Raw genomic sequence first — 60,948 nt, 5'->3', positions numbered from 1 at the left:
CCAAGGTTAAGAGGTTGGGTATTGCCCCAGTGTCTGTTGGCACAGTGTTGATCCAGGGCAGGCACTGAGCTTCTCCTGAAGGACATTGGTTCCTAAGGATTATGATTCCTGGCATAGAGCCAGGACTGCATCTGAGTTTATGTCTCACACAGGGTGAAGAGCAAAGGTTGCCCCTGCAGGGCTGGTGGAGCCTGATGGGCATCACTGCTCAGCCTTGTCCATGTCAGACTATTCCCTCCTCTGAGCTTTGCCCCACAATTTCCTCTGGGCAGCACCTTTCATGGAATGCCTAAATGAATTTCCTCCCACTTCTTGCAAAGTCTCTGACCAAACTCTCTGGAAATATGTTGTCGCTGTCAATACATCATCCTCATTCAGATGCTTCCTGTCTTTCCACTGCTAAGTGACTTGGAGGTCTGACATAAATTCATATCCATATGCATGTAAATACTTACATATTTATGTGTAAGATGTGTTTGTTTGTAAACACACACCCTTTTAACTCAGTCTTTTCTAAATCACAAGGTTGTTGCCTTAGAAACGGACGTTATTAATGCGATCTCCTGAGGTGCTAAGCACAGTGGCAGCAAGGGCAGCCTCTGGAAATGCCAGATCCTGAGGTCAGGGCAAAGAACGCTCAGAAATTCCTGGAAACCTTTCCATCATCTTGGTGGTGACGCCCTGAAAATGCACAGACATAACCATACCTTCTCCTTGCCCTTCCGTATTAGCTCCTTTCACCCCCAGACCGCCTTTTGTTAGGAAAAAGATGTTTACACAGGGGTTTAGTTAATTTTGCAGCCCTAGCCCTGAAATGGCTAAATCAATGTCACAACCAGGCAAGTAAAAGGGTGTTAAACACAACCCTTGATGTGACCCGTGAGCGCATTCACGGCGTAATGTGGGGAAGCATTACAAATTCCTGCGTGAACAGCAAACCTGAACAGAAATATCAATAATTCATGCCACGGCAACTGCATTCAAGCAAAGCTCTGGAGTAGCAGATACACCAGGCAGGATTCCATAGGCTTCCTCAGCACCACAGGGGAGGCAGCTCTTGCAGCTGGAGGTTTGTGTGAATAAGCTACAGCACTGGCACCCACACCTATGCTCTAAAGCAGCTCATTTCCGTTGCAGTATTGGTTTCCTGTTCAAAAGAAAGAAAAAAAAGGAAGAAAAAAAATCCTAGAGGTTTTTCTTTAAAAGATAAAATAAGATATCTATATATAGATATCTTATTTTCTGTGTTATCCAGTTAAATCAAGAGTGGGTATAGCTGAGAGGGAGGAAAGCCACAGAGCAGAGAGCACAGACCAGGGCAGTTAAAAACTCTTGAACCTTAAATCTGATACTGATGCCAATTTTCTCTTATGTTGAGCAAATTGCTGTATGGACCCTGTGGGATTGTTCTTGTGTGGAACAGGGAAAAGCACATTCACAGCATCTGTGTGGTTAGGATGTGTTGATCAAGTGGAAGACGATGATGCAGAAGAAAATGATGTGAGGGTGGAGAAAGAACTGTGATGTCCTGTGTCTGCAGAGCTGCTCTGCACCTGCACCAGCCCTCAAAGAAGGCAAAATGTTGCTCTGAAAGTGTCTCCCTGAGGAGTGATTTGCAGATCAGGGTTTCTTTCCATTTGCATAGTGGTTAATTCTGTTGCAGCTCAGTGTTACCAGTGTGGAAAAAGGGGAGTCCTTTATTCCCAAGATTTAATAGCCATGCAGTTACCACCATGAACACCAGATCACAGAAATCTTCTGTAAGGAAGCAAAACTGGGGAGAATGAGGACAGGGGGGCACCAAAATCTCTTTTTTTTAGATTTCAGCAACACTCTAGAGCTGATCACTGCTCCCTCACAGCCATGCTACCACAAAAAGGAAAGTTCTCTAACCACCAGCCCGTCATGTGCCCAGTACACCCTTTCAGTTTCTTTCCTGCCTGCCTCTGGCCAGCAGTGAGCTGCTTTGGGGTCAGTACATGGCTGGCAGGGGCTGGTTAGCTGCTCAGACAGCATGGTTGGGAGCCAAGGGACATCTGAGAGAGAGTGAAGGTGTAATTGATGGCTTGAAGATGTTGGATATTTGCATGTCTGCTCCACAGCACCTGGGGAAATCACAATGTAAGAAAAACAACTCTGCAACAGTCCTGCTGTTGCACCAAACCCATTTCATGTAATGTGAAATATGACATGGAGGGGGCAGCTGAGGAATTGGCTGCATGGCAGCTGCAGAGGACCAGCTGGAGCTATGCTGGTTTCTATTGTCCAATGATGAGCTGTTTTCTGCTCACAGAGGAGATGAAATTAGACCAAGGAAGTCAATAGTTCACCTACATCCGTGGTAGACCACTGCTTTTAGCAGTATTCCTGATTTATCCTAATTGAGAGATTAGGCCTGTGGAATCTCTGTATGGAGAAAGCCAACACATGTGTGAAGACACTCATACATCAGGGGATCAGCTCCTCCAAAGAAAGTCAAAGTGATTATTCAGAGCAGGACGTCATCACTTCAGTCTGAGTCACAGTCACAGCAGGACAGGTTTGGTGTGCAAACAGCAGGGCAGCATTTCTCATGGAAATTGCTTTTGCTCAGTTCCAGTGATTTAATCTCTTCCTGGCTCAAATGGCTCGTCCTTCCAGGAACAGCTTGGAGACATTCAGGCAGGAGACTGGGCTGTGTGATGTCACATTCCAGGGTGGACACTCAAGTGGCTCACCCACCTGCTGCCAGCTCTGGGCTCCTGGGAACCAGGGTCTACTCCAACAGGGGACACAGAGTGAAGAGGATGATGGAGATGCTACAGGCAGGACCACAGGACAACACTTCACTTCTGGTCTGGAAGTCTCTGCAGCAGAGCCTGAGTCCCTCAGGAGAAAAAAGAACAAACTATTTTAAAAGGGCACAGAAGAGAGAAAACAGTGCAGTTATTGGCCCCAGCAGTCACTCTCATGTCATAGACTGCTGCCTTCAGCTGCTGGTTCAGCTCAGGCAGCTGAGAGCACATCCCCTTCTGTAGCACTGCTCAGCTGTGATTTGAATAAAGCACTAGATGGAAACAAAACTGTGGTTTTTCTCTAGAAAGAGATTCAAAATGATGGCCTGAAGAAAGCTGCCAAACAGCTGGAGATGGTAATTCAGCCTCCCCCCAGTTAACTTTGTCCACAGAAAGTTGAGGACCATGTCCTACCCTCCCTCTGGCTGCTGATGGGATTGTTTGGATGTCACTGTATGCCTCCTAAAAGCTCCCACAACACTGAGATACAGAGCATGCTGCTCACTTATCTGTTTATTTCAGTATGCTTTGCCAAAGAAAAATCAGCAAAGAATTAATTAACAGCAATTATTTCTAGCAACAACAGAGCAGCCCTGCTCCAGAAGCCATGAAAACAACATCATGAGACCCCTGTGGCCAAAAAGCCTATCTAAACAGGTGCAAAAATAAACGATTTTATAGCAGGGTATAAAAAGAGCCCAAGCCAGGTTGGGGAATGGCAGGAGAGCAGCCATTTCGATGGCTGAGTCAGAGCAGTTGCCCAGGTGACTTTTGTGAAGGAGCTTTGATAAACAAACCAGAGCAGAAGCACCAAGCTGAGTGAAAGAACCAGCAGGACCAGGTTATTGCTGCCACAGAGGGTTTACTACACCCATCACCCTGTGTTATTAGTGCTGCCGGAGTGATTTACTGTCCCAGTCAGTCCAACCCATTAGAGCTGTGATCTAAAGTACAGCCAGCTCTAGTTTCAGTGATAAACATCACTCCCCTGCCTATTACTTGCTAAAATAAGCTGAAATAAAGCCATCAATCCAGACATCTCTGTGCCCAAATGAGTCCTTCTAGCTGGCACCACCACACCTGCAAGTCTCCTGCCATGCCTGCTGAAAGGATGGAGGTAGATGTTCCAGACATGCTCTCATTTTTCACCTACCTGGTTCTTTTTCAGCAGCCAGTGAACTCAGCATCTCTTTCCCTTTGACCAGAACTTGCACCTCCTGTCAGCAGAGCCCTGCAGTGACCTGGTTTTTGTGACATCCCTGCTGCCCATGCACACCCTGAGCATGTCCCCTCATACCAAGGTCAGGATGCACCTCCTGCCAGAAATATTCCCTCCATGCTGCATCCTAGCTGTTGGCAGTGGACAATCCTTCTTTTCCACCACTCTGCAGCACAGTTTGGGGATGGGAGAAAAGAAACTAAAACCCACACTCCACCCACCTGCACCACTCACACTGCTGACTGTGCACACAGACTGTTCTCACCTGACCTGCCTCTGCTCTCCCATGCAGATCCTGCTCTGGGATTGGGCTGCATGGACCCAGCGCACCCATACCTCTGGATCTGACAGAAATTGGAAGGCACAGAGAACTGGGACAGATTTGTGCTGCCTTAGCAACCACTCCAAGCATGCACAGGAACATGGAAGATGTGCCAAACAACAGGCTCACCCCGGAGCCTGTCTCTGGATGTGCTGGGTGGTGAGGGCAAGGCTAAAGACAACCTGCTTAATCCAGGGGTTGAAGCCAGCACAGCTTAACTCCCACCTTCACACTGAAGAGCAAAAGCCAAGAGAGGCAACCACAGCCCCCAGCAAGGAGTCAGCCTCATTACACCCCTGGGATTTCCTACTTGGTGCTGTTCATGGGGCTGTGAAGGCAGGCTCATTTATCAGTGGGGGGTTTTGCTCCTGCCTGCTTCAGCATTCTGAGTTAGCAGCAATTTTCTCAGCACTGATCTGATCCGCAGCTTCTCTGCAATCCTGAGTGGCAGCGGGAATTTTTTTTCCCCATCTGGGTCTGCCTGCCCAAAAACTGGCTTCCTCAGTGTGGTGAAATGCTTTTCCATCCACCCAGCCGTGCTACCTGGGGCTGTCAGTGAACCCAGAGGGGAAGAGCCCTCGGTCGATTGGCAGCAGATGGCTGCAGCACACAGCATCACATCAAACCCTCAGGGCTGCCCTGGTGTCCCAGATTCAGTAGTGCCATCATTCTCCTGCCTTGCCCACTAAGGAGAGATGCTTCCAAACCCTGCTGAAAACCAGAGCATGGTTTAATAACAGAGAAATGTAAATTGAGCAAACACAACGGGGTCTGACTCCCTCACAGAGCACCCCCTCCCACACTGCTGCCTTCCCACGTGCTCTCCTTGCTCAGCAGCTCTGCAAGCAGGATCAGAACTGGGTGTGTGAGCAGGTTCTTGCTGAGCAGGGCTTGATAACAGCAAGAGAATTAGAAATCCTCCAGAAATCAGGCCTGTCAACTCCTCGAAGGTTACTAAAATAGACCAAGGACTCAGTTGCCCAAAGGGGCTGCAGAAGCACCCCCACTGTCTGATTTTTAAACCCATCAAGGTGAAGTGAAAAGCCTGGGTCATTCAGTCTCCTTGCTTTCTTCACCCCTTGCTCTGTCTTTGCAAGGCTACTTCCACCACTGCTCCTGAGTTTACCATAATTCATAAGGACATGAGTAGAAAAGCATCCACAATACAAGGTGATTTATGGTGTTGCTCATTGCCAGGCAGCAGCACACGTGGCCAGATGGACCCAAAATCCCTCCCACAGCAGTGGGAACCCACCTCACCCTGTGTGGGAGCTGGGAAAGGCTGCTTGTGCAGGCATCCCACTGGAGGTGGGGAACTGTGGGACACCAAGGGCTGCATTCAGCCCACCAGATTTGATCAACTGAACTGTTTTACCTCACAGAGAATTGTGGTCTTTGTTGGGCTATATGGTGCATGCCAGGCTTGTCATTCAGCCAAGCCCAGCAGGAATCAGCAAGCGTAAGACTGATGCACCTGCTAATGCAAATCCCAAAATCTCCTGGATAATGAGAGCGAGCACAAGCATCAGAACCTCTAGGGAGAGCCATAAAAACCTGTCCCTGTATCATCATCAGGTCCAGGAAACAAAATTACATCAAGGTCTATCAAGTCCCCTGCACACACTCATTGGACTTCTAGGTGACTTTCTGTGAAGCTCCTATTTTGAGCAGTGATCAATTATGCATTTCAAGCCATATGGCACCTTCATTCCAGAAGGAAGGCATTTTGTCTTGAAATCTGTAAGCTAGAAAATCTGCTGCATCCTGACAAAAATGCAACATTGCCACTTACTCACAGAAGCAAAATCATTAAGAAAAAAAAAAGCAACAGGGTAAGTTTAATCAGATATCCAGTTTGCATTGAAATACTCTCGAAGAGGAAATGGACAATTGCATGTGCACTTCCAGTCTTCTTTTAAATTAATCTGAGTCAGAGCTTTGACTTTTGTGGGAAACCTGATACAATATACAACATTCCCAATTTAGCAGAAGGATCTCTTCCAGAATGGATCTCCTCCAGGCACAAAAGCACTGAAGTCCTCTGGGGTCACTGGATAGATATGCTACCAGACATGACAGCACTCCTGCACACTAGCAAGAAGTATCATTCCCATCCTAGGAATTATGGATGAGAAATGTAGAAAAACACTGCTCTCCAGTGGAGCCAGAACACCCAAGGCACTTCTCAGAGCAGCAACAAGTGATGCTACAGACATTTTCTATATGGCAGCAGGCTGTTCCTTCTCTCATAGCCTCCTACAATCCAGGTTTCATTCCAGAGGCTTAGTAAAAATGGGACTGCTTCTCAGTTCTCTGCTTGGAGTGAGACAACAACGAGGTGAAATTTAAGAGGAGTTTTAACTCTAGTTGCCCCTCACCTGGTTAAGCTAAAACCAAAGGCAGCAGTAAGTAAAAGCTGCTGCCCCAAAGGGCCAATAATCACCAGCATGATCACAATGTGGTCTCCCAAGGAAACCAAGCTGGTGACTACTAAGTGCAATACCTAACCACAAGGAATTCCTTGGACTTGATGCTGGCAGGACAACCTGGGGAGAATGCTTTGGGGAAGGACCAAGGGTGAAGGTCAGCAGTCACACCCACTGCCTGCTCTGACTGCTCACAACCCCAAACATGGATGTGACCCTCCTGCTATGCCAGGTATGCCCTTCCAGGTGGCAGATGCAGCAAAATTCCTTCCTCAGCATAGAGGCACAGCCTCACTGTGCTCCCACAAAGGACTTTGGACCATGGCCCACTTCCAGAGCAAGCACAGGAGGCTCTCTTTGCATAGGCTTTTCTGTGAAAGCACACCCAGAGCTCTGGAAATGTTTATTAAACCTTTTCTTCCTGGTTCTGCAGGTCAGTGTAGCTGTTTGGAGAGATACACCTAGAGCTCAAGGTCTCCCAGGAAGACATAACGATGGTTAACTTGCAGCAATGTTCTCTCTGTAAATAACTGCTGTGATCAAGGTTAAGCTCTTTGTGGTTGAGTGGATTTTAATCTGAGCAAAGAATGTGTGGGCCAAGCTCTGCTGATCCAGAGCCCTCCAGGGACTTCCTGGGACGGATCCCAAGCAGCTGGGTGCCTCATTAGGGTGTGAATGAGGCTTTGCTGCAGAAAAAGCTACAGAAAAGACAATTACAACTCCCTGGCTTATTGATTTCTATTGCTATGGTAACAGCTCACATAGATCTTCACTCCAACACAGTCACCACTTCCTCCTGCTTCAGGCTATCCCTTCCACACCTGTGCAATTACATCCAGGTTGGCAGTTTGTACGTCACTCCCAGCTGCACCTCAGTTCCCAGTGGTTTCCCTGTCTCCAGGTCGCAGGATCTGTCAGCGGGTGGAGCTTCACGGCAGTGCTGGCACAGGCAGCACCTGGCAGGCTGCTCACAGCAAGACTGATGTATTTCCATGGGATCACTCCCACAGCACAGCAGCTCAGTGACTCCCAACAGCTCCACCAAGAAATCAGTGCCCCTGACAAACTGCCTCCCCTGGAGCACACACACCTCAGCTCAGCGTTTCCAGAATACAGATTTTTCCCAATTTGGTGACAGGCTTCTGGAGAGGCTCCTCCTCGGTATGGGAACAGGAAAGTTGGCTATGAATCTACTGCTTTCATTTGGCTGAAAGCCTGCTGTCATTTTAAAGAAGCACAAACCAGGATACCATAAGCAAAGCTAAAATAAAGAGGTTTCAAATGGAAAGATTTTAATTAATGATCTGTATGTTGGCAGGAATTAATTGAAGAGCATTCTGGGAACTCTCCCAGATGACTCCAGTGTTGCAGGGACTTTTCCCATAGATCCAAGCTGGAAAAACTGTTTGACCCCAGGTTTGGCACCAATGGCTTTTTCCCCACCACTTCTCAGCTGCATTAGATCCCAATGTCTGATGTTCCTCAGCAGCTCTGAGCTTACCTTACAGCTCCACTGAGCACATCCTTTTCTGCAGCCAATTCTTACAGCCAGCAAATATGTGCCTCTGCCAATTCCCTGAATTTTCGGCTATCCACTCACAGCCCTCTTCTTGTCCTGGCATGAGGGGCCAGCAGCTGACTCACTGTGCTGGGAAGCAGATGAAACATGCCCCTGGATCTGGACAGGATGAGGATGTGATCTTAGGGTTGGTGAAAGGTGCAAACCTCTCACCCCCACAGTCCCTATTATGGTGGCAATCACTCAACACCACAAAAACTGTTACTCTGTTTTTAAACCCAGAGGACAGAGCTGGAATCAATGTCTCAGGAAAAATACGGATGGAACTCGTGAAGGAAATGCTTGGCCAAACAACAATGCAGAGTAACACCCAAAAAATGAAACTATCACTGATAACAGCCCAGATTACTCCCCCACCACTGGTGCATTCTTTCAGACCTACCAGGAATTCACTTTGCCTTATAATATTCAGGGAGCACAGAAGCATGAAATTTGATTTCTTTCTCCTGAAGATGGTGGAGATTATTTTAATTCTAACTTGGTATCACTGAAAGAAAGCTCTTATTCAGTGGTTTAATATAAAGTCTTTTAGTATCTGTTGCAACAATACAATCTCTGCTTTCTTTTCTATAAATGCACTAATCTCACCGAAGGATATAATTTGAACAGCAGAATGAAGTGGAATAAAACCATGCAGCAGCAGGCAAATGTCCTTTTCAAACAGGAGCCTGCTCTGAGCTATGTGCACTCTGTTCCATCAGATTAGACAGAGCAACAATTTAAATCTCAGCCCCAGTGATCAGTGTGAAGAGCAGAAAATGTTCTTTCACCCTTTCCTGGAACTCAGAAGGAGCAGATGCACAGTGGAGGGAAGCAGAAGCAAAAGCAGACAGCAGGGGAGGTGAGATATAGCAGAGAGAGGACACCAAATAAAGAGGGAAGCGTTGGAGGACTGCCTTGGCAGACAGAGTGTGCATGACTGTCTGCAGGCCCTGACCCTAAAGCTTAACAAGCCAGAGCCAGATACACAGAGAAATGATTCACTGGGTTAAAAACAAAACTGAAAAGAGCAGGGATAACAGGGCAGAAGATACATCCAGGAGATTTATAAATTTATTGCCTGCTTGAAACAGATTTCTAGGGGGGTAACAGGCCAAATTATTTCTGCTTGAACTCAATATTAATTAAGGAAGACTCAAGTGCATTAGAACATGCAAGAGAAATACCACTATTTCCAGCTAAATGATGAAAAAATGAGGTGAACACTGCTGGCATGGTAAATAAAAGCAGAATCACTTCCTGACTGGTGTCTGGAACTAGAAATACTCTCCCAACAGTGATGGAAGATTAAAGGACTGAAAAATCACCAAGTACCCCCCCAGTACCCAAGTGTCTTCCACAGCAGGGTGAGATCACCCCAGGGATGGAGACTAATGCCAGTATTTAATAAAAAGCAATTTTAAAGTACAACAGCTTTATTTCCACCTGCCAAGTAACTGCTGTGAGCATATCAGTACTGCCCACATAAGCTTAATCAGTAGTTCAAGACCTACACAGTAAAGGATTGTTTGGTTTGGGGTTTTGTCCTCTTAAAATAAGACTTCACTGCTCTTACAGTGACATGGAGAACACTCTGGGCTGTAACTGTTTTCCCTCTACAGAAATTAAAAGAAAGAAGTTAAGAAACACTTGAGCAAAGCAGACAAAGGCAGTACTTTTGCTCATTAAAAAAAAAAAATCTTATTTTAGGAAAATAAACTTTGGAAAAAAGATTCTTTCAGGAAACAGTTCCTATTGCAACATGAACAGAATGTACAATATGTACTACATTTAGAGCTATGCTTTCCCTTCATGAGGAGCAGAGTTGTCTGTCTTCATCACGATTTTTCAGGTTTTTCTTCTGATTTCTCATTTATCAGGTCTTTAAATCCCAATTTTTCCAGTGGTTCATTAGCCATAAGTTGCCTAAGTAAAAAAGAAGAAAACAAAAAAACACATTTTAGAGAACACAGCCTATAACCAAGAAAACAACAGCATTTTTTATTTAGTTTACTTTTATTTAATCTAAACAAATTCAAGACATCTATACAGAGTGACTGCTATTTAGAAATACCTCAGAAACTTCAGTTTTAGGAAAGCAACACTAAAGGATTTTTTTTTTCTCCTTAACAGTGGTTTTCCAATTAAATGTGCTGTTTGCTGATTTTAGGTACTGAGTAAGAGCTTCCTCAGAAACTGACCTGACTCCTGGTTATCTTTAATTAACACATTGCATAAGAGCTTCCCAAAATTCTACCAAAGCCATTTGCATTTTCAAGTGAATACAGTTTAGAACAGCATTTGTGGTGCCACTATACTTTGCTGTAGTGATTTTCAAACTCATTTTTCATTTATAGCCCTCCTCACCATCAGCCCACAGACTGTATTTTCCTTAAATACAGGGAAATTCATGCACTTCCCACAGTTCCCTGACTCACCCTTATACAGGAAGCATTGCAGAGCAATGCATGAATGGAAACATCCCTGGAAAACCAATCACCAACACTCTCTTCACTTGAACTGAGGAACAAGTTCAACTTTCAACTTGCCAGCTTGAAACTTATTCCTACAGGGCTAAGAGGCCAAATTATTTCCACTTGAACTCAGCATTAATTAAGACTCAATTTTGTTAGTACGTGCAAGAAAAGCATCACTGGCTCTGATAATTCACGGTTAAGTTACACCCAACAATTTCAAGGGTGTTGAAGACATACTCAGAGCTTATTGAGAAGACCATGCAGAAGGAGAGCAAAGCAAGGGCTGCAGCCCCATACAAATTAAAAGTTTAACTTGGAAACACAGCTCGGAAAAAATAAAAAACCTCACGCTGGCCATAGTGCAAGGTGGAAGCTGCCCGGGTCTCGCTGATATCCCACCGTACGGGCTAGATCTCATCCAGGCTACAAGCCAGCTAACCTGCTGAGGCCACACAGGGTTTCCTTCACGGACAGAAATTCCTGCACGGGAATCCCTTCCCCTGGCGGCCCCGCTCAGGAATCCCCGCTCAGGAATCCCCGCTCAGGAATCCCCGCAAAGGAATCCCCGCTCTCCCCGCCCCGTGTCCCCGGGCTGGCCCGCAGGGTGTCCGGGCGCCACTCGCCTGTCCATGCGGCACTCCAGGTAGGCCTTGGCGCTCTGCCGGCAGGCCGCGCTCTCGTAGCCGCTGCGGCGCAGACACTCCATGAATTGCTCCTTGAAGGCGCTGCACTCCCCTGCAACACACAGCGAGCCCCGCGCTACCGCCGCGCTCGGGGCCGGCCCGGGCCGGGGGGACGCGGGGCAGGCCCGGCGCTAGGCCGCGCTACCGCACCGAAGTGATCCAGCGGGAACGCGCCCTTGTCCGGCGGCCGCGGCGTGAAGCTCTTGTTGCTGAAGTTCATGGCGGTGGACATGTCGCCGGCGGGGGGTGGACACGGGCGGCCCGGTCCCTGCGGTCACTCTGCCGGTCACTCTGCCGGTCACTCTGCCGGTCACTGTCCCGCTCGCTGCCGCCGCCGGGGGGAGCTGCACGCCGAGCGCATCGAGCGGGTCACGTGACGGCGGTGGGGCGGAGCGGGCGGGGCGAGCCGCCATGGGAACGGCGTCTGCGTTGCTATGGCAACCGGCGGGCCCGTCGCCATGGAGACGGCGCCGCCCGCCATGTTGGGCCCGGCCCGGAGCGTTCCCTGCCTTCAGAGCTCCGACAGCATCGCCGATATAAACCGAGCCCTCCTCATAAAACCCTTGTTGTTGTCCTCATTCTCCTCTGAGTGCTCAGAATGGTTCTCGCGTTGTGCTGTGCAGGATGATCCTTGTGGGTCCTTTCCAACTCAGGATATTCTGTGATTCGTTCCGTGAATAGCTGGCTGAGAGTGATGGAGGGACCGGGAAAAACCGTCTGTCCTTGGCAATTGTGGTTGGGAAATGGAGGGGGAAAGAGCCAAACGTGGAGCCTGGTGTCAGCAAATCCCTGCAGACACATCCAGCCTGACCGAGTCTTTCTGTTTCTCTCCAGGCTGAGGCCAGGCTCCTCCTTCCCCTCTGCCCAAACAACAAGTTCCTCATCTGTCACAGCTCAGCTCCGAGTCCTGACTTAAAGCCCATTTTGTGCCCCAGCTCTGGCTGGTGTGTGATCCCAGAGCCCTGCAGGAAGGCAGGATCAGCATCCCTTACAAACCCAGCAGGATTTTGGATGATCCACCCCCATTCCACTCAGCCACCAGCTGCCCGTGATGGTCACAATGTGGTTCCTCATCCTCCGTTAATCCTCACGGTTTAATCCAAGCTCAAACCCAATAGACAGTTATTTTAGGAGTTATTTTATGCCTCCTAGAAGTTTCTAGGAGTTATTTTATGCCTCCTACAGGCAATGGCAGAGGAGGCAGGTTCCCATCACATGGCATAAACACCGATGAGAAGAGTAAAATCAAATGGGTTTTGGCAAATGCCTGAGAAATGTTGAACTTCCAGATCCTCGAGATGTACAACAAAGAAAAACAACTCCTTTTGACTGCAGGTTTACAGCACAAGCTCAGCAGATTCACAACCTCCTTCGGAAAGGAGGATGAGAAATAGCTTTAATTTAACTCAATGAGTGTTAACCGTGGATTATGCTGGTGTTTTTCCTTCTTTGCCCATAGCTGCAATTGGTTTAAGACAGTGTTTCATCTGTTTTATGTTGATTTTCTTTTAATTAAATGACTGAGCTAAGTGGAAAGAATTCGAGGCTGGGGGGAAAAAAAAGAAAAAAAGAAATAGCTTCAATTTTTAAGGATAGCCATTATGGAAATATTAACTGCAGCTCCATTTAAAGTGTCTTTTGTTTATGCTTTGATTGCTTTCTTATTACAGTATTGAAATTGTAAATGGAAAATTACACCATGTTCTATTACATAAGCAACTGGTTTGCACAGCTTGAAATATAAAGTTTTATTATTAGGTTTTCAGGTCTATGAACAATAGATGGGTTTTATTATACAGTAAATAGCACTTTTCCACTTGACTTCTTTACAACACTTAATGGTAAAGGGGAGGTACTACTCTTTCACAACTACATGCAGCAAACTATCTCCCAGATTTCAGACAACCAAGCAGCAGGGAAGTAACTTTGGTTTATCTGGACAAATTTAACTGAAGTGTCAAGGCACTTGGTTTTAACAAAGTGCCCAAATTACGTTCCTTACCTTCTGTCACAGTGGTTGACTTGCTGATTTCCCATGTGATGAAGGAAGAAGTTAAAAGAAAAAGATGTGCGGCGATCTCACAGTGGAATTATTCCCAGGCAGACAGCAACAACCCTTTCCAGTTCTGTTTAACATCTTTACCAATTACCTGGATGGTGGGATCACCACCCCTCAGTAGGTTTGACACCCAACTGGGCATGAGTGTGGATATTAGGAAAATTTGCTTCCCCAAGCCCAGGGCTGTGATGGAGCCACCATCCCTGGAGGTTTTTAAAAGCTGTGTAGATGTGGCACTTGGGGACATGATTTTAGTGGTGGCCTCAGCAGTGCTGGGGGAACAGTTGAACTCAATGATCTGAAAGGTCTTTTCCAATCTAAATCATTCTATGATTCTCTGCATAGGCTACATCAACATGCTATATTTTATTATATCCAAATTTTTTTTTTTACCTATTCATTAACTCAGTATCTTTCTTTGGAGTCTTAAATGTTGTCGTTACTCAAATTCAGGTCAGGCATAGTAGCAGGTGTTTGGTTATGATTACTTAATGTTTTCATTGCAAATGCCAGTTGTATCTAGAATTTCCTTTAAAGGTACAGGTTGCCATATAATCTAATACACGTGCTTTAGCAACTTAGGATATATTTTTCCCAAGGAGATCGAATGAAACCCCCATTAGATAATCATTGTGAAGAAAAAATCTCATTTGTGGATTAAACCAACCAGTGCCAAAAGAACTCAACAAAAACAGAGACACAAAGAGCAGTGCCACAAATGGAGAATTAAATGCTTTTCACAGATCATCTTTCAAAGGAGTGAGAGACTTTGACAGCATCAGGGAAATCTGAAATAGCTGCTTCAGCAAAAAGGTGCCCATTGTACAAGAGAGATCAGATAATTCGTAAAGCAGGCAGCCTTTCACAGTATTTCTAGTCTGCAGTCCAGAGCCCTTGCCAAAAATTAGAATGCTCAAATTAGAAGACTTCCCAAACTTGGGGAAATCTTGGATCCTTCCCTTTCAAGTTACACAGCTTGATAAATTAAAAAAAAACAACAAAAAAACAACAAAAAAACACCAAAAAAACTTTGCTTGAATCAGAGCCCTTCATCATTAATTATCGACTAAAGTAACCTTTAAAACTGTTCTTTTCCAATGTTTTCAGATAGTGCTGAAAACTTATTCCACTACTGGTGTTCAGCCATCAGCTGGATAAACATCTCTTCAGAATTACACACTCACCATTACTTTTTGGAAGCACCACATTGAATAATACTTCAGAGAAGAACCTTTATTCTTTTTTACAGGCAGGGTAAAGTCCATGACTTCCATTATTTTCTCTCTCTCTCACCACACTGCCTCTTTTAAGAGCCTGCAGACTCAAATTATCAGGTAGTTAATTGGAAAATAATTTATTGACAAGCCATGAAAGGCTTGGAGTAAAGCACCAGGGGATTTTGTAGCTTGACTTGGGATAGCTGTAGGAAATTAATGAGTCGAACAAGACCAAGCACATTCAGATGCTGGAATTTGTGCCCTTGAGACTGCTGTTCCCAGCCCAGGCACTGAACACACCTCAGAGAAACATCCTTCCAGGATCACTCATTCTACGCCTCACCTTCGTGCAGTGAGCATGCTGCCAGCTCTTACATAAGGCTCTTGCTACATCACTGCCACAGGCTGTTGTAAACCATTTTTCTCCCTTTTAATTCAGGTTCCTAGACAAGCAAAAATGCAGAATATTGCCAGAATAGTCTGGGGAATGGGGATTTCTGTTGTGGGTGATTAATGGAATATTATTGTTTTGCACTTACAGGGAAATTGTAGTTTCATGCCAATAAGGTCAGGGCCTTGTTGAGACAGACAGAAACTAAAGACCCAGAACACAAGAAAAAAAAACCCTTGGAGCTATGTTGAGGCATTTGATTTATCAATTCTATTTTAAAAATAATTTCTTCATAACCTGACCTACTCAATAGTGACTTCCCAGGCCAGGCTGCCTTGAATTGTTGGTGTAAATGTAGATCTGGAAGATCATGGTTCTAACTACAGTTACAGGGGATTTCACTGCAAATATTTTTGTAGAGATGCATATTAAAAAGTACATTACCAGCACCAAAGCCAAGGATCTCCCATGTATTTTCTCACTGAGTGAGACTCATGAAAGAATGGCATCTATTCAGTACAAGAAAGAGGCTTTTAAAAGCAACAAAGTTCCCAAAAACGGTAAATGCTTGATACAAGTGGGAAATACTCTCACCTTAGGCTCTGCACAAGGACAATGAGCTAGTCTCATCCACAGATTTTTTGTTTTCTTCTCCCAGTGACCAGACTCATCAAATATAATCTTTCAGCTCAGAATATGGGGGAAAAAAAAGCCAAACCAAACCAAAACAAACCAGGAATCTCTTTAAAAAAATTGCAGTGAAATAATGATTTTTAAAAATATTTTTTCAGGAGTCTTTCTTCCCAAAGTAGATTTTCAACCCACACTGATTTGACGGATAAGTGAAAAGAAATTAACAAGTCATTCATTTAAAAATGAGCTTAGTGAACACTTGAGATACTGATCTCCACCCTGTAGTGATCCTGTGAAAATACAGATTTGCAGGGTGGGAAGAAGGTGGGTGTAATCCAATAAAACAATGCAGTAATGATGAAAAATTGAAAGAGGTCAGAGTCGGAAAGCTTTTGATTTCTTTTTGTACTGGCATTTGTCAAGGCAAGCAAAATCCATTAGCAAGGAGCAGCCTGAGTTTTAACACATCTGGGTCTTTAAAAATGTTAATGTTTAATAGGGTGTGCTCAGGCTTTATATATCCCTGATAACAATGCATGGGCTGATAGGCATCTCCAGAGGCTGTAAATCAGTGGCAGAGCCTTGCAAGGCACACAAGCACTTGGTGTTCACTCTCCTGGTTTATTATGTTATCAGCAGTCATTGACTGAATTATGGCCTTATAACAACCCCTTCCCTGCATTATCCTATGGTTACTGTAGCATTATTTAACCCGTGTCCCATTAGAAGGTGATGTGACCTTCTCCAGATGAGCACACAGGAGTTACTGTGGTGTTTAAGGCACAGGCTCATTTTCTAGGAGGAATTCATTATTCCCCTGAGCTGTGCCCACAGAGTCTGCTTACCTGGGAATGGCTCTGCCTTGGGCTGGTAGAAAGACAAAGCTGTGAGCAGGGTTTTCTCCCCAGTCCTGGGTGGGATGCCTCACCTGCAAGCCTGTAGCTGTAGGCTGTGGTCAGGATTGCATAGTGGAAGCTGAGGGATTTGGGGAGGAAATGGAGGTGAGGGATCACCTTGACTGTATTTTAAAACTGCAAAGGTTCCCTCCCTCTGGAGAGCTCATCCATCATTCCTCACAGGGCATCAGTCCATGGGCTCACTACTTGAGAAAGGCTCTCACCCTATATTGTCACCACAGAAGTCCTTGGGAAGATGCTCTTGCTTGCTCTGGCAGCAGCCAGCTCTACTCAACAAAGCTCTGTGTAAACAGAAACAACGGATTTCCTCCTTTGGTGCCCAACTAGCCCCATGCAGGGCTTTTTCCTCTCTCTTACTGCATATTATAAAGTCTCAGGAGTCCCAGTAGTCACACCATTTGCTCAGAGAAGAATCTGGCAGAACAGGAGATTCTTGGAAATGTCTGGAGAAGAGGATGCAGGCCAAGACCTCATAGTTCTGCAGCAAATCTTGAGGTGAACATGACCATCCATTGCCCTCTTTTCTTCATCCACCCTGCCTGGTCCTCTTTTGCACAGGAAAGTTCTCCCCAATGAAAAACTCCACTCCTGATAACAAGCTTTGGAGAGCAGGCAGACATGCAGGCACCTTTTTCATGTCAATCTAGTTAGACTTTATTGATTCTCCTTGCCTTTGGCTAATGTACTTTTATTATTATTAATAAATAATCATCATTTTTCCATCAGTGGAGCCTGCACCCGGGAGCCTTGGAGAATTGTAGCATAAGAATTATTAAACTAAGGATTTCTAAAGGGTTGAACAGCAGCACAGCCCAGTAATCTGCCAGAATCTGCAACTGGGGAGCAAAATATCCCCACTGGAGGATATGTGTTAGAGCATCAAATCAGCTCTTTCCCCCAGAGCCACCATTTCCAACGGTGGCTTCCTGTTCTGCTTTGTTGTCACCCCCCAAGGGTGCAGTGGCTCTTGGGGAGCTGTCACCTTGGCACGTGGGCTCTTGCAGGACCCTGCCCTGGCTTGGGACATGACTCAGTACCTGCAGGGCCAGAACTGCTGCCATGTGCTCCTCCTGGCTGCCACCCCCTTGGCAGCAGCTGCCCAGGCAGCCTCCCTCCTGCATCCCCAGCCTGGCCAGCTGCAGAGTCTGATCCTGGCTCCTCCCGGGTTACCAGGATTCAGGATCTCTTTCCCAATCTCATCAGGATTGCCTGGAGGGGCAGTTTCTCCTAAAGGATTACATGCAGCTGTTCATAAACAGAGAGAGTCATCTTCAAATGCTGAGCCAGACATGGCCATCCAGGCAGTTCTCTGGGCAGAAAACTGCAAAACAGTGACTGAAGTGGTTTCAGGGGCCTTTTGGTATTGCTGGTGGAGCATTTTTGGGACAAAGACAATAACGATTCTAGCAATGAAAACACTGTGTTACTCAAGGAGGTGATTTTACTGGGGTGGCAGGAAAGCAAAGAGAATCAGAGCTGTCACCTGTAAATAGATCTGCCCCTGTCAGCAACCCTGAATTGGCACATCTTCACGCAAGCACCATTCCAGCTTCTCCATGGTCAGTCTTGTCCTCCCCGAGGGTTTGCTTGCCAGCTGCACCCTGGGCCATGCATTATTGTGGACTTTCCTTCCCATGTCCTGCTTCCTCCATTGCATCACCAGTGGTCCAGCTGAGTCCTGTGACCTGGCATGGCTCCAGCATGGGTCCTGTCCCTGAGTTCTGACCCTGAAATCACCTAGAGGACAACATGCCCATAACACAGCTTTTCACTGGAAAACAAACACCTCGTCCCAGTGTTAGAGATGAAATAAAAGCTCCAGGTTACGATAATCTGTGGTTCAGAATAAAACAGGGTGTTTTATTTGGCAGGAAAATGGAGTACATCTGGTCTAAGTGGATGTAAACAAGGCTGCAGAGTCCTTTTCTCTGTGCAAAGCCACTTCCCCAGAAGGTGTGTTCAGGCAAGGACAGAAGGGCTATAAAGGGACCCCAAGATGCTCAAACCCACACCTGGGTTTGGCCATGGCCCTGCAGAGTTTCCTGCAGTACCTGGGCTTCAGCTCGCTGCTCTGTTTGGCAGCAGGGCTGTTTGCTCTCCTTTTCTTTCTCTCCAGCTCGAAGAAGTCAGTTTGCAGTTTGCCCCCTGGGCCACGACCTCTTCCTCTGATTGGAAACCTGAACGTGGTGGACCTGAAAAAGCCATTCCAGTCGCTGACAGAGGTAGGGGCAGAGCGAGCAGGCAGGGGGAAATGTGCAATTCCCGGAGTGAGAAACCCAGCTGGAGAAATAGAGATGTGGTTGTGTTTGCTTTGTGTGGTACAGAATTCCTACAGCAGGCACACAGTGCTCATCTGCCTTGATTTATGGTGCAGAGGATTGTGTAGAGATCAGTTTTGATAGGCTTCTGGTTCTGAGCTCCCATCTTGACCCTGAGTATGTTTGAGGATGTTGGTATGAAACTATTTATGAACTATTTTTGGTAGTGCTGGGCGGTTTTATGATACAAATGTCACCTGACAGCACCAGACTATTTTCCTATAAACTACCAAGAAGCTTTATTTGGGCTTTCAGGCCTGCCACATCCCATACTTGTGCTGCTGAGCAAAACCAGAGTGGATGCCAAGAAGCACTAATGCAAGGAGATGGCCAAAGGAAGGCTTGGAGGCAGCTGTGATTCCCTGCCCCTGGCTCTGGCACACACTTCTCTGAGCTGCCAGGGATGAAAGAACCAGAGCTAATGTTATCTCCCAAGCCGTCAAACCACCGTTTGATGAAAACAAAATTCAATTTGTCTGGTGTAATAGCAGGAGCTGCTTCTAATCTGAAATTCAATTTGTGGAATGTATCTAATGCATAGAAAATGGTAACCCAGACACATCAGAAACAAGAAGACATTTGGAGAGGATGGCTTGCAGTGTGTTTAAACGAAGTCTAAAATACCAAGTGAATGATTAGCTTGTCAAAGCCACCTTTCTGGGTAACAGATGATTCATATTTAATTTGCTATAAAAGCCTAATGCTCCTGTGACATTATCTACCAGAATGTGCTTCCTAGTTGGACTCAAGTTTCTGGTGGCCAGCAAATAATTTCGTGATGACTCCAACACTACCCACCTTGCCATAATTAGAGACAAGTGCTATCCTGAAAGAAAGAGTTATTGTCTGGCTTTGTTTTCGCAGTGTTTGTGGCTTCAGCCTCCAAGGTGTGTGCACGCCTGCTTGCCTCAGGTCACCAGCACTACAATAAACAGCCCTGCCTGCTACAGCATTCTCCAAGCTGCCTCCCAACGGGGTATTGCTGGCCTGTTTCTGCAGAACACCACAGGAATGCAGTGGCATTTTACTGACTCCCCTGATAGGAGCAGTGATAGCAGACACCTTGTTGTGCAAACAGGGTGCAAGCAGAGATGCTGGCAATCGATAGCTGTTGCTCCCTACTTGAATTACAGCAGCACCTGGAGACATCAGGCAGGGTTGAGAGGCTCCTTTTGGTCTAGAAACCACCTAGGGTGGCCAGTACTAGTGTTTGAGTGCAGATCTGGCTTTGAATAAACGTATTTATTCCCTCTGACAGCTCTCCAAGATATATGGCAATGTCTTCACCGTGCATTTTGGACCCAGGAAAGCTGTGGTACTGGCTGGATATGAAGCCATCAAGGATGCCCTTTTAAATCATGCTGAAGAATTTGGAGAGAGGGCAGAAATACCCATATTTAGGAAAATGACACAAGGAAATGGTAATTGGCCTTTTGGTTGGATTTGTTCATTATATTCCCCCAGCTGAGAGTATTTTCCTCTTACAGATCACTTTTTGTGATCTTAGGAGGTACCAGTGTAAGAAAGCCTTACAAATGTTTATGAACCACAGGTGACATAAGGATGTTACACCATTATTTTAGGCATAGCATTCAGCCACGGAGAGCTGTGGAAAACTATGAGAAGATTTACTTTGTCCACACTGCGAGATTTCGGAATGGGAAAGAGAACCCTTGAGTTCCGAATCCTGGAGGAAGTGAATTCCCTTATCAAATATTTCGAATCCTACCGTGGTGAGTGTCAAGTCTTTCATCCAGAGACAGAGAACAGGTCTAGCAGAACAATAAAGATTAATGAAAGTTTAACTCTGAGCAAATGGTATCTCGTGGTTAAAGTTCAGCATGCACTGCAAGTAAGTTATTGAACCAAGGCTTTAAAACACCAAAATAGAGTTCCCTGCTGTGCATTCTGGGTGGGGAATGAGTTTTGTTTGGGAGCTCAGGACTACATTTCCATAGGAAACCAGACTGAATTGAGCATAATCACTTTGTCATTTGTTTTCATTGCTTGAAATACAGGGAAACCATTTGATACGAAAATGATACTCAACAATGCTGTATCCAATGTCATCTGCTCTATATTGTTTGGAGAGAGGTTTGAATATGATGATCCTGTATTTCTAACTTTGCTCAAGCTGATGAATCAAAATACTAAGCTGTTGGGGTCTCCTATGGTGCTGGTAAGAGCTTAATTTTATGTTTTAGTTTTTAGTTTTCTGGGGGGATACCCAGTTTCCTGTGTTTGTTCTCCTGGCTTCCCACATCTTACTTCTTGAGAACAAGAACATTATCAGCCAGTCAGCCTGTACAGAACAAATCTGTGGTTCTGTATCTGCAACACACAGATCCCCAGGTGGCTGCACTTAGTCTGTGAAGCTTATTAGTAAAAGAAAAAAAAAAAAAACAAAGTCTTCACAAAAGGAACAACTTTACCCTCTTTGAAGAGCAGAAGCACAACCCAAAATCTGCCTCCTTGAATTATAGAAGGAACAGTCTATTTCTGCAGGAATCCAGGGCTCTTTGGACTGTAGAAGTGGGGAAATTACAGCCTGAAATGTCAGGGCATAGAACAAGGGACCAGCTGTGTGATTTGAGATACCAGTATGTGTTCAAAAACGCCAATTAACATTAAGACTTCTCTTGCTCCACAGTTATATAATTTCTACCCATCCCTTGGATTTCTCTCTGGAGCTTCCAAGACTGTGCTACAAAATATCAGTGAATTGAATGCTTTTCTCCAGAAGCTCTTCCAGGAACACAAAGAGGAGCTTAATGAAAACGACTTGACAGGCTTTGTCGATGCCTTTCTGGTGAAGCAAAAACAGGTACTTGAAAGCTGAGTCTCGGTGTCTTTCTGTTCCCTTAGCTCTGGCTTATTCTTAGGATTGGCCATCTGTCAGGGATTGGGAGTGAGTGGAAACAGAAGAACTGCAGTGAGCAGATTATATCAAAGCTCATACTCACAGTGAGCCGTGCTGTATTCGCTCCATGGCTCCACTGAAATTGGTGGTTAAAGGGATTTAGCTGTTGAGGCATCCCATGTGGGTGAAATAAGTTACCACTCAGCACACACAAGGAAGAGATCATCCCAAACTTTCCTGCAAGAATGGTACAGTGATAAACTGTGTTGTAGTAAATAAATTCCAACTAACCTAATATCTGGACCTGGGGATCACAGCTATGCTTGGGACCAGACAATTCCACACAGCACAGGCCCTAATGCTAAAAGACTAAATGTTTAGTTTTCCAGCACATATAAATTCACAGAAAGCTAAAATGCAGATAAAAATGGTAGCAACACAGTCACATATGGGTGACATTTGCTGTAGAATTTATGGCCATTAACCACATGTTTTGAAGGAGTCAAAAAAGCCCCACACTGCCTTCGACAATGGAAACCTGATGTTTTCAACCCTGGACCTCTTTGCTGCTGGGACTGAGACTACATCCACAACTGTGCGCTGGGGGCTGCTTCTGATGATGAAATACCCAGAAATTCAGAGTAAGGCTGACAAGTCTCTTGTACAATTCACTATTGCACGCTTAAGGCTTTGGTTCTGGAAGGGAGTGGAACTCATTCAGTGTTGCCTAGAGTAATTATTTCAAGTGCCCTGAGAGAGATAACAACCGTTGACTTTACAAAGGAATTTTATTCAGCTGGGTTGCAATAAACCAGCCCAGCCAAGTGGGAGAGGCTGAGGGGCAGTCTGCAGTTACAGTAAAGCTCCCCCATCGTTATTCACCTGCAGGCTATGGGCTGACGTCACTAAAGGTCTCCTCAGGAGCTGATTCTGATCTGGTTTCTGTTGAAGGTTATGGGGTAACAAAGGTGTGTAATGAGAGTCAGGCATGGGATGGACTGTAGTGACTTCATTCAAGCTGCCTTAGCTCCACAACAAACCTGAAAGAGCCACACCATGCCCCGATTTACCCATTTCTGCCCTTCCCAAATATTTACACTTTTCCCTTTTCTTCATCTCTGCCAAGCTAGTAGCCATTTCAGTTGCAATATGAGATTGTTATCAGCTTCTTAATCCTTTCCTCCCTCCAAGGAAAGATTCAGGAAGAAATGAACCATGTCATTGAACCAGGAGAGCTGCCTAAGTTGGAGGACCGGAAAAAAATGCCTTATACAGAAGCAGTAATACATGAAATACAAAGGTTTGCCAATATTGTCCCCATGGGTGTTTCACGATCAACTCCCAGAGATGTGAATTTCCGAGGCTATGTGATTCCTAAGGTGAGCTCTGAGGCTGGCAGCTTATGCTGCTCAGATTCCTCACAGTTTTCTTTAAAGCAGATGAAGAAATACATAAATAACTAAAGACACGGTGATGCTTTGTTTAATCTGTGATGTGACCCTTTGTCTTGGATCCAGGATAATTATTATAAACATACAACACATTGTGGTCTGGTACAGTTGTTTGAATCATGAATAAGCAGAGATTTAATTAAATCCCACTGGTTTGAGTCTTTTATGTCAAACGTGGAACCTCTACCCCAGCACCTTTCTTGAAAGATCTGATTCTGTAAGAAAGGAATGTTCTGTGGTCCAAAAAACCAAAATAGCAGCTACTGAAAACAGACAGAGCCACAATTGGGCAGGGAAGCATTCCCCAGTTCTTTCTGTCATGGCTCAGTCTTATTTGCCTCTTCACATTAGAAAGAATTAAACAGTCTGGCTCAAGTAGGAGAGTGATCTTCTCTTCCATGAGTTTCTTTGATCCCTTTCAGGGTACTGAGATTATTCCACTGCTGACCTCTGCTCTGAATGATGAGCTACACTGGAAAACCCCGGATCAGTTCAACCCTTCCCATTTCCTGGATGCCAATGGGAACTTCATTAGGAGAGAAGCGTTTATTCCATTCTCCATAGGTAAGAGGGAGGTGGGTGTACCACCTAGGGCAAGGTTAATAGCAGTTCCCTCTAATTTTGGGAAAATATGAAAGCCAGGGACACAGAACAGAGAATGAGGGATTTCTGGTCATTTCTCCTGTCCACCATTGCTGTAGGTGGACAACCACCCAAACCACCTCTTTGGGAGAGCTGGGAGACACTGATTTACTCACAGTCACGGAACAATTTCATATACCTACAGACTTCTCTGTAGTTTGAGACCAAGTCAGTAGCACCTCTAATACACAGAGAGAAAGAAGGGAAAATTTCCTACCTGAGCAGCCTGCCCTTCCAGGCTGTACCTGCAGCTCAGGAGGTCTCAGACATCAACACTAACAGTTACAGTGCTGATCATTAACTTCTCTGGTTGTTTTCAGGACGAAGGGCTTGCCTTGGTGAAGGACTGGCTAAAATGGAGCTGTTCCTCTTCTTCTCGGGTTTGCTCCGCAAATTTGTTTTCCAACCTCCTCCAGGAGTGGATAAGTCAGATCTGGATCTCACTGCTGATGTTGGCTTTACCTTGACTCCCATGCCTCACCTGGTTTGTGCTGTGCCCTGTGAATGACCAAACAAAATGGCTTTAGAGTAGTGAACACTTCAAGCTTGAAAGCAAATTTAGTTGCAGTGGGGAAAAGCTGTCTGTCCCTGAGCTTTAGGGGAAGGAAGACACTGGGTACTGTTATTTTTCTCTCATTCATGACAGCTCTTGCAATGTCTGTATAATGCAAACCCTTCAGACAGCTCTGAGTTCTGCTCTCAGAAATGGATTCATTCCTGGAACAGCACATCAGAGATGCTGTTTTCAGGACAGTTTGAAAGAATTAAATGCCCTCAAACCTCCTCTATAGATGTAACCCATCAGAGCTCTCCCCTGACAGCACCTATAGGGAATTTCTCAGCCCAAAGTCCAGGCCCTATAGCAGGGCTGACTATCAATGGCCCAGCTGGAGACAAGAGACACTCAATGGATCTGGAAATCTCAGGATGGTTGTTCAGCTGAGCCTCGGACTGAGCTTCCATTGTGCGACACAACCTGCCTTATCTTTATTGCAGAGTCCCAGACACAAGGGTGTAACATGGGCTGATGCCAGGACCCAGGCACGGGACAGTTATCAGAAACCATCTGAGTGCTTTGGGAAGTGGGTTCTTTCCAACTCACACCAGGCACTTTATACTGAACAGCCTGTTTCTGATGGGCCAATCGAGCAGCTTTCTGCTTCCGCTAAGAATGGCATTTCTACCACTCCCTCACCTCTCCTGGCTTCGTGCTGGCTCTGGCACTTATCCAATCCCTTCCTGGCCATCTTAGATTCCTAAACTGGCAGAAAATGAGCAGCCATGGCAAGTGAAGGGTTTCTGAATCCGTGTGGCTGAAGCACTAGAAGCCTGGGGCAGTGTGAGGGCAGTGCAGCTGGGGCTGGGCAGCAGGAGTGCCACACTCCCCCAGAGAGCTGGGACAGGCTCAGCCCCTGCTCCACCTGACCTCAGGAGCTGGACTTGCTCAGCAGATCTCTGCCCTTCACAGAGAGAAAGGTTCCTTCAGGGGATGAATCAGCTGCCATAAGGTTGTAATTTCTTACACTTCCCACTGACTGCAGGGTGAAAAATCACCCACAGGCTCCTAATTCCCAACTTGAGTCTCAATTAGCAGGTGTGTTGCAATGAATAGGGACAGTACTATCCATTTTACTGAAAATGGGGCAGTTATGGTAAACCTACAAGACAAAACTAAAGTTACTGTCATCTAAACCTGCCCTGAACTGCAAATGGAAGGAAAGAAAGGAGAAAGAATATGAAGGGATGACATAGCAGGGCAGCCTCTGGCCAAGACACTGACTCCCCTCACTAGCTTTAGTCCACACAACTAAAGGCAGCACTCTAACAGTTATACTGCACCTTGTGCTGGTGTTGCACTTGGGCAGGGGTTGTGCCACAGGCCCAGCTCCAGCTCCTGGGCTCAGCTCAGGAGTGCTCAGCAAGCTCTGCCACAAGGAAGCCTCTGCTGCTGCGCTTGCTTGCGTTTGTTTTGCTGTTGCTCTGTTTGCAGTCTAACTACTGCAAGCCTGACCTTATCACCTACTTAATCATTAAATATTTTGTTCTCTTGCTGTTGATCTATGTGGTGTGACAGTATGAAGTGGATTTTGGGTCAAACTGATAAAGCTGGGCTGCACCACCTTCAGTGCACCCAGATGAGAGAGGTGAGCACAGGGATCCCTGGGCAGCCAGGACATGAGTGAGCTGTGTTCATAGCCACAAACATCTCAGAGGAAATAGCTGAATTTCTAACTCCAGAAAATCACAGCTGCTGTGTGAGGCAGGATGTGGCTCTGCATGGCTCTCTGATGTGGCCCCTAACTGTGATGCCTGTGTCTTTAGCCCTTGCTTACAAGGAATCATCCCAGTAAAAGCCAGCAGGAGTTACCTGAGGCTGCAGTCCAGGATGCACTGCTGGTCAAGAATGGGACTGGCAGGGAAGGCGCAGAAATTTGGGAGGGACTTAAGTTAAAGGACACAGGGATGGTGTTTACTGGCCCAGGCTGGCTGACTGGCAGAGCAGTGGTTGCCTTCAGGTGGCTGATGCTCCACAATGCTCAATGCCCAATGCTCCACATGCTCACCAGCACCACCTGGGTCACAACCAGTGGCAGAATGCCATGTGGGCAGAAGGATGGAGGACAACCAGGCCACGAGCAGCCTGAGGGGCTCGGCTGCCCCAGGAATGCACCCAGGGCAGTGTCAGTGCCTGGCAGGTGTTCTGTGCTCAGCTCTGTGTGCTCAGGCAGGGCAGCACGTAGCAGCACCGCTCTGGAGTGAAACACGTACCAGACACATTAGTGAGACAGGAATTTCTTGTCATCGCAAGACTTTTACTTACCTTTGTCATTTTAATGCATTGCACTCAGAGCCTGGCTTGAAAAAAAACACAATACACTCCCCCTGCCTTTTCAGAGTTAATTTAAGTCTTTCTGAAAGGCCTTTTTATGAGTTCAGAGGCTCCCAGGGCAAGGATGAAATACCAGGAGAGTGGCAGCAACACGTAACTTTTGCCCTGCAGGGTGCAGCTGGTCCAAGAGAACCCTGCAGGAACAAACATTTTGCTCAGGCACAGAGCATTGCCATTGCAAGTTCTCATCGCAGTGCCCACGTTCTGCATCCTGTGCCAGCCGTGATCCTTCCTGCCTGTCTTTACAGCCCCTCTGCCTCTTAGCTCACTGCAGCAGGCAGGGCTGAGTCATCCTGGGCATGCTCTGGGGGAAACCGTTGCCTCCAGCCCATTTCTTGGAAACTAATAAAAAAATAAATCTCAGGAATGTTGCGACACACTTGCTGCTTCTGTTTCTGGGTGGCTGCTGTGCTGCAACATCTTCACACCACGCAGGCAGCTCCAGTGTGTCCCCAGCAGCCATTCACCCCAGGACCCTGCTGACCATGCCCCACTCTGGATCAGATCCACCTCCTTCCCTGCCTTCTTGCATTTCCAAGGCTGAGAACCCATAATTGCTAAATAATGGCTTTTATAGGATCTAACCTTTGGACAAATGTACCTTTAGCCTTGTGCTTCCTCATCCTGTAAGACAGCCCTTTCTTCGCTGAGCAATCTTATTCCTTTGGCTGGTTATGCCCAACTTCCTCCTGAAAACCACTATTCTACCAGGTAGACCTCAATTATTTTCCACAAGGTTTAAGCATTTATGTGGGATGCAAGTGTTTAGTATCTTTGACTTAAAATCATTCCGTTCTCCCACCCTGTTCTCTTTCTGGAGCCTGCCAGGTCAGCTGGCATCATTAACTTCTTTAACTTCTTCCCTTCATCTCTTAGAAGCTACTCTTGCAAAATGAACAATCCTCCCAGAAGTTTCAAATCTAATTTTGTCTTTCCATTGCACTCATGAATCCACTCATGATCACTTGATCCAAGCTAATTTTCCATGGCTAGCTATTACATGTCTTCTACTTCAGACACAAAGTCTGAATTCACATCCCTCCAGGGCAGTTCAGAGCTGACTTTATGAAGAAGTTTATGGGCTACAACACCCCAGGGATAGTTGGGCTTTACCATTATTAACAACCTTTGATCTCCACCTGACATCAAGAAAGCCAAAGTCTCCCGTAACAATACTGATTTTCCTCTCCAGTAACACGGAGACCTCAAATCCTACCTAAACCTGAATCTGGAGGTTCTAATAGGATTCAAAGCTTCTTTATTTCCCTGTGTCAGCAGAGTGCTTGGAGGGTCATAGTACTGCTAATGAAGGACCTTGAGGTCTCGGGGAGGAGGAGGTTATAGAGGAATGCCAAGCACCTTTTCCCATGTATATGTTCTTGCACACACATGCATGGGTTTGTAATTTGAAACTCTCTTTACTTCTGGACAGGCTTTGCAAACTGCTTAGACCACATTCTCTGAGGTGTTTAAAGAGGGTGGAGTATGCAGTATTTATTTAGGTACTCTACAAACCTTAATAAGAATTGAGTGCTTGTAGCAATTGCAGAGAGCAAACAGAAAGCCAGCTGGCAGAAACTGAACAGTGCCACTGCATTTTTATTGCTTCTAACCCCAAAAACAGATTATTACTAAAAAAAAAGAAATGTCTTTTTTAATTTCATTTCTGTCTGATCCTGCATTAGTCTGCCTGCTGTGTGCAGTGGTATTATTAGCTGTAGTCTATTTTTCAACTGGCTATAAAAATTCAGCTTTTAAATTACCTCCTGGTCCAACTCCTCTTCCGATCATTGGTAACCTGCACTTGGTGGATCTTAGAAGGCAAGATAAATCACTAATGAAGGTAGGACAAAAAAACCCTAACCCAAAACCTCATCGTTTTTAAATCTGCCTGGGATGTATCAGTGAGAACCTTTTGTCTTTTTTAATACAAACTAAATTGTAAAGGTGTGAAAATTGCTTTATAATGTCTTTCTGGGCTTCTTCTAGTCAATGTCTGTGTTGATGCAATGTAATTTAGGAGCAATCAACCATTAAAAAAAGACCTCTGGGTAATATGGGATTTCTTCATGTAATTGTGATGATGTACATGAAGTCTATAATGCTTGTGGGATTTGAAATATTAATTTGACAGCTTGGACACCCAGAAATCTTTTTAAAGCATTAGGATATAACTAACATGAAATTAAATTGCTTCCCTCCCCGATGCCCCGGAGATCTGGCAAGAGGAATTCCACGATGCAGTGACCCCAAAACTGCCGTGGAAAGAGCCAAATCCAGATGCTCCATTGCAAAATCCCTTCCCATCCTTGATGAATGGGATATGCATTAAAGTCTAGATGGCAGTGCAAGAGAGGGATGGTAAAGCTGTGCTAAGGAACCAGAGTGAGCAGCCCGCGAGCTCTTCCACTATCGTGTAATTAAGACAACTTACCCCAGTGAGGGTGGCAAACTGTCCTTGGGAGCAGGACAAGGCTGGGGTGTTCCTGGGGCTGCTGGGCATTCCTGCCTGGCTTTGGGAGAGACTCCTTTGGGGCTGACCCACTCTGGGGTCACGGAGAGAGTGAGCAAACAGCCACCAGGGGTTCACAGCTAGCTGTCCCCACAGCTCTGGTGACAGCAGCGCTCAGCAAACCTGGCAGGAGCAGCTCTGGGGTTAGTGCTGCCATGGGGTGAGGCTGCAGCACCTGAGCTGTTACGGGCAGTGTCAGGGTTGGGGTCAGTTTACCCAGCAGGGCTGGGCAGACACTGCTGCAGCCTCTGAACGGTGCTTTGGAATTACCTCTGCGTGCTTTTGTCCCTTGCTGGGCTGTGTTTGGTGTTGCTGTGTTTGCCTTGGCTTTGGGATTACTCCACAGGGGTTATCCCTCCGTCTCACCCCACGGAGAGCAAAAAATGGTGTTTGCACTAAGCAGCTGGCACTGGCTGGGGTTTGCTGGCTGGGCACTGCTGGGTGCCCCCTTTGTCCTGTGAAAGATGCACTGCTGCTCCAGTCTAGTAGCAGGATGCAGGAGTGCTTTTGTACCTCAGGGGCACCAAACCAAAGCTTTCCTCTGTCACAGCATCATTACTTGCACTGAACTGCCTTCTCTTTTTTGGTCTTGCTCTGGTTTGCCAACTTTTGTTGCCATTTGAGATCCAGTCTTTAAGTGGTTATTTTTTTATTTTTCATTTATTTTCTCCTTAACAGCAAAACCAGATTAATGATACACAGATGGGGGTGGGGGCTCTTTCATAACAAGAAGCCTGAATTCCATACAGATGCCAGCAAGGCATCCATACAAAATACCTCGTGTTTGATCATGACAAGCTCTGGCTCACAGACGCCCTTCTGCAGGTAGAGCTCTGCAGCCATTCCCAGCAGGAATGCCAGGATGTAAAATGTGCTTTTTCACATTTTTTCACAGCACAGAGGTGCTGTCCCATGCTCCCTCCCTTCCTGACCATCACAGCTCACCTCTTTTTCAGCTTGCAGAAAAATACGGCCCAATCTTCACCCTGCACTTTGGGTTCCAGAAAGTTGTGGTCCTGACCGGGTACGAAGTCGTGCGGGAGGCGCTTGTGAACTACACAGAGGAGTTTGTAGACAGACCATCCATCCCAATATTTGACCAAATTCAGAATGGAAACGGTACTAGAGCAAGGAGAAGGGGGTGTGTGGGAGGGACAATGCTGTTGCTGAGTGCCCATGGTGATGGTGATGATGATGATGGAACAGCCTGAATGTGCATCCCCACAGTCCAGCTTTTAAACATCCCCCTTGGACCTTTCACACCAAGCCAACAGAAAACATTTGGCTTTCCTTGCACTCAGTGACTCCTGGCTTTCCATCCTTTTTGTGGCCAATCCATATCCTAAAAGTTGAAGGGTGAGTGGGATTTTTAAAGGCACTGTGGTGATTCTGGGGTTAATTTCTGTGAGATGATGCGAGCAGTTCACTGTCACCACCGTGTCTCCGCACGTTTCCAGGAGACTTTGGACTACCTGGCTTGGCTGTTCTGAGCTGTTGGGTTTTTCCCTTTCTCCCACTGCCAGGTGCCACAATTTTGGTCATGTCAGTTCCCACACCTTTGCCTCCCCACAAAGGTTCTTGGGTTGAAACAGGTTCAGGCAGGAGCAATAGGCTGAGGCTGGAAATTCACCCCCACAAACAATCCCACAGTTTTTCCAAGGTAACTTTCCTCCCATAACTATTTCAGAGGATTTTTTGCTTTGTCCATCCTCTGCTTCATGTGAGGCTTTAGCTTTGAGAACCAAAAGGAAGCTTTATATGCTGGTCACAGGCTGAAGTTGGGGTTAGAATTAGAAATTAAATTACCCGGCCATAATATCAATAGATGAATTTATCGCTACATAAATAATAGGAATCGATGGGGAGAAAGGTACTTTTTAGAGCTAATTTACATGTAAAATACCCCTGTGGGAGACTATCAGTATTGCACCGTAAGTCCTTTCACATTTACCTTCTCAGCCCAAGTCTGAAGCACTTAGAGGTGACCCGAAGATGGAAGTTCTCAGGGGCTGTTAAGCAACAATGGTCACAAATTTTCCCATGAAACATTTTTTTCTTCAAAAAATGCCAATTTGTTGTCTGTGAAGCTGCTCTCAGAAAAGGAATGATTCAGATGAAACTGCATAAATTAAAGAAAAAATTAAAAATGGAAGTTTAGAAATTTGCCTTGACATTTTCAGAGCAAAAGGTTTTGCTACCCAAATTAAAACTACACTGCTTTAAAACAGAAAAGCAAACATATTTAAAAACCTCACAGCCATGATGAAGATGTGAAGCACTGTCATCCAGCTTTTCAACTGACCACCATCTGAGATGGTTTTTGGATTATTGACCCGATTTTTTCTTTACAGCACTCTGATGGGATGAAATACCCATCTCTGCTTGGAGGTGCTAGAGATCATCGAGGCATGAGCTCAGAAACCTCCACAAAAATGTCAGTATTTTTGCCACTGCTGAAAATACAGCACTGCTGGGAATCTCAATAAAACAGTTTAGAGTTGAGGAGACCGAATTATCCCATCCCACACAGATAAATTGCCTTTATGACTAAAATAGGATGAAGGCAGAAGCTTCAGAGACACAAAGTGTTTGATGCCTTAGACTTGCAACCAGTGGGGTCAGAAAGGTCCCATGACTCAGACCAGCATCTCCCCCCAGCTCTACAGGTCTGAAAGCCTCACCTGCCCATCTGCCACTCAGGAGAGGGCTGGGGAACCTGGGGTGGGAGAGAAATCACTTCTCCCAAACTGCAGGCTCAGTGAGACTGGGAGAACGGAGCTGAGAGGATTCAGGAATGAGGCACACAGGAAAGGGAGATTTTTAGTCCCTAAATCCATGGGAAAACAGGCAGCAGAAACACTTGTGGAGACCCCTGCTCACCTTCCCTGTTTGGTTTGGTGTGGGGAGCTCCTCCATGCCTGAGCCCAGCACATTTCTCACATCCTCCCCAGGTCTGTTCTTCTCCATCGGGGAGCTGTGGAGGACAACGCGGAGATTCACCGTGTCCAGCATGCGCAACCTGGGCATGGGGAAACAGATGATAGAGGGCAGGATCTTCGAGGAGCTCCACTTCCTCATCGACATGATCAAATCCTTCAAAGGTGAGCTGGGGATGCCTCCAGGGCTGTGCAGCCTCCTGTGTGCCCCAGCTGCTCCACATCTCACAGCTTTGCCATCCTGCTCCTGCTGCAGGGGAACCTTTCAGCCTGCCAGCCTTCAACTGCGCTCCCATCAACGTCACCTTCGTCATGCTCTTTGGGGACAGGTTTGACTACAAGGACCCAACATTTGTCACCCTCTTGAGGCTCATAGATGAAGTTATGATTCTTCTGGGATCCCCATATTTAAACGTAAGTAACCTGTCCTACTGATAAACAATTTTTTACACTGGCATGTAATATCTGTGAGCCACACCAACCATAGGATTTACTTCAGCAATTTTCAAATGTTCAGAGCCAGCCATCACACCTAAAATGTGACAGTTCTCCATGAGCCACTTTGGTCACCAAAATTTGCTGCCAGATTCCCCTTTCCTAATTTCCTTTTGACCCATGATGCTCATCTGTGTGAAACTAAAACAAGAACCAAACTGTAGTTACTTTAGCTTAGGAAAATCTGCCTGGGAAGTCCTTGGGATGCTGGGATACTGCTGCTAAAGACAAAACTCAGCTGACACGTTGTGCCTTAGGAAGAAGCTGTTTCAGCACATGCCAAGGTGATTCTCTGTGATATTTCTGCAGGCCTAATGCTTCTGCTTTTTACTTCCTCATCAGTATTTCAATTTCTACCCATTCCTTGGATTTCTTTTCAAAACCCACAAGATTATGCTCAAGAAAATCGAAGATGTGCGTGTCATTTTAAGGCAGTACATGAAGGCAAGCAGGGAGGATATCAATGAGAACAGTGTGAGGAGCTACATCGATGCATTGATATTCAAACAACAAGAGGTACTGGACTGCTTAGCTCTGTTGGCTCTTTGCAAAGTCCTCTTTGGATTTTCTTGCTAAAACAGTTGCTGAGTCTTGATTTCAGTCATGTCATGTAGGTCTATTGAAATCCATGCTGTTATTCCACTGGTATTGAAATCAGATGCCAACCTCTTACAGTTGGTATATTTTTCTATCAAAATTAAGATACAAAAGCTATTCTCTTAGTCCATTCCAGAAAGAGCAGCACTATGTGAGATCAACTACTTGCTTCAGAGCAGAAAATGCATGAATTCACATGAAAGCTGACTCTGCCTTTCTTTTTATGAAAACAAATCAATTAATCATTAATACTGTTGCTCCACCAAGATGAATGATCCCCTTAAAGTACTAGAATGACAAATCATCAGTACAAGTCCTAACTCTCCCCTGCATCTTACTTAGCAGAGGCTCGGCAGTTTCACACATCAGTTGATTTCATTCAACATAAAATATTTGGGCTCTGAGCTTTTTCTTCTCTCCATCTGGATCCAGGCTTTCCTTAGGCACTAAGTATTCTACTCAGCTATGTGGAGGAGGAGTTAGCACAGTTCTAAAGCCCAGGGAGAAATGGCCTGAAAAGTAATTTTGAGCATTGTTGGGGATTCAAACCTGGCCTTGATGATTTTAAAACTTTGCTTACCTCTTGTGTTTTTCAAGGAGAAAAACAAGAAGGACAGCCTCTTCCATGATGACAACTTAATGGCATCCATTCTCGACCTGGTCATGGCTGGAACAGAGACCATTGCCACCACGCTCCAGTGGTCCATCCTGCTCATGATGAAATACCCAGAGATTCAAAGTGAGCAGCTTTTACCCACTCCATCCATGGCAAGGCTGAGATGGGCAAGGGAGAGGCCTGGCCTCAGATCCACAGCAGCTCTTTTGTCTTAAGAGCTGAATCCTCTCTCTCCATGGTGATGAACTGATGTTACTAGGTGCTGATCAAAGTCACAACAAAATAGCCCCTTTGACCTGCTAGGAGAGAGGATGAGTGGAGATCAGAGGAAACAACCTACCCACATGTCTGAGTTAAAACACAGAGCAGGGAAACAAACACACACTGCTGCTTTAAGAATCTTCTCTCTCTAAACTCTGGAAAAATCATTTTTTCCCCCCAAACCAAACCCAAGGAAGGATTTGGCCTCCTTGCTGGGACTCATCCCTTTTGTTTGTTCCTTCCAGAAAAGGTTCAGGAGGAGATTGGGAGGACAGTCAAGGCTGGCAGCTGGGCCACCTACGAGGACAGGAAGAACATGCCCTACACCAACGCGGTGCTGCATGAGGTGCAGAGGTTCATCACCCTCCTGCCCCATGTGCCCCGCTGCACTGCTGTGGACACCCACTTCAGGGGCTACTTCCTTCCCAAGGTAGGTGATTTCTCCCTCCCAGCAGCACAGCAGCCTCCTGGGATTCACCAGTGCCACTGCAGAATGGTTTCTTTAGAGGGAATTGCAGGACAGAGTGCAAAACTATGTCCAGAAGAGTTTCTACATTGAGCCCAGAATGTGTCATAGGACTCAATCCCATCCCTCTCATGCTCAGGACTTCCTCGTTCCATGAGCAGCCCTGGTTTACCTCCTTGCTGCCATCTGCACAGTGAAGTATCGGCCAGAGAATCTGCAGGATCTTACCTTGCACTGGAGGTTCTCACAGCACCATGTGGGGTTTGGCTTCAGCCCTTGGCACTGGTGGGAAAACCTCACTGATCTCTCCCTATTCATGGTCTCCACCTACCCCAGGTGGAGCAAATCTCCTGGGACACTGAAATCTGTACGAGAAAATGAACCAAAACACAGCACTTTCCTTTTGTCCCTTCATGTACTTTTCTTCCAGGGTATAATTGTAATCCCATCACTTACCTCAGTGCTGCTGGATAAGACACAATGGGAGACACCACATCAGTTCAACCCCAACCACTTCCTCGATGCTGAAGGGAATTTTGTAAAGAAAGGAGCTTTCCTGCCCTTCTCCACAGGTAACTAAAGGGCTGATCTGCACCGAGCTGGGGCTATGGCAAGGTGATTTCATTACAATACACACTAATGAGGGTTACATGTCTAAGTGCTGCCCTCAACTCAGTCAATAAGAAACCAGACAACTGAATGGAATCAATTATTCTGCATCTGGGCAAATGGCTGCTCTCAGAGAACAGCTCTCCCATAGCTAAATATAGCACAAAGAAAGGTGGTAGAGAAGAAACTCATTTCTAAAAGTGGGATGTGAGGATAAATTCCGCAGGAAAAGTGAGTTTCAAACCACTCCACTTCGGAAGGAGGTGTCATTTTCCTATCAGGCTGCTTTTCAAAAGAAAGGGGTAAAGATGCTGAGAGGATGGGAAGAGCTAAGGAGAGGAGAGGGTACACCATAAATGTGTAATAACCCTGTAAGACAGCTGTGGCTGTGACAAGAGACCAAGCAGGAACCCTTAGCAACAAGGCCCCTCTATCCCAAAATGCTTTAGTGCATTTCAGGGTTTCAGTCCTGCTCCCATTGCAACATCTCAGATGCTAACATGTCCATGGCAAACATTCCAGTTTGATTTTTCCATCAGGTAAACACTCTGCTTTCCCCTGCAGGGCGACGGAACTGCATCGGAGAAAGCCTGGCCAAGATGGAGCTGTTTGTCTTCTTTGTAGGGTTGCTCCAAACATTCACTTTTCGACCCCAGCCCGGAGTTTCAGAGTCTGACTTGGACCTCACTGTCCCCCAAACGACTTTCACACTGAGACCTCAGCCTCAGGCAACCTGTGCTGTCCTGAGGGAATAACCACAGCAAGAGCAGCCCAACTCTGCTCCAACTCGCCATCCCCATCCTGCCACATCCCCTTCCCACTGTCTCCATCTACTCCCCCTGCACTGCTCCATCCCCCCCAGGCTGCTCTGTGCTCCTGTGCCCTGGGGGAGATGCAAACACAAACCATGGTGCTCACAATCACACCCCACTGCTCGAGACAGACCATCCATGGAGCAGGGAAGGGACCAAGCTGCTGCTCTGGTGGAGGGGATGCAGCCCATGAGCAGTGGGGGCAACACCCAGGTTCACCATGGCACAGAAACCTGCCCAAAATCCTGAGGGAAAACAAACTGTGGCTTGCTGGAAGCCGCAAAAAGACACCGTGGGTCACACACTTGAACCATCCATAGGTACCTCCTGAGTTTTTCCATAGCTCATAGCAAAATCCCACCAGGATTTCACCTACCAGGCAGCCAAGTCAAACACCAAGAGTGAAAAAAACAGATCGATTCATGTGATTTGAGGACAAAGTTATTTCTGCCTTGGAACAATGTCCTGGATGATGCCCCAGAGTCTGGAAACCTGTTCAGATAAGCTACCCAGCTCAACATTGCTCCTCAATCTGAAGGAAACAGGAGCTACATTTCTAAGTTTGCAATTTAAACCATGAGGCCACTTGAGATTTCCACCAGCATCCGGTCATAAAAGGCTAATGACACAGAAAAATAAACTACACCCACTGCTAGTTTTACGCATCTCTGTCCTTCCTGACCTTGTTAAATAGCAGCAAAGCCTGTTCCCTCTCTTCAGATATCCTGGTTAATGTTAGAGCCCACACCAGCAGTCATTCCAGTGTTTGGGATGGTCTGGCCTTTGGAACCAGCCATGCAATTTCCCTGCAAATGCTGTCTAATTTCACAGTGCTTGTTATGCACACACACGTGCACAGAGAATTGGGATCAGGGATTAAATGAGACCTGCTTTTGGTTGGCTTCCTTTCCTCTGTAGCTCAGCCTGGCTGTTGGCTCCATCTGTGGCAGTCTTACATGCCATCATATTCCACAATCTTATTCCAGTTGATGTATAGCTCAGGCAATTTTCCATCCATTTTTCTGCCTGTGACTTCCCACTTCTCCACATGCATTTTTTTTATCACGAGTTTTATCACAGTATTTGTTTCCCCTTCATGGGAACCCAATAAAGTTTCAATCCCATGTCCTCATTACATTCCCTATGCCTGGCACCCAAATTTGCAGTACTCAGAAATGAAAATGCCACAAAGGGTTGGTCCTAAGCTCAGGCTGACAACAAATATGATGTTAGATGTATCTCATGGGTGAGAAGTTCTGCATCCTCATCCTAGTGAACATCAGCTCAACAGCAGACCTTCCACACCTGCAGGGTTGTTTCACAGGGCAAACTGCTCAGCCATGGGCTACCAGCTAACCCTGGGGACAGCCTCAGTTTTTCACTTCTCTGCCTCTTGCTTGCAGAGGCAAAGATTGCCACCACAGCTTCACTGATGCTGCTGCTGACCCTCTGCTTAGTGCTTTGATCTGCAAGGCAAGGAGAGACAGGTAAAGCAACTGGGGAGCAAACCAAATATCAGCTCTATGAAGGAAGTCTTGATCTTGCTGAAGTGAAAAAAAAAAAACTTTTTCCTTTGGCTTCAGAAAGGCCAGGACTGTCCCTGTTCTAACCCCTCCAAAAATGAACTCAAAAGACAAATACAGCAGCAATCCAGTGCTCTAGGGGACAGCACTGGACTGGGCTCAACTCTGCACAGATTCACTGGTGGGACCTCAGACCTGCACCCTTGCTGTGGGCTCTGGGGTTCCTGGTTTTGTAGGAGAGAGATGGATCCCTTCCTCCATGGCACAGCAGCCTTCAGAGCTGCAAACACCCCAGGAAAACAGATTCCTTTGAAAAGTGCATCCTACTTGTGCCTGTGTCAGCAGATGGATAGCAGTGATCCCTTTGCTGCACACTGAATTACACAGCTGAATAAATCTCCGCAAAATAAAGTGCCTGTCTCCCTTCTATTTGCTCAGCCAAACGATGGCAGAACATTGATTATGACACAGCTATTTATCTAGCAGAAAACATTGGCTCTCAGCAGTGGAAATTCCATTTCCACATTCCTCAGTGGTCCCGAGGGTCTTCCCTGTAGCTGCAAAACATGTTTGTGCCTCGCAACTCTCACCTGGATGGAAGCAAACACCTTGGGGCAGGACAGGTGCCTTGATGTTTATTGTCAGATCTCAACAACACCAGCTCGCTCTGTGGCTTGCGGCCCTGGCAGCTGTCCCTGCCACCCCCAGGGCTGTGTGACGCTGGGACATGTGGCTCCTGCCCTGAGAGGGACAAGGATCAGGACAAGGATTGCAGCAACTCTCCCTGCAGCCCCTCTGCATGGCCAGAGCGATGAGCGCTGCACGCAATCGAATTTCTACTTTATTTTTGCCACGAGATGGCACCACGATCCCTCTGAGTCACAGCCAGCCCTGCCCTGTGGTCCTTACTGAGCTAGAACAGCGCAAATTGGGGCTGGGAAGGAGTCAGAGCTAAACCTTTCGCCTTCATAACCTTCTCAGTCTGACTGCATTCACCTGCTGCGGGGCTGGGTGCAAAGACACTCATTTCCCACTAACCTGGAAGAATCAGGTGGTATGCAGGGAGTGGCTGGGGTTAAATTCACCTGGCATCTCCCATTTTCCCCATTTTCCCTGGCAGCTCAGGGTGAGCAGAGGGATCCCTGCTGCAGCATGTGTGGATGGTGCAAGCTTCTGCCTTGCCCACTCTGCATTCCTCCCTCTGGGCTGGGTCTGGCAGCCAACTCCTTCCTCTGAAGAGCTAATTCCTGCCCTTGCACATGCCAGTAAGACCCTTCATTAGTGAAGTTCAGCCAGTGCCCAGGAATGAGGATGCAAACACGTGGAGAAAAAGGGCAAATACAGACTGATCCAGCCTCCCACACAACTGCTCCTGTTGGGAAATCCAGCACGTGGGAGCTGGTGAGGGGTTTGCACAAATGCCATAGGGATTTCTGCATCTCTGTAACTCTGCTGCCTCTTCCCATGCCTGGAGAGTGCTGGAAAAATGACATTGCCTCTCTCTTCCTCTCCAGCAAGGAAAGGGCTGTAGCCGAGAGCTGATGACAAATTTTTCTTGTTTTTCCTTCAGTATGAAGTATTGAAGGTACTAAAATAGGAGGGTGATTACTCAAAATTTAAATATTTCCATATGAAGCCGCAGAGGGTGCTCATTAGACAATAACCTCATCAGCATCTCTGAATAAGGTGCAGCACTAGGAATCATCATATGGTAAATTCCCTCTTGTTTGCATACCAAAGCATCAATGGAGCTCATCAGGTTGTTCTCATTAATACTCTTTCCTTTCCTTGATGCACTTCTTTAGCATCACACCCACCTCTTTACCTTTTTCAGCACCATCTTGGGAGATTTGAGGAGAAGTCCAAGGAATGGGTAGAAATTAATCAACTAAAAAGAAAACAGGGGAAAAAAAATCACAAAAAATTTTTGTGATTCATTCACCCATTACTTTGTAACACTGAAGTGTCTTAACAGAGAAATCATTTATGTGAGGAACCACATGATGTGGCTGGAGTCTCTGTTTTGGTAACTAAAAAATTTTAATGTACAAAAGTGGCTCCTCTTAGTTAAAATTCTCTACAGAAATGAATGGAGCCTATCAGGCTTGTCTAGATAGAGCCTATAAACATGAATTAAAAAAATACAATTAAGAGAAAGTGATAGTAAACTCATGAAACAATGAAATTACATTTTTAAAGAGGCAATAAAGCAAAAAGATAAAGCACTAGGCAAAGAAAACTCCAAATGTTTAGTAAGCCAAAATCCTTCTGTTTTGAAGCTAGATCATCGATTTTATCTTCCACATGAATTATAAATCAATTACACTCAGTCCTCAGCATCGTTAAATTTCACAGCACAATAAGCAGCTGCATTTTATGTGCAGGGAAGTTGCTTACACCATTTCTCAGTGTTACAGATAAACTGGCTGCAGGATAAGAGTCATGAATCTCTTGCTCGTGCTAGCTGGCTGTAATTTTTGCTGGTTTCTGCAAAACCTGAACCTGGGAACCCCCAAATACATGTGCAATTGTCCCTAAGACAAGAAGTTACTTTGGGATGTTCACAGAGCATCCAGAAAATAACTGCACTGAGCCAGGCTAATTTTCTTTCTACATCCACAAATAAAGTCAGTTTTTCAGTAATTTTATCACTTGTCAGTTTTTAAAGAATGAAACTCTGACTATGCCTTCCCTGAAGAGACCTGATTCCTTTCTCTCTTCCACCTCAGCCTTGCTTGGATTGAAAATACTAGGAAATAGAGCATGCTGGTATTTTGTGGCTTATTCTGGGTATTGCTACAAAAAATACTGACAAAAACAGGCAAACGAACACCTCTTCCCCCCAAAAAACCTCCAGGTATGAAGAATCCCTCTGGGCAGGAAGCATCATTTAGGCAGTTGTGTGCTGTTCAAGCTCTGGGTTTGGCTTGTTTAAAGCTCTGTCTCTTTGCAGCCTTACACAGTAGGAACCCCAATGCACGGGATTTGTCTCAGGCTGATTTGTTTTTCCTTAGAAAAACGACCCAGCTGTTTCAGAAAGCAGGGCTGGGAGCAGATGACACTGCTCCATCCGTGCTGTGAACAGGATAAGGGATTTCACTGCAGGACTTGTGGTTTGGAGGATAAACTGTGCAGGGGGACAGCAGGGGTGGCAGGGAGGCACCTCTGCTGACAGCTGGGGAGCTCCATCCTCCAGCTGCCTGACCAGCAGCCAAAAAATGCTGTCAGGAGGGCATGGAGGTATTTGGGTACAGTGAAGAAACCTCCCTTCCCAGGAGGACTGAACACAGCCTGGATTTCCACCCAGTCATTGGGAATTAGCTCAGGGTTCCCTTCCTCACGCTGGGCCTCCCTCTTTACAACGAGATGAACACCCCCCACACACACATGCTGTGTGCATTATATACACATTAGGTCATCAAATCTTTTTCATTCAGCCTTGGATTATTCCCTTCATTGTTTCTCAGTGTCTAGTCTTGGGCAATGTATTAGTTTTTAACATGCAATTCAGGAACAGGCCAAAAATCTGTTTACAGAACTAATTGTCTGAGGTAAAAACAGCCCGTGCTGCTGCTCTCCTGCCAGTTCTTGCAGCCTTTATCATGAGTCATCGTGATCCATGCTCTGTCTGAACTCCCAGGAACTGCAGAGGGGATTGCATAAGGACCTCAGCCTTTGCGCTGTCAAAAATAATTTCCTTCCCTCTCCACTGCAAAAAACCCCTGCAGCCTTGAAATGTGACCCAAGAGCCACTAAAAGCAAAAAAAAATAACCTGATAAGGGAAACAAGACCCCCAGGGGTATTTTTCTTAGGAAAAAAATGTCCCCCAAGCCCTTCAAAAGCAGCCCTGACAATAATGACACACCTCAAGACTTTTACAGACCCTTGGAACTGCAACAACACAAGCAGCACAGCCAGCATGTCTTTATCTGTTCAACCTGCACCATGCCCATGTTGGATGGGACAGAATATGGATCCAGCTGCTCTCTCTGCCCTTACTGCCAGCCAGCACCACCTCTGGAAACCCCAGATGGGCAGTGAACTTCGGGCTGTGCCTCCCTGGAATCTAGAGGAGAGAAAAAACAGAGTGTGGAGGTCACCAGAGGAGCATTGAGTCCTGCTGGGTGGGTGAAGAGTGACTTCTGGCAGCATCTGACAGTGGAATGACACAGCACTTGAGTAAAATAACCCTGATCTCACAAGGGTCCTGGAAGTAGGGAAAGAGCATTTGGCATCTTTTTTGAGTCCTTTCAGACCACAGGGAGGTTGTGTTGCTCCGTGCTGAGCTCTGAGATTGTCTCAGCCTTGAGGATGCTCTGGGATTGTCCCAAGGGGCAGGAAGGGTCACACCTACACTGGACACAGCACCCATTTAAACCTGGGCTCTCCCCCCATCTCAGGAAGGACCTGGACTGACTGGAAAATTGCCCTCAGCTTGCACCAGTCCTGAGCACCACCCAGGAACATCCCAAACCCACTTGTGTCCCAAACAACAGCGTCTGTGGTGAGAGCAGGAGCCTGGGAGTCTGGCTGTGCACATCCACATCCCTGCCTGGACAAGGAGTGCCTGTGTGGCTTTGAGGAGACAGGGCTGTGCCCCTGGACAGTCCCAGGGTGTGTGAATGAGCCTTTGTGCCTGGAGCCCCTCTGCTGGGGCTGCCTCAGCTCCTGCCCTTTCCCCAGAGGCATTTCTGGGAGGTCCATGCAGAGAAGAGGTAAAGCAGGACACAGAGCAGGAGTGGCATTGTCACACAATGTAAGCATTACCAAAAGCAAGAGGCAGAGAGATGTCACTCTGGCACTAAAAATGTGTTTGTGATTCCCAAAGAGAAGGGAGAAGGAAGCAATCAGACCACCTCTGCCAGCCCTCAGCCTGCCCAGCAAGAGGACAGGTTATTCATTACCTGCTGGGTGAAGCAAATGAAAGAGGCAAAGCTGGGCAAAGATAACAGCTTCTTAGATGGCCTATGACAGCACTGTCACCTCAGAGATAAGGTTAAAAATTAAAACAAAAACTAATGTTTATCTAGGGGTAAATGATCTCTCAAAAAAAAATTAAAACTTCCCCTGTCAGGGCAGGGTCATGTCACAAGTCACCAGAGAAGTCACAGAAAGGGAAGCCCAGAAAGAAAAGACAGGGAGCTCCAGGACTGAACCACCCACAGGGCTGCAGCTGGGAAAGAAAGTTATTCCTTGGGCTGTGTGGAATTATTTGGAGGCTGAGCCCATCCAAATCAGACACTTTTGGACAAAGAGGATCAGAGAGCAGAAACTGAGATCTCCCTCTCCACGCCTGTATTTGGGGCCAGCAAAGAGCAGGTGGGGTTGGGGACACAGACAGAGCCCAGGACTGACAGTTCTTCCAAAGTAAACCTGAAATCACGGGCAGGCAAAGCTGTGCACTCCAAACAGGAGCCAGCCTGGCCAAGTCACCAAGGTCAGCTGTCCAGCTTGGGTTTGTCACTGCATCCTGCCATGTGCCATTCCCTCTCTCCACAAGCTTTCCCTCCCCACTGCTGCCTCCACAGAGGCCTCCAAGCAAGCACAAGGGTGCTGGGGCTGTGTCTGGGGCGCTGGGGGGCTGCTGGACAGGTCAGCCTGCTGGCCAGGTCAGCCGGGCAGGAGCCACAACCCTGCGGTGTGGGTGGCCTCAGCAGCACTCTCTGCTCAGGGCCACAGCTTGCAGGCAGCCACAGGAAAAAACTGAGCCCTCCTTCATTTATTTTTCTTGCGAGCTGTGTTTTAGCTGTTCCCCTGAAGGGCCTTTGAAGCAGCACAAGCTGCCCCAGACCCTTCTCCCCAGCTAATTAACACTTGCCGACAGCCTGGTGCAGCCAAGCCGGGACAGCCTGAACGAGCTCTGGCCCAAACCCACCCCCCAAACCTACCCCAAACTCCTCTGAGCCTTCCACAGCCAAAATGCTGCTGACCCTGAGCCCAGCAAGCTCCTTTAAGACACGAATCCATATGCAAACTTTGCCTTCCAGGCTGGAGCTGCCTATTGTGAACTCAGGTCTTGGAACAGAGCTCAGGGAATTGAGCTTACTGGGCTTCAGAGGTTTTGGGTTTCTGTTCAGAGCTGCAGGTGAGGCATTGTCAGAGGATGTTAAATGGTGTGAAGTGTGACACCAGCTCCTACAGCCCTGTGTAGATTGTTTTTAAAAAGCCCCATCCACCTTCTCACTGCGTGGGGTCTGTGACACTTCTCAGGGGTGGCAGCAGGAGCACTGCACCCTTCACCTGAATGGGAAGTGCACTCCAGCTAAAGAAACACCATTATCCCTGGTTTAGAGAAGAAAAATCCAGATGGAAAAGAGGAAAGATTGGTTCAAAGGCCACGAGACAATGATAGAAACATGATCAGAAGCACAGTCACCACTAACAGGTGCACCAAAAGGGGTGACACAGAGAATGTGCCCCCAGCAGATAATAAAGTAACACAATCTATCACAATTCGGGTATTTTATCACCCATGAAGCACTTGAAACGTGACTTGCAGTTGCAAAATCCAGCCTGTGGTTTTACACCTGTGGTCTCAGCAGTGGCAATACTGACAAACAAGCTCATCTTCATCTGAGCTGCTTTAAGCAAACCCTGACTGCCCTGGAAGCATTTCAGGGATTTCCAAATTGTGGGGTTCAGAAATGCTAATGGATTGCTGCACGGCATCACCAGCCAAAGGGGCACAGCGCTCCTTTGGAGGCTACAGTTAATATTTAATCCAATCACTAATTTTAAGTTAAAATGTATCAGTATTATCTGCCTGGGTTAACAGCATGGACAGGCAGCAGCCTGCAGTGAGTGAATGAGGCTCTTGCCCATTTCACAGCAGGATCACAGCACCAGGCAGCTGCATTTCCCTCCTGAGTGATTCCTCAGGAACCAGACAGAATCCTTAGGGATTTGCTCCATAAACCAGTAGCCAGTAAAAGTCTGATTAGGTCAGAGACATTTGGCCTGAACCAGTAAAAAATTCAGCATTGGTGACTACGGTGTTATTAACCTCACAAAATGTGGGTATATTTCAGAAGCTGCTGGGCTGAACATTGAAAACTGCATCACTTTCAGTCTTCATCAGGGAGACTTGCCTCTCCTAAGCCAGCAGAAATGGCAAAAGGCAACAGTTTTGCTAATGAAAATTGTCTTTTTTCCTGCTACGATATCAACGATGAGCATGAAGAAGACACAAAAGATCTTTTCTAAAAAGGCTTTTCCCAGCCATTAAAATAGTCAAGGTTGAGCCCACCTGGACAGGTGAGCTGAGCTGTTACCCCAGTGTGTGAGCCACGAGGAGACACTCCCATGTCCCCACCATGTCCCCACTCTGGGCAGATGAGCAACCCCTTGATCCCACAACTCCTCAGATCAAGGCACTTTCTAACCCCAGAGAGAGGGGATGTCCTCAGCTTGCCATCTTGATATATGTTTCATCTCACTCATTTTGGGCTTCTGTCAAGTGGGAAGGGGTTCAGAAGGAGCTGAGCTCTGGGATGTGATGCCTTAGGGAAGATGCATCAACTTCAGCAAGGCCAACCCTCATCCCTTTGACTTCAGCTGAGCTTTACCACTGTTTATATGCAGCTTGCCATTAACACCAGCAGGAATTTGGGACATGCTGCAGCAGGGTCAATCCCTAACAGGCTCCAACAACACTCACTTTCCCTTTCAGGTGTCCCAGTGCTCCCTCTGGATTTACAGCTCCTCTGGACACAGCAGTGAGCCACAGGCTGCTGCCACTGGCTCCACAGGGATCTGAACAATCCCAGGCACATCTCGTGCCCTGCTCACACAAAGACATGCAGATGAGGGAGATGGGCAGAATTTAGCCCTAATTTGCATGTTCTGTCCCTGTAATAAGCCCTGGGAAGTGTCTTTAAAAGGAGACTGCTTCCTAATTGCTTCTTAAAAAAGCCTTTAACGTGGACTCTTTGGCATGACTCAGGGGTGCATTTCTAAATCCAGTTTCTCCCACGAAGTTTACTCAGGCTGTTAGGTTGGGTTGCATCCATATGCTATTTTTATTTTTTTCAGTCATCAAGCCTGTTTACAGCATGGAGGAACAATATGGGAACAGAAATAAAGCTGGGCCAAGCCCAAAGGAATGAGCCCAGCAATGGCACTGCCAGCATCTCTGGCTTGGAGAGCAGGAGGCCCTGCAGCTGTGCCATTCCTCAGCGAGACCAAATTCCCTTTTGCCTTCTGCTTATGCATTTCAAACCTCAGTTGTGTTTGATTTGCCCATCATCTGCAGACTTAATAGCAAACAGTTAAAATGCCTGCATGTCCTCCTGCTGCCAGCTTTGGATCTGCGGTGCATTACCAGAGAGAATATTCTCTAGAATACAAAGGCTGAGGGACTGGCTGTCACAACAGTATCACTTTTGGCTTCCTTAAATACAGTAATCAGAGTATTTGGAACAGCAGCCTGCAGCTACTGAATACTTTTCAGTCTCAAAATAGACAGGAGTCTCCTCCCACCTTCTGCCATGAGCTCTTTGGTCACTCTGAGGTTTTGGTGGTCCAGTCCAGTTCCCTTTGCAGCATCCAGTGAGCACAGCCCAGCTGGTTCCTGGCTCTTTGATCCAAGTGCTACCAGGTTATTCTGTGAAACAGAGTCAAAAGGACACAAAACATTCGCAGGGCAGGTTTGAAAAGGGAAAGATTGTCTATGTTTGCATTTACATTTTTAATATAGTCGTGTTGTCTAGAGGCCAGATTTGGGGAATGGAAACCAGGAGCCTGGTTTCTATTTTCAGCACAGCCACTGATTGCTCTGTGTTCCTGGCAAATCTTTTAATCTCTTTTCCTCTGTTTTACCCATCTGTAATAAAGGGATGATCAGACCTCCCCAGCTCTGCCTTCTGTGGCAGCATCTTCTGATGAAACACAGCAAGGACAAAAAGCATTAATAATTCCATACAGAAGAGCCAAGAGGTCACAGGTATTTAAGTACAGTTTAGCTATTCAGTGCCCCTTTATGCATGCAGCAAGCCTTGATGTTAATAGAAGTTATATATTAATATGGAATGGAGAAGTAGGCCCTTCAGGGCACAAAAATAACCATATCCAGAGCACCACTAAATAAATACAATATAAAGATGAAAATCAGTTCAAATACTGAACAAATTGAAAGGCAAGGAGACATTTAAGAGGAAAAACAAAGTCATGCAGCCCTACTCCCAGCTGACATCTAACTGCCCTCAGCACAAAACAGGGACAAAAAGGAGTGTCAGGCACCAAGAGGGGACCCTACAAGTGGTCCCATAAGTGGTTCAATGTTCCCAGTCTTCATTTTTTACCTCTCTGCTACATTCCTGAGGAGGTGTCGAGCAGGTGGGTAAATGACTGAGCTCCTTAATTGCTCAGGTTTAACTGACCCTGTAAATTATCCCACCAGTCCAGGGTTGCATCCTCCACATCTGCCCACTTGTCCTTTCCTCCCACAGAGCTGGGATTCCTTCCACACCTCCATCCTGCACTACCAGGCACCAGCCCCCCTTCCACAAAGCCACTGTGGAACAGAGCTTTTGGACCCTTTTGGATCCCCACAAACTGGTCAGAGCTGGGATGTGGCTACCTGGGATCTGCCAGATCTCCTCAGCCCCCTGCCTGCTTAATGCCAGCTGTGGCACCTCTGGCCAGGTGTTCCACAGTCACTGTCCCTGTCACTCGTGTGAACATGAATGACCTCTGGCACCACTCTCAGACCAGGGGATGAGCCATTCCTGCCATAAGCAACCTTTGCTCATTTTATTCACATGATCAGCTGCACTGGCAGATTTTGGGGAGGATTTGGGGTGTCTTGGTGATGAGCAGAGATCTCTCCAGTGAACCACTGCAGCCAGATGAGGGTGTGTCTTTAAAACCTCCAGCATCCTCTTGTCTACTCCTCCAGCCCAGTTAATGAAATAATTTCCAACAAATCAGTGTTGCACAATGCCATTCAGCAGTCAAGCTGCTTATTCCTCACACAGCCTCTTGGCTCATCTCGAAATAAAGTGCATATGCTTTTGGGGCAGAGAGCAGCGTTTATTTTGAGAGATGCTTTAGGATCAGGACAGTCACCACCAGCTCATCACATTTACTATTCAGGATTATTGGACCACAAGCGACCTTTCGGGTTCTTAAGACTTGGATTACGAAGGGCTTTATAGACTAAGCCTAATGACTTGAATTACAGCCTTAGCATCCTGACAATCAGAAAGGGACTACAAGCATTTTACTTTCTTCCATCCACAAAACAGCTTGGGCTGGATTTTGAACCCGTTTCAAGGGTATGTCAAGCTGCTGCCCATCAGAATGATCTAGAGTTTCAAGAAAGGCAGGATGACCTAGGTAAAGGTCATGTCTGAGGGAAATGGCAGGATTTTCCAGATAAGCCAGCTGAGACATCTGTCTGCCATCCTCTGAGACAATTATTTTATCATTTCCACATATTAAAAAAATCACTCCAAAATGCTACAGCACATTTGAATCCGTGGGGCTGTGGTAGCAGAACGTGATATTTTGTCATTTTCAAATCTCAGTTTTGTAGGATTGATAATTACCTTCCTGTAACTGGCTGAACTGGAAATACCTTTCAGTTCTCAAAAAAAAAGAAAAAAAAAATTAAAAATACATGTATCAGCAACTTCTGCAGCCCCCACACCAAGGCACGTGTGCTGCTGCTGCCAGTTTCAGTCAGCACACAGTTCCACATTGCAGTGAAATTGGTTTCCTGTCTAAAGCATGTGAAGTTTCTGTTCCCCATTACCTGCACTCAGGTGCCCTTTTCCAGGAGCAGTGACAGAGCCCAGCCAGCACTCTCTGGAGTGTTCCTGTGGGCAATCCAAACCAGCAGTGCCTTCAGCTGCAGAGCGGGTCAAAAGTTTAATTTGACCATTAAAGTGATTTTATGAGGGAGACAGGACCCACAGCCACAGCAACGGTGCAAATAAAGGCTGATTGATCCGTTCTGCCTGCTGCAATCCCATCCCATTAGCAAGGAGGGGGAACGCTGACACAGGCAGAGCAGAAAAGCACGAGGATGTGCTGTTTGCACAAGGACAGCATTGGTCACATTCCCCTCATTCCCCTGGAGCAGTGACCACCTGCAGCTCCTGTGTGGGTAAACAGCACAACCCCAGGCTCACCTGCCACCCTTTCAGCTTCTGCTGGGAGCCCTCAAAACAAAAGCCAAACACAAATGCACTGAGATGCTCTGTCTGCTCCGTGTTAGCAGGGTGGTTCAACAAGAGTCAGTGTTTTCTCATTAAACAATGTCAAAGATGTACCCCTGAGCTCTCTGCGGTCACTTTCCCTCCTCCCTTTGTCCAAAGACAGCTGCAATAATAAAAAAGAGATTTAGAAAACAACAGGGGAACCCCTGGTTTTTTTAGCAAGCCAATGGAGATTTTCTAGGACTGAAGCAATCTCTGGAAATAATTGTCAAGTTCACTGGAGTTTGCCTTCCACATTCTGTGCTCTACAGTTGGCAGACCTGGCTGCCCCAAAGAAGAGTAACACAATAAAGTGCACAGAGCTATTTCATGCCATATTGCTGCACAGGTGATAATTGTTGACTGCATTTTATATATATATCAATATCAGAGACTCAGAATCCAGACAGCAATACCTGGCCTATTTTTAACTTAGGCATTTCCTAGCTTTGATGAGCTGTCTTTCTCCTCATCTTCTTTGCTAATTCAGTCAGCTGAACTTCTCCATCTATCACTTAAAGTAAGTTATAATCTGCTCAGGAGCTCACACAGGAAGGCAAAAAGGATGCTGGTGCAATATTCATAATGCAACCATCTGCCCACTGCAGAATGCCCATCTCTGAGATTAAACAGCATGTTAAAACCAGTGGAAATCCAAATTATCCAAAGGGTTTTCTTCTTTTTGATCATAAAAATATCTGAAAATGATCAGAGTTCTGACTGAGGTGTGTGTCCTCTACAGATTACAATAATTTCTAAGAGCAGCATGAAGGTTTCTTTTCAGTCATCTAAGGCACTTTTACAAGTGCTTAATTAATTTATACCACCTCACTTAATTTTTACAAGACGTGCAGTCTGGGATGAGGTTCAGACTCGCCTCATCTCTTCCAAACCAAAAGCATGTCCAGATGCAAGGTCTGAATTTGGTGGGACATATCCCCATGGAACAGCTGATGGGATGGAAATCCAGAGCCATCTTGAAGGAACTTGGCAGAAATTTTAAGGATAATCCTATTCTTGTAACTATATCAAGGTCTTTCAACCCTCAATGCTTCCTGCTACCCTAGCTGAAGAGGCAAGCACCAAAAAGCACTTTTTCACACAGAGACAGAAAGTGGAAGCACAGTTGGGTGCATGGAGGTGGTGTTGGGACAGCTGGGGACCTAAAAGGGAAGTGTGAGGACCATCTGCTGATGAATGCTCCTGCTTACAGAAGGCACTGAAAGCTGCCAGAACTTTTTGGTAAGGGTTACCAAGTAACAGCTGTACTGACCTGAGAGGGATCACAGCCAAAGAGGGGATGGTACAGGCAGAGCTGTGCAGTCAAACTGGAAATAAGTGTTGCCTTGGAGTCCTGAAAGCTGCCTGACACAGAATTTGTCTGCAGGTTCATCACAGACAGCATCAGGAAAACCTGAGCATCACCACCACTTCAGGTGAATTCCTCAACTTAAACCAAAGCAGGCTTTTCCTCCAAGGGACTGGAGTGAGGTGGCTGAGAGCAATGACACTTCTGAGGTCAGTTTGAAGTGAATCCACAGGAACTTCCACAGCTGCTCCATCATTTTACTGCAACAAGCCCAGAAGTTGGTCCATGGACTGCAGTGCTCCAGAGGGGCTCCCAGGCTGCTCTGAACACACAAATCCTCTGTATTTCTGTTGTAGAAACAGCATCATCACAAAAGGAGACCCAAAGTCCTTCCTGACGCTGAGATGTCACCAGTGCAGTGAATTGGGCTGAGGCTGCTGCTGAACACACTTAGACACTGGAATTTCACCCAGATTTTGCCTGTTTAATGCCAGCAGTTCATACACAGGGCCCTGCTAGCTATCAGCCCTGGTATTTTCAGCTGGCTTGGCCCTAAGCACATTAGTAAGACTTCAGAGAAGCTCCACATTTATTCTCTCTGGCATATCACAGTGCCCCATTAAACAAGGACAAAAGATTTCCTTATGTAATAGGGATGCTATTTGTTATTTTTAACCTTATGGCAGCCAGGATTTGTGCCAGGTGGCATTCTGCCTTAACCAGGGAGCTTCAGGAGGTTACATTCCTCGCTGTCATCCCTGCCCTGTGGCACACTTGATGCCCATACAAGGCTGCCTGTCCTTGTGCCTATCCATGAGCATTTCTCTGTGACAGCTCACGGAAATACCAGTCCTGTTTAACAAGGTAAATCAGGATGCTGATCAGTCCTTTCCAGGATCCTGCAAGAGCTTCTGCTTCTAATAAAGGGTCCTGTCCATGTGAAATCCACAAAGTCTGTTTACACGTATCTATGCTACCAGAGAAACATCATCAGCTGTGGCTGAAGCTTTCAATACGTCAAAATAGCTTTAAAACTCTTTAGTCCCATTAAGCCCACGGAAAGGAGATAAATAAAATGGTGGCAACTCTCAGGAGCCCAAGAGAACAGGCAGCAAAGGCCATGAAGAGCACTAAGCCATGGGCTGAGCATCCTGAGCAGCTGGGACATCACAGCCTCCCAGCTCTCCATGGGCTCACAGCACTGCTCGCCTGGCAAATTCCATCAGCAGCATCACTGCGCCAGATTTGGGCAATTTCATGGAGCTTAAGCAAGCCTGGCTGATACAAAGGATGCTGCCAAAGCCTGTTGTACCTCCAGAGCAATACAGGGAAACACGGTGCCAGCATCCTTTGGGTCCAAAGGAGCTCAGCAGCAAATGATGGTTTTCACAGTGCCGTGGCTGCTCTGGCTATTTGTAAGCAGTAAGAGTGACAGATCCTGTGTCCCATGGCTTACAGTTTGATAAAACACACATGGGACCTTGAGGAGAATAGATGTTAGTTGTCACAGATGTGATGTTTCAATTAGCAGCAAATATTCATTAAAAAATCTGAATAACTAAAGCTAATAGGGAATGTAACTCCACTTTTCTATGAATCTAGTAATTTTAACTATGTGCTCACATAATTTAGGGGATTTTGCTTGTTTGCCTCTAACACAAACCCCCTTCATTCAGTCTCCAGGCTGGAGGCACACAGAGGTAGAATTTTAATTCTTCTGGCCATTTATATACATGTGGCATTTCTTGACCTTTAAGTATTTGATTTTGAAACCTATTTAACTTTCTGACGTAGGTGTTTTCGTGGGTTTTGTTGGGGAATGCAAAAAATTTTCTGCATGTAAGGGAAAAAAAAAATCAATAAGAGCAACTGTGTGAGTGTTCTTGTGTTTGTACCCAGAGGGCCCTCCCTCTATGCCTGTAACACCACTTAAAGTTTCTTAGCAGCACAGACTTCTTATTCAGCTTTGTTTTGACAAAGAAAGATAAACCACTGTTTTGCTTTGCCCTTCCCCCACAATTTACTAATTAGTTTTATTTAGTTTGCTATTCCCTGCTCCTTGCAGGGGGAAAAAAACCCATATTTAAAAAAAATAATTATTTTAAACCACATTAAGTTGTTGACTATGTAGGTTCTTATGAAGAATTTAAAATAGAACATAATTATAAATCACTGCGAAAATGAGCTCAGTCCCACACAGGCAAGGACATTTAATTGTGTCCTTGTATGACTGGAATCACTGTAAACAACTAATATTCCTATTTGCTGGGACAGAAATAACAAGCTCATTCAGCTGTACAGAAAGGAAGACATAAAAGGAAACCAAAGGCTAAACCAGAATAAGCCACTGGAAAGTTTTATGTCAACAAAACTGGATTTAAATTAAGTAACATCAATTCGGTATTTTGACTGTAAATGAATCAGAACATTAAATAAGTTTTAAAGGGAACATTTGTGATGAAACATCTATGACTAGTTCCTACACCAAAGGAAAAGGAAAGTTACTATTATTTCTGATCAGATCAAAGCCCCAATGCAAAGTTTCTTCTCTGCTTTGTAGACCTACACTTTGAAAATGAGAAGAGCAGCAGAACTTCAGGGAAAATACTGAATAAATGACTTCCCAGTTACACACAAAGGAAAACACAGCCCTGATGACATAATTAAGAAGTTGCATCATACCACATATGCGTGAAGGAGTAAAATTTAAATTACACAGACAATTTCCATTCTTATGTTTTCTAATTTTCTGAGTGCTTGACTTTGCAATTTAAATCTCTTTTACGATTGTTTTTTCTGACACTGATTTTCAGACATGGGAGTAGATTTTGTTTGTCACTTTGCCTAACTCAGTGGCAAAGTTTTAAAAAACCCCACAACACAAAACCAACACCCCCAAGCACAAACCAATGATATGCATTTATAAGCTATTTGAAATAATGGGAGATGAGTCAATAGTCACCTTGCTTTAAAATCAAGAGAAACACAGCAGAGTAATTCTCCAGTGAGAGGAAATAAGGAAATAAACTACACATTCAACAGCTACAAGATGCCTTTTCCAAAAACAAACAGAAAATTCATTTACCCACTAATTTTACAATAGTGATAACAAATTAAAATTGTGGGCAGACAGCAGAGAACCAAATAGATACACAACCCATAGCAAGGATCAGCCAAATTAAAGGGAACTTCTTACACTGTCAAATTTTGAGTAATTAGTACTTCCATCAGAGGCACAGTTCCAGCTTTAAGCAATTCTAAGTAATTAATGTTCCTTTATTTTGCCTGGAAGTCCTGACTTCAGCATTCTCTCAGGACATGCATTCTGCTAGCCAGAGCTGCACAATGCAGATTAACTCGACTAGAAGGCGATTAGCGTAGGCAGATGAAGATGTAATTTGTCATTCTGTACACACTGCTACTTCCAGCCTGGGATGCAATTTTTATTAACACAGCAGACTGATTCAAACAGAGGCAAAGACATGATTTTGTCCTATCTTTACCCCTGTGATTGCCTAAGAAACATTGAGATTTGAAAATTGTATGTGACCTAATGACAAAAAGTGAATAAAGCGCCAATTACATCTTCCCACGCAGCTCCAACCAGCTGCAGGAATTCAGCAACTGATCACACACTTTATAATTTAAAATAAATTCTTTTAAATGCACTATGGAGGAGATTTTTCTAGGCTTACTCATCACACAGTGCAAATCTGGGGATGAAAATGCCAAGCTGAGCAGGAAGCAGAGGCTGGTGGGTGGAGAGCACATGGAGAAGGCAAGATTTGCCTGCCAGAGGCACTGGAGCATTTGCACACTGTGTGAGTGTGAGCTGTCTGGGTCCTCACTATCTTGTCTTTACAACAGGCCTAGCAACACAGATCTCCCAAAAATGTGTGTTCTTGTCTTTCCTGGCTGTTGTGAAGATGACTTGTTTGCCAACCAGCTGATGATCCTTGAAGAAAAGGCGCGAAGTAAAAAAATGAAGTGTGATTGAAGTGTCCTTTCCTATTTACACCACAACATCAAGCATCAGACAGCTTTTAGAATATTTTATAGTGAGCTTTGAAACACAAGACACAACCTCACCAAGCAGCAGTGTCACCAATCTTTTACCCAATTTCAAGACCCCTCTGACCATTGGGCAGGACCTACACCAAGAGACGTGGCAGAAAGCACCATGCTTTGCTTTCGCTGCCAAACACAACCACAGCAACAATTACCTTCAATTGCAGCTTCTGAATTTTCCACCACTGCAAGAAGCAGAGCCCCAAGGCCATGTCCTTCACCCAGAAATCAGTGGGGCTGAAGGGAAAGCTGGAACTGCAGCTGAGGAAGAGGAGAGCAGAGCAGCACCTCACTGCCAGGAGTCTATTAGTGTGCTGGTGAAAGGCTCAAATTGTTCTTTTCCAAATACTGCTGTTCACGTGGCCTCCAGATTGGCAGGCCTTGTGTGCTTTTAATATTAATTGATATAAAATGAAATATGGCATGCTTGATCTACTAAGCTTCTCTTCTTACAGAGTTGTCAGCATTTACACGTGGTCAGAACGAAGGTCCAAGAAAACAAATCTTGCCAAATATATAAAAATCATAAAAGGTTCCCATATTTTTGCCCAGATCTTACCTTTATCATCTTTTGTACAATTCTTTTCCAAAGTGCAGTTGTAATGTGCTTGTGCTTTTAAGCTACAGGGTATGTTAAGTGCACAGTGAGGAATCAGATTTTTGTGTGACAGAGAAATCAAAAGTGGCAACCTTCAAATATCTTGAAGGAGAACAAAAATTCTTCTCTGACACCTAACATGCAATGAAAAACTCACCAAAAAAAAACCACTTTGAAAAGTTCATCCCTGAGAAATCCCTATTTTCCCCTAATGGAAAGAAGAAAGTATCAGCTTCTGCTTGGAGTGACAGCAGGTTTCCCCAGCTGCATATTCTCACATGTAAAATATATGACCCAATGATCTTTACGAGTTCACTAAATGTCAGGACCACTTCTTTTTATTACAGATCCTTTTCACCAGGTTTCTCACTGGAAGAGCAGTGCTACACAGCCCAGAAAGGCTTTGGCTCTGCCTGCTCTGCAGCCCTCACCCAACTGTGCCCCAAGGCACCCTCAGCAGCTGAATGAAGAACCTGGACATTGCTGCTCAATTCTGCCCATTCTTGTGCCAAACTCCATCCCAGCTATTCTTTCAGAGAAGGGCAAGCTGGTTTCTAGTCTTTTTTTGGCTGAAAACATCCCCCTCAGCAAGTGAGGAAGCATAAGTTATTTGTTATTAGTAATATATTTCATACTTTCAAAGATTTGTACTAAGCCATGGCTATGAAGGCTGTCAAATCCACTCAAATGCTTCTTATTGAAAAATCAGGCCTGCATATCCATAGATCCTCCCCTCCTTCACTCACCCAAATTAAAGCTGTAATTCCCAAAGACAGCCACTCTTCTAAACCACCACACATTTCATATAGTTGTTATTAATAAAGTATGAACAATGTTTGCAGAAACATTAAAGAATCAGGTCAAGAACTCTGTCTGAATACCAGTGTTATTAAATAAGCCAATCATCCAACTTTTGAGTAATTAATGTCCTTGGTTTTTACTTGAAAGCCTCATTTTCAGCACATTCATAAGAGACAAATGTCCCATGCCAAAAGGAATGAACATGAATTAACTCTTTTGGATGCCAATTGCAGGAGAAAGAGGAAAATGCAATACTGGCAGGCTGGATTCAGCACAGCACTTCTGATTGTAGGGTAAGTTTAGGTATAATCTGATGATTTCACCACATATAGCCAAGGATTTGATCTGCTCCCATCTGTGCATTATCTGAGTATCTAAACAATTGCCCTAATGCATTTGAAAACTTTAAAATATAAAAGGAAAACCAACAGAGCTGATGGTATCTCCAGATCACCGTGTGAAGTACTAATAAGCAACTGTGTCATACAACCCGTGCTCAACAGACTGAAAATGATCTTTCCCAAATCCAAATGACATCCTTCTGAAGCTGCAAGTGAGAGATTCCAGCTGGCTGAGCACGCACTGTACTGTACACTCATTTTAAAAGCTGCCATTGGAAAAGACCCTCCAGGCTTTTTGTTGGTTCTTTTGCTCTTCTTATTAAGAGCTGCAAAGTTCCTCATATTTAACAGTAATTAGGGGGGAGATGGAGAAAAACTAATGAGAGGGAGAGAGGTTTATTTTTCTAAAGGCATGCAATAAGATTAATAGCAAGACTATGGGCTATATATGTTATTTTTATTTCATCACCTCCAAACACGATAAATATTTTTAACTGGAAAAAACTATGAGTATAAAATTTAATATTATCTTCACAAATCCTTTACAACCTCTGTATGTGAGAACCTCTCCTTCTCTCCACCAGACAACCATTATGACACAAAAATACTCTCAGGACAGCAGCTGTAGAACTTGTCTGATGCGCTCACACTTCTCCAGCAGGGTTGGGTCTTCTCCATCAGAACCATCAAATTCCTTCATAAAAGCTTCAGCTTTCTGCACAGTTTTGTCTCGTGCACCACCCTGAAGCCCTTGCAGATAATCCAGTAAAATGGTGAAATACTTGTCTGGAACCTTAACAGAAAAAAAACAAAAGGAAGGAAAAACAGCTTTATTTTCTCCCCTCTCAATACATATTCAGGATCATCTGGTGATGTGGCAGCATCACCAGAAAGGCAATTAGGAGAATGGCATGGCTTTGGTCTTTGCTAAGGTCCAATTTCAAGTGGGAATGTTTCCTGCCAAGGTTCACCCTGCCAGGAGGGATGGTGAGAGACTGTCATGTGCTCGGATGGGCAGAGCATCTGAGGGGAAATGCTCAGCAGATGTGCAAAGGCTGATCAGCAAATGCAAACACTGCCTGACAGGGAGCCCAAGGCTCTGAGTGTTGGTGGAAGGAAAAAACAAAACACATTAGCCAAACCCTCCTTTTGGAAACACAGATGCAAATCTTACTAAATTCGGTGAGGACTGCATGAATATGTCTGAAGAAAGAATTTTGCTGGAATCCCCCTCGCCCTTACCCAAAAATTGTTTGTTAAGATGAGATACCACCCACCATTACCCACTTTGACAGAATGCTCATACGAAGGAACAGAATTTAATTTGAAAAACAAACTGAAATTCAGACATATGGAAATAATTTTTAAATCATGCTGACTAAAACTGATAGGCTCTACCAACATGTCTAACATTAAAAACACTTTAGTCATACACAATGGCATTATCCATGTTTCACTCCCTTTCTAATTAACTAGCCAGAGATTAAGTTTTGGCTTATCTGGTACAACATACAATTTAAATGATTGTTACAGTAATCTTGACAACAGCTTACCAAGGACTTTGGAATGATTTATTCAGTATTTCAAAAGCTATAGGTGAACAGACCTACACTGATCTTAACTTCACACTGTGTATCTGTGCAACAGGTTCCAGCCAATAGCAGAATATTTTTTTGCTGTGAATCAGGAGATGTTAAAATGATCTCATCCTGCAAATATGTTTCTCCATGTTTAACTTTGCACATAGAACTTGACATGAGTCAAGTTAAACACATACGTAAGTATTTAAAGGATTGGAGACTAATTATTGGAGGGCGGTTTCAATTCTGCAGAGTATCAACATTTCAGAGAACACAGAGCTTCAACAGACACTTAATTTACAACTTAGTTCTCCGTGGACATTTGGCAGCACAACTTTGATCACTGCAACTTCTATCACTCCAAAAGAAGAGGAAGAAAGAATATTCCAACGCTGCCTTCATCCATCAGGCATATTACGAAGCAATAAATCAAAACTACAGTCTGCGTTCAGCCCCGTAACTTGTGCACAATGGAAAAACTTCTCATTCTTCACACAAACACTCTTGCATTAAAGAAACAATACAGTTACAGAATAAAATTAATTTTACAGTGACCAACACTGAAATGGATGATATATGAAGCGTTGCTACACTGTACAAATCAAACACAGTGAAAAATATCTACATTTTTGAAAGTTTTCACTCACAGTAAGCTGGTACTTATAACAGATGAACCCATTTAGACACAAACAATTTCAGTCTGACAGTGCTCCTTTAATGCAGACACTCAGTACTGAGCTTTTAAAGCTCAGCAGCATTTCCATGTTTCAAACCTCGGCCAAATTATCTCTGTAACTTACAACTCTTGTTCTCAGACCTCATGGCATAGACATACCTGTGGAACTACAGTTATTATTATATCCTTCAAGCAAAATGCTTCAAGGGGCAATTGAAAACCTGCTCTAAATTTAGAAATACTAAGTGTGCAGACTTAACATGTGGCTGCCTGAAGCCTCAAAACATCCAGCATTTGGCCCTAAGGGTGTTCAAGTGGTCAAAAAATCTGATTTTTCCCTTTAACATAACACTGAGGTTTATTTCAGGAGGAGCTCACAGCACAGCACCCCATGGGCAAGGTAAGATAGTATTTCCTCCTGAATTACACAAATAGTAGAGCCATGGCAAGGGCTGGAACACACAAAGTACCAGCAAAGAAAGCTAATGAAATCCAAATTTTAATTCTTCAAGTACAGTAGTACAAAAATAGCAATTTCAGGAGTCTTGGCAAGGTTTTCCAAGGAGGAACACAATCCTTGTTCCAAGGTCAGTTCAAGGCTGGTTTGAAATTGGAGATCAAGATCTCCCACCACGGCTCTGCAAGTCGAAGTGAGGCTTAGGGGATTTTATTATTATTCTTTTGTTAAACTGTTTTGACCTTTTTCTTGTTTCTTTTTCTGTCTCACACACTAATCTTGCCTCTGTTCTAACTTCCTAATACGCACTGGAGCTGATTAATACGGAAATAAATAACCCAAAGTGCAAGAATTCCTGTCTTCTGGAAAAAGAGGGAAACACTACAAAAGAGCAGCAGGAAAAGAACAGTTATCACTTTTAAATTATCCTCTGCAACTCGTATATTTTCAGACCTGGAGACCTGCACATATTTCGCAATAAAACACAGATATCAGCACAGAGAAGCTCAGCTCGTTGCTGCCAGGCTGCATTTTGGGTCACCTTCTGAGGAAGCTTCAGCCACCCCTCCAGGCCCTGCAGTTAAGAATTATCTAGGAACCTCCAAAAAATGCTGTGCCAAATGATAAAGACCAACAAATGACCTAATGTTTATTTTCTTCTGCGTGCTGGAGAAGTATACACACTGTGGGTACACAGACCTGGCTTGGAGCTGTCAGCCAACCACCAGATGGGTTTTAAAGGAGCTTAAAAACCCATTTATCTAGCAAACAATTTTAAAACCTCAACTTATTTCTTACAGCAAGAGGCCTACTAGTACAGGAAATTCAATTCAGGCTTTGCATGGCTCCTCAGTAGGCATCCAAGTGACACCATGAGATCAATGATTTGGCTTAGGGAGGAAAGAAACTTTTGTCTCCTTTTGTACTTTAGTCATGCTTGGATTACCAACAGATTTCATCCTGTAATGGACAGGAAGTTGAGTTTGGGTATAAAAAAATACTCAAAAGAAGCTGGGTGTGCCCTCCCTATGGTCTTGACGAAGAGACATCATCATATTCTTAATTATAAGCACTTGAGCAGTTCTACTAACTTCACTGAATCTGGTTGCAGATGTTAATCCTCCTCTGAAGCTCATATTCAGTGCTCCTCTGATCATTAAAATAAGTGAATTTAAATAAATCACAGAACTTTCATCCGAAAAAAAAAAAGCAAGTTTCATTTCAGTGTTGAGAAATAAAGAGTTAAACTGTGTTTTGATACATAAAACAAATGCTCCTTACAGTTCATTGTGTCCCAGTATATTTCAACACAAACCCCAAAGTAAACAGGTAAAAAAAAGTAAAAACATCACTCTGCCTGCCAAGCAATTTCTAGCTTTGTAGCTTTGAAGAGCATACATTGATTTTGAAAGGCTGATAAAGACTTTTAAAGGAGAAACTTAAAAAACAGAAGACAGAGCAAACAACCCAGAAACCAAAATCAACTTTGCATTCTGCAACTCATATTTTTCAAGTATTTACACTCTGTGACCATTTCTGCCTTGGTGAAACTCTGCTGTTAATTATCTGGCTGTCTAAAAAAGGTAACACCCAATGTCAGGTGATTGGCTTAAGAGCTGCTGACTAATTTGGGTCAGGAAGATTGCTATGAGTAAATGCCCAAGAGCACACAAAAATATCAGCAAAACCTAACTGAATGTCAACGAAATGAACCAGTAAGTGAGGCACTGTGCAAATGGGCAGATGTTTGTTATATTGCACAACAAAATGAATGACCTGAAACCCTCATTTGATACCCCGATGGGCAGACACTCATTGGAAATTCAATTTATGTTGTTTTTTAAGTTATGAAATGAAGGGATTGCAGTATGGATGCAAGCCTGGCTTCTGGTTGTACTTTATGCTTTTCACAATCAACATCAGGTTTCACTTAGATTTAAATGAGAGAGCTATTTTAGCATCTTGGCAGTATGGCTGTGCATCTTCTGTGGAGCCAGAGATATCTGCTACAATGTGAGACCTGTGGTTTGCACCATTGGGTTCCACATTGGGAAATTCAAATTAAGGATATGACTCAACTTCTCTCCAGATTTAAATAAAACATGAATCTACTCTATTTATGCTTGATTTACATCAAGTATAAAAATCTAGCATACACAGGACAGTGATCACCCACAAAATAAAAAGATCTGTGACAAGCTATTAAAACGCTTCAGCATCTTGGTTAAAAGCAAAGTAATTTATAAATTATTAAA

The 60,948-nt window shown here is 45.2% G+C and overlaps 4 protein-coding genes and 1 long non-coding RNA gene across 5 annotated transcripts in view; 2 read left to right on the top strand and 3 right to left on the bottom strand.

Moving 5' to 3' along the window:
• Positions 1-9,355: 9,355 nt before the first annotated feature.
• COX19 (cytochrome c oxidase assembly factor COX19) lies at positions 9,356-11,821 on the bottom strand. The gene is made up of 3 exons (XM_085074606.1): positions 11,610-11,821; positions 11,400-11,511; positions 9,356-10,225 (listed from the first exon to the last, which is right to left on the bottom strand). The coding sequence occupies exons 1-3, from the start codon at positions 11,689-11,691 to the stop codon at positions 10,138-10,140; spliced, it is 282 nt and encodes a 93-aa protein (XP_084930732.1). The 5' UTR covers positions 11,692-11,821; the 3' UTR covers positions 9,356-10,137.
• Positions 11,822-18,700: 6,879 nt separating this feature from the next.
• On the top strand, positions 18,701-26,004 carry LOC146430712 (cytochrome P450 2K1-like). The gene is made up of 9 exons (XM_085074599.1): positions 18,701-18,898; positions 20,253-20,415; positions 20,578-20,727; positions 21,013-21,173; positions 21,645-21,818; positions 22,354-22,495; positions 23,046-23,233; positions 23,728-23,869; positions 24,268-26,004. Exons 1-9 carry the CDS (start codon positions 18,701-18,703, stop codon positions 24,453-24,455), a joined length of 1,506 nt encoding a protein of 501 aa, XP_084930725.1. The 3' UTR covers positions 24,456-26,004.
• LOC146430711 (uncharacterized) lies at positions 24,374-35,155 on the bottom strand. The gene is made up of 5 exons (XR_014855078.1): positions 34,949-35,155; positions 33,958-34,292; positions 32,230-32,368; positions 29,272-31,468; positions 24,374-24,445 (listed from the first exon to the last, which is right to left on the bottom strand). It is a non-coding gene; the product is annotated as an uncharacterized LOC146430711 (long non-coding RNA).
• Positions 28,332-36,796, top strand: CYP2W1 (cytochrome P450 family 2 subfamily W member 1). The gene is made up of 9 exons (XM_085074600.1): positions 28,332-28,680; positions 30,306-30,468; positions 32,301-32,450; positions 32,542-32,699; positions 33,123-33,296; positions 33,975-34,116; positions 34,500-34,684; positions 35,151-35,292; positions 35,894-36,796. The coding sequence occupies exons 1-9, from the start codon at positions 28,483-28,485 to the stop codon at positions 36,082-36,084; spliced, it is 1,503 nt and encodes a 500-aa protein (XP_084930726.1). The 5' UTR covers positions 28,332-28,482; the 3' UTR covers positions 36,085-36,796.
• Positions 36,797-56,423: 19,627 nt separating this feature from the next.
• CHLSN (cholesin) overlaps positions 56,424-60,948 on the bottom strand; it is a 119,036-nt gene continuing 114,511 nt past the window's right edge. Inside the window, exon 6 of the mRNA XM_085074605.1 lies at positions 56,424-56,773. Coding sequence (XP_084930731.1) covers positions 56,591-56,773 — 183 coding nt within the window. The 3' untranslated portion in view covers positions 56,424-56,590. The remainder of the gene's footprint in view (positions 56,774-60,948) is intronic.

Source organism: Lichenostomus cassidix, chromosome 14 (genome assembly GCF_008360975.1).
Source record: "Lichenostomus cassidix isolate B80296 chromosome 14, HeHo_3.0, whole genome shotgun sequence".
Taxonomy (NCBI): domain Eukaryota; kingdom Metazoa; phylum Chordata; class Aves; order Passeriformes; family Meliphagidae; genus Lichenostomus; species Lichenostomus cassidix.
Note: the sequence above shows the minus strand (reverse complement) of the source record. Positions and strands in the feature narration are given on the sequence as shown.

What these genes read in the sequence shown, in the direction of transcription:
- COX19 (XM_085074606.1), bottom strand. Translation starts at nt 11,691, where the DNA reads ATGTCCACCGCCATGAACTTCAGCAACAAGAGCTTCACGCCGCGGCCG. An exon ending in GTTCCCGCTGGATCACTTCG is followed by an intron (nt 11,512 to 11,609) that starts GTGCGGTAGCGC and finishes TGTGTGTTGCAG; the next exon opens with GGGAGTGCAGCGCCTTCAAG. An exon ending in CTGGAGTGCCGCATGGACAG is followed by an intron (nt 10,226 to 11,399) that starts GCGAGTGGCGCC and finishes TTTTTTACTTAG; the next exon opens with GCAACTTATGGCTAATGAAC.
- LOC146430712 (XM_085074599.1), top strand. Translation starts at nt 18,701, where the DNA reads ATGGCCCTGCAGAGTTTCCTGCAGTACCTGGGCTTCAGCTCGCTGCTC. An exon ending in ATATTTCGAATCCTACCGTG is followed by an intron (nt 20,728 to 21,012) that starts GTGAGTGTCAAG and finishes CTTGAAATACAG; the next exon opens with GGAAACCATTTGATACGAAA. An exon ending in GTTTATTCCATTCTCCATAG is followed by an intron (nt 23,870 to 24,267) that starts GTAAGAGGGAGG and finishes GGTTGTTTTCAG; the next exon opens with GACGAAGGGCTTGCCTTGGT.
- CYP2W1 (XM_085074600.1), top strand. Translation starts at nt 28,483, where the DNA reads ATGTCTTTTTTAATTTCATTTCTGTCTGATCCTGCATTAGTCTGCCTG. An exon ending in TGATATTCAAACAACAAGAG is followed by an intron (nt 33,297 to 33,974) that starts GTACTGGACTGC and finishes GTGTTTTTCAAG; the next exon opens with GAGAAAAACAAGAAGGACAG. An exon ending in GAAATACCCAGAGATTCAAA is followed by an intron (nt 34,117 to 34,499) that starts GTGAGCAGCTTT and finishes TGTTCCTTCCAG; the next exon opens with AAAAGGTTCAGGAGGAGATT.